Source organism: Ostrinia furnacalis, unplaced genomic scaffold (assembly GCF_004193835.3).
Source record: "Ostrinia furnacalis isolate ACB-3 unplaced genomic scaffold, ASM419383v2 OfSCF6811, whole genome shotgun sequence".
Classification (NCBI taxonomy): Eukaryota; Metazoa; Arthropoda; class Insecta; order Lepidoptera; family Crambidae; genus Ostrinia; species Ostrinia furnacalis.
Window position 1 is genome coordinate 144 of NW_021137050.1, and position 72,089 is coordinate 72,232.

A 72,089-nucleotide genomic window follows, 5' to 3' on the forward strand; every position below is an offset into this window, starting at 1 on the left:
AAGCTCATCATTTTACTAAATTTAAAACGAAACAAACCGTCCATAAATATTAGTTATGATCCCGCCACCAGGTTACGCTGTGGGCAAAAAGAACGCGGCAAAAACTTGGCCGACCAAGTCGCATACCCGTTTATGTAGGAATGCGCGCGCGGCTATAGATCTATACATCGTAACCTCGCTCCGTACAGTTTTCATAAATTGCCACAATGTTTTGAACGATGAATGACCCGAGCGATAATTTATTACAACACCGGCTACCGATGAAAAATCTACATTTTACATTTTAACTCAAAAATAACGTACATTATAACTGTGTATATTTTCTTGTAGTTTGTGTTTTATGGGTTCCCAAGTATTATAACTGGATTTAATCATTTAAAAATCCACTTGAACTTAACGAAAAGGAAGTAAGAAAGATAAATTGTCTGCTTCTCTGAAACGTGAAACTAAAAAGTAAAGATGAAATCGATACACCTGCGTGGACCGACGAACCCTAAGCCGGAGGAGGAAAGGGCCAAAAAAACTTAAGGATTGCCTTTTGCGGATCAGCAACTCTGATAAGTTCGGCAATGTCGAATTCTAAACTAATGTTATCTTCATTGTATCCTGACCTCAGAAAGCTGAACAAATTGCGGTGTACATCCGACATAATATTTATGAAGTAAATGAGTAAAACCAATTAAAGTTATAAATTCATACCATTGATGGAATTTGATATTATCAGTAATTAATAATCTTCTAGAGCCCACACCATTGAGGACGGTTATTTGTAACAAGATTTAAGATAAGGTCTCGTTTACAGAAAGATACGTAATTCTAGCATTAATATACAGTTGTTAGATGGACTTAAATGAAACTAGTTTGATACAGAAACTGATGTTCCCAGTAATTGGACGCAGCTTATCACAAATACCTTACGGAAATCATAAAGAAAAGATGAGATTAAACTCCTAGATGTAACTGCCATTACAAGTCTAGTTACAGTTTCAATAGATTCACATCCTCTATAGCTCGATCTACTGCTGTGTACTTTATAATGTTTGCATCGAAGGGATCAACAGGTAATTACAACCGACCAACAGCACAGCATAATATTATAATAAAAGCCACTGACTTAGAAAATGGTCGTTTGTTAGTATAACACAGCGCCGGGGAGCTACTGTGCGACAGGTAGGCTCGGCTGGATAATATATTGAGCTTAGATGTAGCCTTGATTATGATATATAAACCTGCCTCCGATTCAGGCCCTTGCGGCACGCTGCCTTCCAGTTGCGATTAGATGGAGGTGCGTGGGATGTTATTATGTCAATTTCACGCTCTGCGTCCGATGAAAATTTTGGTCTGCTAACAAATCGTGAAGGTCGAGCATGTTCGCCACGGTTAACTATTGTATAAGTGATTACGGTCGCATTTATCAAGAATAATACTACATCATAACCCGCGGACAAGTCGAAAGCTTTAAAGCGATATGCTGATTTCAATACGTAGTTATAAATGGTCGTTCTTAGTCCCACTTGGAAGAGATACATCTAGATAATATGCAAAGCGATTCTTCCATTTTTCATCGTAAATGTACAGCACCGGTGAATTGATTAAACCCATTAACATACCGCCGATATAAATCGTCTACGTCTACGCATTTGTCATACCGAATCCAACCACATATTATAATTATCTCTATGCAAGTGTAATTTCTGTTCTGGCAAATTTAAATATTTGATTGTAATCTCCAAGAAAAATATGAACCGATTTCTTTAGAAGTATTTTAAGCGTAGATGGCTTGATAAGGTTGGTCCGTTCAGTTGTAATGTTTCCTATCTATCATTTAATTAAATTAATTAATACACTAATTTTCTGTCAGCAGGAATGTATATTAACCATTTATACTTGTTTCTAATTCATTATACATATAAAGTAGCGATGACAATCTTTCTTCATATTCAAATTCCATCTGAACTCGGTTTGAATGCGTCTACAAAACACATGTGGTTAGCGTCATGGTTTTGGAATGTACACAATGTACGGTCATAAAGAAAAGATTGATATTTCAAAGGTTACACGTACGCACTTCAATAGTGTATCTCACGAGTCGCTTTTTTATTTGACTTTTATTGTATTCAGATATCCGTACTAAAATCTTTCGAAGTATTCCGTTATAAAAGGAGTTCAGTTAGTATTGGTCTTTTGTCTTACATTTCATGGGTTTATCGTCGTGTCGTATATTAAACCAGCACTGGCCGTAACATTAACGAGTAAAGACGTCGTTATCATCAGTCTTTTGGAATTTTAAGAGGCTGGAAAGCTTCCGCCCGGTAGCGACATTAAAATTCACCTTATAATCGTCAATGCATATTTTCTGGGCAGCAACTTTAATGGTGGGCACGAGAAATGTGATGGATTCAGTTGAGATAGCGTTGCATATAACGCAGCTGAATGGTCCATTATTTATTTTATGACTTGATTGACTGCGGTCTGTAATAACAAATATTGAAATCGCTGTGTCGCAGGCTTTCACGGAATCGTGCGGGGAAGCAGCCAGAGATATGAACTTAAGTGACCATTACTTGATGGATGGGAATATTTGGAAAAGGTTTATAGCCCAGTCAAATATCAGAGCGGTTCAAGATATCGTATCGCGTTCTAAGTGTTAGCTTTTAAACGGCTGGTGTATAACAATGATGAATATATTACGAGAACTCAAACGTGTTATTATGAACTCTGATTGCTTTAGAAAGGAGCAGAGCTACATGGCAAGTCAGATCAAAGCATCATCCCTGAGGTGAAAGGAGAAATTTCAAAGGTGTTAAATCACGGACAAGAACACGATTGCTTAATAATATTGCAAAGTTAAGACCCCATTAAAAGGAATGACGCCAATGGAGATAAAATGTCTTTTAAAGCTCATTAAAAGTGTAAGCTAACGCTTTAAAACCACTAAACGATTCGTTAAAATAATTCCAACATTCCTCGACCAGAGCGAGGTTATTAACTATGGACGTAAAGTGATATCCATCGCATAGAATCCTATTGTCACATTGTGTAAATCTATAAAAATGTGGACCCGGGGTCAGAAAGGTCACGTTAGTTTCCATTGAATTCCAAGTGGATGGTTCTCAATATCGTCTTATTCGATGTAGGATGAATGTGCCGAGATAAATATTAGATATTTCCATTGTTTCAAATGTCGATACAATAAAGCAATCTTACAGAAAAATCTTGTGTGGTCATATTAATGTGATTAGCTACATAGATTCGATTAACGGTGTGTATTGTAATAATTTTATCATAGATTGCATTTGCATTTATGTATGTATTTTCAAGTTTAATTTTTTTAAAGTCACGAAATCAATAACATTGTTGCTATAGCAACGAAATTGAACTAACGTTTCGTTACCCAGCAATTAGTTGAGTCACCTCATTCTCTGAATTCTTATTGTGAACCGGTGTGAGTATTTGTAAGAACGTCTGTTACTTACGAGCTTCTTACATTTCAATGAGTGTTTTTAAATCATTTAAATAATTATTAGGTACGTCGGGCTGGGTGCTCGGTGCTACTGTTCACAAATTATACGTTTTTCCCTTTATCACTAATTGCGGGTTGAGATGTGAACGAAATTGTTCCACTAATTACACATGCATGCCTTCGGCGTCTGTCATATGTTGTGGCTCTTACACGTTATTATATATTTTAGAGTTGTCCCTTTTTATCTTTCTCGCTACTGGAAATTGTAGGTACAATGTGACCCGTCTCACGAAACAAGATTTTAAGTCGTGAAAGTAAATCTTAGCCCCAAAAAGAAAAAAAAGCGAACAAGTGAAGTATATTGTTACCCCGAAGAAAACTGTCACAATATTTTTAAAAATTTGCATTTCCGTATTGTGTGTTGGTCACCTTTCTTTTTTAACATCAGCTTAATAAGAAAATCCAAAAGAATTACCGATTAATATATTCAAACCCGAGTGTATAAAAATGAAGAGAGCTTTAAGTTCTTAAGCACACTAAATAGTTTACACAAAGAATCATTTAACACTATCTAATCTGTTGTGCGTAGCACAGAAGCCAGCGTTATCCCGGTGACTTAACCATAAAAATAAAACATGTTGTCCCACCAAGTCCCTTGATATAGTGCCAGAACGGGAACAGTAAGTCGAGAGCGATGCTCGCAAAGTTGTAATCTATTAGTTTTTCTAAGCACTTACTCATAGATATATTGTTAACAATAAGAATAAGAAATACAGTTATTAGACTTTAGAATTTCTTATTATTGTTAACTCCAGTAGTATTTTCAAGATCCTTAAACATAACGTCGGTGGTTTTGTTATCATTATTAACTTTAATTTGTGTTATTGAAACTTCGTACAAAAGATCCAGATCTGTTGCCTTAGGATCTCGATACAAACGAGCGGGAGAACTTACTTTTTCTGTTTTTACTGCACTGTGCCCTTTGTTGGGCGTGTTGCCCTCTCGCTCCACCGTTTATTAATAATGTTCTCGGTTCTTGCAGTCAGAGAATGGAATGTGACTTTCCTTGCCTCAATCATCCACAAATGACAGGCCAGATGTTCCCTTTGTCACATTTTTACTCTCGTACTTTTTAACCTGATCTCAGTTGAATAACTCGGCATATAAGTAACATCGGATGTTAAGCTTTGGAACCGTTATACATATTAATTCGGCTTTTCATATTTTGGAAGAGGATAATATATGAGATCGTTTCGGTTTTCGCTGGTTTTTATGTCGCAAATATATTGCAAAGATAACGATTTGTGCGTGTCGCTTAAGAGCGTCACTTATTTATTAGGACCTGTTATGTGAAGATCATTATAAATCAGGAGTTTTTCTGTCTAAAGACGACATTTTGATACAGAATTAGCTTCGCTTCAAAGAATTAGCTTCATCGTTCCAATTAATGTATTCTAGATTTCTGTCCTGTGCCTTTGAATTTGTATTAGAAAAACGAATACGAATTTACCGGTCTGTTTGTTGAATTTATCATAGTCAGAGCTTTTTTGCATAGTTTAGTTTATGTTTTGAAGCAAGGACTGATAAGGCTCGCGTCCTCAACCTGGGGCGGTGACCTCGACGCGTGCGCCCATTGTTCCCAGCGACCAGACCGTGTCTCTACAGAAGGTTTAGAAGGTTTGCGCTTGCTCGCTTATTTGGATTTGACTAGGAGTATTATTGGCTTGGATTCAGTTGTTGTTTTTGTAGCTAAACCAGGGCTGGTATCGTCTTTGAAGTCAATGGCTGAAATATTGAGTTTATTATTGTTCTTTAGAGGTTCGGTAGAGTCATCTTTTGTGTTTTAATCTAAAAGCTTACTAGCGCCAGTTTGTTTTATGTCTACACTATCAGTAATCCCATTATAGTTGATAAAGCACTCAACATCATCGCCTTCTGCTTAGTTATTTCCTTACTCTATTAGTTCATCACTAAATTAAAGTTTCGTACCGACAGTTACCATCGAAACTCTTAATAAACCCTTTCGCAGAATTTTTCGACTCCAACATTGAAATCCTGTGCGTTAAAGCATTAAGCCTTTGCGTTGAGTGAAGGACGGGTAAGGTCGCGACCGCGTGCGCATTGTTCTACCCGAGCTAGTGCTACCCCGTTGTAAACTGCGAAGTGTGACTGTACATTTGTGACGAATTGGGAAATATGAGGACTTCATCTTGGCTGGCTTGTTCCAGAGCAGATAATTCCATTGATGTTATACTTTTAAAGGCGGTGTGGTAGAGTGTTGTTTCTGATGAACTGTATGATTGAACCATGAAATCCTTATCTTTACGATTTTCGACATTCTCAGCACCTTCTCCTAGACTCTGTAATAAGGGTACTTCTATGTAGAGTCGCGATCACGTTACTTTAAGATGCTATTTTACGTTACTTTTGACAACTCCGGGAACCGAATCCCGCAGAATCCCGACGCCATGCTCACCTCACCTCGCTGCGCTGTAACCCGAGAGTGTTTCCACGGCGGCGCGTGCGCGCTGCTCAGGCGACCTCCGGGGACCTTGGCGACTCGCGCGCAGCCAATTATATGTTCATGCTTTAGGCCTCGTTCACGCACAGGCGGAGAACAGCGCGGGATTTGAGGCTGGATGGGAAAATTATTAGACAAATGGTAGAGATGCTCGTGGAAAGAAAAGAGAGCGAGAGAGAAAGATAGATCAGGACTTAAGTTCAGACTCTATGTACCGCGGATATTAGAAATGTAAAACTACTTCGGATTAACTAATAGGCCACTTACCTCATAAAGGTAGCAGGAAGGCACAGGATGCAGGTCGCTGCCAACTGGTCTATCTAGAAATCATTGGGGGAGGCCTATGTTCAGCAGTGGACGTCCTATGGTTGAAATGATGATTATGACGAAATAGCTTCACCATAGTCATTCTTGTGCAGTCTTATTTTGCAAAATAACTCTCTAACTGTAACTCCTATTACTACTGTCTTAGATTTCACATTATTTAGCTTCACGTGGTGCTTTTAACGTTGAAATACTATACTATACGTTGGCTTTGCCCGCCCACGCTCTGCTCGACGCCCCGCCTAAGCCCCGCGTATGGATGCGCACTTACAGTCCACATACCTGGAGCGGGCATAACGTCCGAGCCTTTTATTTCTTCCTTGGCGTCGTTAAACTTGAGGTTTTTTTCGTGAAATTCGAGGACCTCTTCAATCTTGAGTAATCTGATGATTTTTAACAAGAGACTTACATAGTTGATGACATGGATGTAACGCACGCTCAATTCTAAAATCTGATTTTGGGACATAATGGTGATTATCCACCTGGTCAGGTTTTAAAGACATTTTCAACGTCTTTGCTCTTCAGTTTCTAATTTACTTTTTGGGGTCATTAAATTAGAAGAATTTTGAGTCTTGTTGAGACATTTTGACAATACCAGTATCGTTATTTTGCATATTTTTCTCGCATAATCGCTAAATGACTACAAACGCGCACATTTTTCACAGTTATCGTCACAGCCGCGCGTGCGTCGACACGTCAGTATGCCTTATACGGTGCAGATCATTCTTGGGCCGATTCTTAAGTAATTAACCTCTTAAGATGACATTCTTGCGCATTATTATCCTGGTATTTCTAACTATAAAGCATCGCCGCGTGATTTTAATTGTAAATTCTTGTAGCACATGTTTTTTAACATCTATAATGGATTCTTAGTAATTTAGCATAGAACCTGTTATTCGTAAGATTATGAAACTGTAAAGAGCCTACGGTTAGGTATACATAGTAAATACAAACGTGTATAAAGGGAATAGGGAGGTGTTGTACATAGAAGAGTAAAATATTTAAAAGAAGATACACAGGAAAGTTTAAGGCGTCTATTAAGATTCAAACCAATAAAAAAGCAGAGAAATCCCAAAAAGTATATTTACAAAAAAAGATAAGACTTATAAATTTAAATAATAAAACTATAATTTTAAACTCCATCATTAAGGGCTGAGAATCCGTAAGATAGAGAGTTGAAAACAATCCAGTTACTACCACCATATTAAACACAAGAAAAACGTGGCAGTAGCCAGCTTGTGCATCAAATGTCTCAGCCAAGGCCTTCACTTTAATAATAACAGCCTCAGAAAATAATTTGTGAAATGTTAATAATATAGATCTAGGTTAGGCTTCAAAGGGAGCAGTCGATCTTTCTCAACAGCTACTTCTTCTTATTTCAGCTTCTTAAACCTATTTTGAAACAAATTGTGGATGTCAATGCTCAATCCTGCCTGTCTCATCTTTTACACGCGTTCGTGAAAAGTGGCTCATCTTGGTTTAGATCAGTTTTAGGTGTTAAGCGATCGCGGGAAGGTTTAGTTAGTGTTTTTTCCAACACAAATTAAAATACAATCTATCAAACATTTTTCTCATTTGTGTGGGCTTTAATAAATCATGAAAAGCTTCATAATGAGCTCAAAGACTTTCATTTTATTATCTTTATAATTGTTCAAAGTTTAGCTTTATTGATTTGTGTTTCTTTAATAGGGTTTTTAAAAGCTTCTCAAATCATCAGTAATTTTCTTTTTAGATTTTATTTGTTTTTCAAACTACGTATTAATTTGTGTAAGTATCTTTAGAATGAAGAAATTACGGTATAAGTTTTAATCTTGTTATAGTATCTTTGTCGCTTCCCGCTTCGCCTGTGAACAAACTTTAGTTTGAACATACGCCAGAGGGTTACAGTCAGTATTAGGCTGTCTTAGTTCAGTTGCAACTGGTTGATTTATGAGCACACGCCCGAAGTGTAATTTGCCTTAAGCAAATTGTACTCCCTTGATTTTCTATTTCAACAGTTGAAGGATTGACGAAGACGCTTCTAGATGGGTGCGTGATTGCTCTGTCGGTTATGAGTTAGACCACTATTACCCCATTTGGAGTTAACATGTCTGAATGTTACAACGCTGCAACGATAATAAAAGGAGATTTCTGCCCTGTGTAAAGGCTTTGCAAATCACTTGAAAATCGGAGGGAAAAGTCGCCGGTATAAAGTGCTATGAAAACTAAATGCGGCTGACAATAGTGACTGAGTTTCTTGCGCTGCTTCTTCTCAGCACTGGCCCATTTATTGTCCCGAAGCAGTGGTAGGGTTAATATTGGGACGTGTAAAAGTGCTCTTTAAAAGCCTATTTGCAAAAATAAATGAATTTTATGAATTTTAAATAAAACATGCAAGCGCAGTCTAAATATCTCTGTGGTCAGCTGGAATAAAAACCATAATACTAAAACCACACCAGATTTTGAGCGTAACTACTACATCCCATTCCCAACCCAAGACCATTGGTCCCAATTTCTCAAGTTATTTCGTAAACGCTTTATCATTACATTATAATATTACTAAGCTTACTTGATCAATCCCTATTTACAGCTCTAAGGTTCCGTAATAGTTGTTTAGTACACCAAAGCCTGTATAATCCTAACTTAACACACAGTATCTCCCGATTCCATTCTCAATGCAGAAATTATGGAGTTTATGTGGTTCCCCAGGTAGACTTCCAAGTTATGGAATGTCTTATTATAGTCCTGCATACTTGTCTATTCTTGAAGCGTAGTCTAGTGTTGGGCAGGCAGTTCGAGGAATCGTATCGATAAATATAGCAAGTTTAATATCTAGGTTGGTTGTGGCACGTCATACTCATAACTCCAATTTTTTTCATCTATTCTACTATAATAACTTCTTAATTGGATTTCTTATGTAATTTGATCTCTTTTTTCTCTTTATTCTATGCCCATGCGGAGGAACACAGTCAATCTATTACGGTAAAATCTATGACGTAATTTATGTACCTGTAATTTTACAACAAATACAATTTTACTTGGAAATTGATTTTGTTACCACTTTTTCGAGTAGAATCTCTTTCAAATACTCGATAAAATTAAACTCAAAAGGAAAGATCACAACACTAAGTCTTCCCTCTTATACTGCCCAACAATGCCCTTTATTCTATGAAACAAACGTAAGTATGGCACGCGAATTCCAGGAACCTACGATTCCCATCCTCGACAAAGAATCACCCGCTTTTTTCCCTCATTTCTCACGAGGGTGGTTTTTTTCTGGACATTCCAGAGATGTTTATATTCGAAGGACGCAGGTAGAGCCGTAGAACCGTGTACCGTTTGGATTGCGTACTTCCCAACTCTTAACAACATGAGCTTTTGCTATGAAATTGGTGTTAGATAAATGCGTCAAAAAAGAATTAGACATTTTATTATCAAGATACAGTATTAATAAATCTTTACGACAGAATAAGTTACAATAAACTGGTCGTACCAAATAAAAATTCCATCAAAATTCTTTTCCATACTTAATCAAATCGTAAATAGTGCTGTATGATTTATCGATGTCTCGATGATAAAAAGGCTTTCCGAGTTAAAACGTCACAAGGCTTTGATGGATGTCATTTGACAAGTTAGAACTGCAATTATCTAGTATGGCCGCCGATTAGCGGTCCAAAGTGATAGGATGATTACTATAAAAATATTTATGGAATTTATTATGGTTTGAAGTGAATTTCGTAATAGGCCCTTTAATGGTAGCGGTGCCTATTGTGAATATCTTTGCTGTGGTGGAGATGATTGTTTATAGGCCTTTAAGATTTCAAAAGTGTTTTGAGTATGTAGTATGGTATTTTAATGCGCAAAAATGTAAACCTACGTCAAAGTAGACATTTTTTTCTAAAAAAAAAACTTTATTTCTCTGAAAATGCCGTGTCTACGCGTACGCACATCTATAGCGCATTCCACGCCCGTAACACCGGGAGCGGTCGGGCCCAATAATAAGAATATGAGTGTAAAAAACGAAAACGTCAAACGCAGCGTCCGAACGCGGCCGCGGCACGGCCCCGGCCTTCTGTCATATAGTTTTTTTACCCTTTTTTTGAACGGTGTTCCGTATGAAAATTGGGGAAACGTTGCACCCGTGTAACGTAAATGAAGGCCATCAAATTATTTTTTTGAATTTTTTTTTTTTATGTAATAGGAGGCAAACGAGCAAACGGATCACCTGATGGTAAGTGATTACCGTCGCCCATAGACACCAGAATAATGCACTTACACTGTTTTTTCTATCCTAACGCGTCTATGCTTTCTAAAACCGTGCTCCTAGTTGTAAATACATATAAATATCTTTTTAAAGTTGCTTAGTGCAAACAAACCGGTAGACAATGCAATAAATAAAAAATACATCAGCCGTCAGAATTTATAGCTTAAAGTGAAAACAACTATAAAACATCGAATAATCTCCGCTGTTTAAAAAACTGATAAAACGAAAAATAACATGAATGGTCAATAGACAAAACAGGATTAAAAAAAACTACAGAACAATAATAGAGCAGGCAGTTTTTTTATCTTTTTGTATTCTTCGAGGATAATCGCGTGTAACACTAGACTATATTCGGCCTCACCTCTAACAAATACATTTGAAAGAAAGAAAGAATTTGGTGCATTGTAAGTCGAACTTATGATTGATGATAAAACGCGTTCTTGATTTTTTGTGTGTAAACTTGACATGAGCACCAATATGTTGATATAAAACGTGATGTAAACACAGTGACTGGTACAGCTAAGCGGAAAATAAAGACTGATAAATATTTATTTATAACAAATGACAAACTGTTTATGTTGTGATTGAAGTAAAAAATTCAATAAACTAATTTTTTTGAATAAATTATATGGACATAATAAAAAGTACAATATTAAAAAAATATTATAAAAAGTAATTAAACAACCAATAATTCTTGTATTAATGTATTCTATTAGTTTCAATTTCATAAGTTTCCTCAAAATCAGCACTTTTTCAGTTACAACATTATTATCACTAGCCCACTCAAAGCGAGTCGGGTTTTCGTCACAGCCCACCAAGGTTAGACGGCCGAGTGCGACCATCGTCGGTTTACTAACTTCGTAGTGCGGGTTCGAATCCGTGCATGGTTCCACAGACGGTGTGCTTTATAGTCACGGTCTTCTAAGAACATGCTATAGAAATATTTGTGTTCCCATTTCTGATTGTGGTCTCTTGTGGATTACTATCTAAGTGGAATGTGAATTACATTTATTATTTTATTTACACAGAATCCATTATTACCTACGAAGCTAGGTGATTTTAGACTGATGCGATTTTCTGCAAAAACACTACAGGATTTTGAAATACTCGTAGGTACTAAATAAACTTACAAAAAAGCTACTGCATTTTTATAAAATACTGTAGGTACCTACCCACTTGAATATTTATTAAATACATTACTTATTTCCTGTATTAAAATTCTAGTAACTTCTTTTTTTTTCGTTTTTATGTTTTTAGAAAAATATTTGAAAGGAAAATAATATGTTATGGTCTTTTATAGAAAAAGTTACGCTTTTTAAAATAACCGACTTAAAAATAGTCGCATTGATTTTTCCATGGTCCTGTCGCGTCGTATTACGTTGTAATACCGGCAATGGTAATCAGCCCTGTAATATGGTAATACGTTCTCGTGGGCCGACGCGCGCGCAGCCAGCCGCGCCCCCAGCGTCTTAGGGTTACTACACACTTAAGCGGGCCGACATTAATCTGCACAACCTGGCGTTAAAATGTAATAAAATTAAATTTAGTATTCGTGATAATTATTAACTCATTCCCGAAAAATTGCTAGAGCACTTTAGCACGTTTGTATACTAGACTAGAGCATCGATATTTAGATGAATATTCGGGAAAAAAGCCATATTGCTAGCCACTGAAGCCGAAAAAATGAAACAATTTCATTGGTTTAACACATTGCCTTAATGGCCGAACCAATAATGCCAGCTCGCTTGGTGTGTAGCAACCCTTACAGACGACAATTATAAATAAAAAGATATGGTGCAAATTAACTGTTGCAATAGAACAAAAAACAATTTTGTAATCATTTTTACATTGTGTGTGCTCTTTTAATGCTTTTTTAGCTGCAAGCTTGCTTATGAATTTTTTCGTGTTTTGCTCTATTTATAAGCTCGAGAGCATGTTTATTATAACTTTAAAAAAAAAATAAAACCGACTTCCACCCTTGGGGGTGAAATATTTTCTTCAAATTCGCATGAAACCACCCTTTTGATAATACCTATTCAACAAAAAAATAATCAGTCAAATTGATTATAATCGGCGGAGATATTGCGTATAAAAAAGTTCATCCCCAATTTTCCACCCTTGGGGGTTGTTTTTTCTATTATTAAATTTAAATGGGACCACCCTTGAGGTATTACCTATACGCCGAAAAAAGATTTGTTCAAATCGGTTCATAATTGGCGGAGTTATCGCGTAACAAACATAGAAAAAAAAAACATACGGGTCGAATTGAGAACCTCCTCCTTTTTTGAAGTCGGTTGAAAAGCAGTTTATGTGCATGCTTAGTATCAATAAAAGCTTACTGTCAAAATATTGGGTTTAGGAAAAAAGGAAAAAAGTTGATTATGTAAAATTGTCTTCTACTTTACCAATATCTAATCCGGTCTCTTGCCATTTATTTTTATCAATATTAAAAAATACTCTCCCAAAATTCATCATTACTCTATTTGACCTCCAACTTTTATTTTTGGTGATTTTTATCAAAGTAAAAATAAAAAAACATCATCTCAGCCATAGGACGGCCACTGCTGAACATAGGCCTCCCCCAATGCTTTCCATGTTGCCGGTTGGTAGCGGCATGCGTCCAGCGCCTTCCTGCTACCTTTATTCCTATGACTGAGATGATAATGATGATGAAAAAAAAACAAAAAATAATTTCCTCTGTCCACTCTATCGATTCCTAACTCGCCGGCCGGCAGGCGTTAGGCGTCTGGAATTTTAATCGCATCCCAACCCCAGCTCGGGCGAAACCAATAAAAAGACGGCTTGGATTTCGGAGGCGGCTGTCTAATGCCTTTGTTTTAGTGTACGACTCTACCTTTTCGGAGTACCTGTCTAGTAGTTTAAATGGTCGGTGGAATGCGGAGCTAGATGATTTTGTTTGGGAGGTGGAAGGTATAATGCAATTTAGGATAAGTTGTAGTAGTAGAATGTGTTGAAAATAATCAAGACAATGAAGTCTTAAGTGTAGAAGATCGTAAACAGATTTACAATGTTACTAATAAACTTTTACACAGTTTTAGTGCATTTTAGCAATGATACAATTGTGTTGTGAACAAGTATTTCAGTAAAGTTTTAATATAGTTCAATGATCACAACTTCACAACAAAGTCGATATGAAATAATAATATCGTAAACAGTAATCTTAAAATTTTAGATTCCTTTGAAGCAACCATACAATCTGAAAACGAGCACAATAAAGCAAAACGCTGTACTAATACGCAAGATTCGATCATAAAACGTGAAACTTATAAATTTTTAAAGCGTGAAAGAAAAATCCAAAGCCCCAACCGTTTGTAGATAGGCAACGAGAAGTAAAAGACACGATGTTAGTACCACTCGAGCGACAGAGACAGAAACACACGAAATGCTAAGCGAGACAGGGACGGAAGAACATGGAACCGGTCTAAGGGAAGCAGATGCTGCCGAGAAACCCCCCGGGTAAAAGATTCCAACAATAAGAAAATAATCATTAAAACATTTCCAGTTAAACATTTATCCGGGTTTCGCATGGGAAATAAAATTGCCTACTGCTTACAAAGTTAAAGTAATTAATGAAATAATTAATTCCATGCTGGAAAATAAGTTAATAATGTCCGTAATAACCGTACATGAAACGGGTTGTTTCAAGACAAAGCTCGATTTGCCTAAGTTTCTAGTTTTAATTCATCGCTATCAAACGTATTACTTAAGTCGTATACCTACGTTCATTTTAACCGCAAATGTAAAAGTAGAAGTGCTAGTAGATACGTTATTTTCGTCATTACCTGAATTTCAGGGGATTTGTTTGCAAAAAACACATGGCTTTGAACGGAGGAATGTGGCAGCTAGCCAAGCGCTGCTTACACCATTAACTGGTAAACATACTTTTGTGAATAAACTTCTACCTATTTGGAGATTTTCTATGAAAGTTTGCTTTACATTTGTTTATCAGAAGCATTTAGATAATTCTATATATACTATATATTTTTGGAGCTATCCAAGGAATGGTTTTAAACCCATTGCTCTTTATTCATGTGTGTTAAGAGCTTTTCTATAAAACAAACATGCATAATTTAGAATGCAGACTCTTTTTTCTTGTTTATTCCTACATGGCGTATTTAATTAGGTGGCTGTCCTTTTTTTCAAGGTTACCTTAGAAATTTAAATTATACTTCCAAAGAGTACCTTTTGAATATCTTTTTCATTCAAATTCAATAGGATTAGCAACCGAATATGGTCTGAAAGTAGTAGTATTATGCATTCTCTCTTTCTTCGTCTCTCTTTTTTAAAATTAGTTCATTACTTTTCCCCCATATCAAGCTGCGTCTTCTTAGCATAACAGCACATGGTTGTCAACGTGCGTTCGACGTTTATCTATGAATATAATCAACACGAGTCCACACATGTGTGGCTTAGGAATTATGCGGTTAGTTAGCTAGAAAAAATGCAAGCTATTCCTCCAGAGGCCGCTCGCGTGAGAATAGGCTATACGCAGACTGGTATACTCGACTAATTACTTCTTACACGTTACGTGCCAAGCGTTTTCATGTTCTTTGATAATTGAAATCGGTGCTGGTCGATTTGTGGGTTTAGATTAGTTGCAATGTAAGTTGGGCTTAAGGAGCTGCGCCGGGACGGGATTGCAAATGCGTGTAAAGGAATTCCGGAACAAAAATGCACGTCTACCTGCGCAGCCGCCAGATGCGCCGTCCCCCGCGGCGCCCGCGCTCCTCCATTAAACCGCGTAAATTGATTACGTGGAAAATCTGAGAAAATCGCACGCTAACTACAGCGGCTCGTGACCATATGAAATTGCCGAGGACATTCCGCCGCCTCGCCGCCTTCTGATGTTACCGCGATTACAACTGTTTACCTAATCAAGCATCTGCAAATAAACTTTTTATTTTTATATCATCGGCCAAAGAATGCGGAGATTCGGTGAATGATTCGCGTGCAGAGGACACGGGACGAGGTCATCGGGGTCCGTTACGGCGTCGCCCCGGCCGACACCTCGGCGGGCGCGTTCGATTCGACGAACTTATTACGACAGATGGCCGGGCCGGGAGGCGGGAGCGGGCGCGGACCCCGGCCCTTCGGAGAGATCGACCTCCGAAATGCGCCCGAGATTGCATTCTTTCGGCGGTGCGGGCGCATTCCACCGCGCGCCATCCGAGCTCCGCGCGCCCGCGCCAGTCGACGCGCGCCCTTTTGGGGGTTAAGATGTGTCCGCTGCGGCGGGCGGTAACGATGTGGTCCCAGCCGCCTCCCCCCGGGCCGAGCGACCCGCCGGCGTTCCGCGCGCGCGCAGCCTCCGCCGGCGCTCACACCTGGTGCCGCGGCTGCCTCGAGCCTCGCCAACTCGCCCGCATGGTCCGCGAGCCACCCGAGTACGGCGTCCGAGTCGACAACACCTCCGCCCGCCCTCCCGGTCTCCAAGTCCGCGATGAGCCTCAGTACCAAAACCTGGACGAGCTCCGCAAACGACCCGAGTACGCCAACCTGGACGAAATCAGCCGCGAGTTCGGGTACCGCCTCTGCCCCGAAGGACAGAACCTGGAAGACGAGGCCATATACGAGAACATTTTATCAGTGCGTCAAATACGTTCCGCGGAAGTGCGTCTAGTGCCGGTGTCTGAAGTGGCGTACTACGAAGGCCAAGGTTACGTGGCCACGCAGGTCCTCAGCCGCAACGGCACCTTCCCCCAGTGCCCGCCTCACACCTGGAGCCGGCTGCAGCACGCCTGCAAGCTCACGGGATCCCTCCGAATGTTCACTGTAAATATCTTTCAATACTCCAACTTAAGGATCGGATCGAAACCTGTTGTACATCGCTTTTTCGGCGGAATGTATATTAAAATATTTCTTACAGAACAGGATATGAGCGTATGAAATGATGTACGAGTACATACTCGCTTTTTATGCGCATTCCGAGCAAAAAGCTGTTGCCCAATGTAATACTGTATTTATGTCCCTCACAAAAAATACGGATCGGAATTTTGCTCTAATGACTCGTTAATTTTTGAAGTTGCCCGATGAATTTCGTATACACATGTGAAATACGGTGCTGTGTTACGGTGAGCCTCTAAACGCGGGTACGCTTTGGATTAGATTTAGTTTAACTTATTTGTTCTTAACCCTAATTTTCGGTTGGTGAAATTTAGAAGTCAATGTTACATTTAGCAGATTCGCATTGGCTTCTGCAATATTTGTTTTCTATAGGATATGCTATATTATAACTGTTTCTTATAACACTTCAATTAGGACTATTACATATTTCTTGTAATGTCTTGAGGCGAAATTATTTAATTGAATGAAGCAATTACTAATTTTGTTATTTTCGTGCGTCAAGCTTTTGTCTATTAAATTACTCCGTCAGTATCTTCAATGTTTTTTCCACTACGAGTATAACGCAGACCTATCTCATTTCAAATTACATGTTATTACATTTCAAAGCTATATTTAGGTTGCCATTTATATAAAGATTTATTACAATATCTATACATTCTAGATGAGCTCGTCGTGCAATATCTTACGCAATTAAATTATTTAATTGATCTTTCGGAGCTTGTGTAATCTGGATACGAACAACATACTGATTGTGGTGGCAAAAATGATTACAAAGTTGTTAAATACCTACATATTTTCAGGAATAAAAATTCACCTGAAAATATTACATGAATTATTATATAATATATCATAAATATAATTAATCATAAATTACTATTTTAACTCAAAAATAAATCTAATTTTCTTCCTTATTAACATATAACTAAACGGGGTTCGAATAAAAAACTATGCTCATACTGTTGGATTCTATACGTTACCCATTCCGTACTCTACATTTTATGAAATTATAAAAATGTCTTACCAATAATCCAGATTAGGTATGAAGTTATTTTGCGATGTCTCCTTAACTATTGAATGCAATGCAACATGCTACTAACCTTATGTAGCTATTCCAGTAAAGTTGTATTAATACAGCTAAAACTTATTACATCATTATAAATCACAGGTAGAGTCATAATGATCGAAGTACCTACCTAAAATATTAAATTTATGCTGCGTCTAAACTTTTACTAAAAAAAAGTTTAATAATTACTATTGTCCTTCAAACTGTTAAATTAATATTTGTCTCATCTTGTTCGCAGGCGAAGAAGGAGATGTACGATGTGAAGAAACAGAGGCTGTGTTTGGCTCAAGACGAGTACAAGCATCTCAACAACGCTCTGTCAACTCTAGCTACCTCCAGAACCAGTTGTAAGTACCTCTACATTACTAGTACTGTCCATAGGACATCCTAATAATAAGTACCTACATAGTAATGGTCCGTCCCATATTTTTAATTGCCTTGTAGTTCCTGATGTTGGCAACTGATATGAAGAGCAACCTTTTTTTATTTGTCTATGTTTTCATACTTTTTTATACCTTTAGTTTTTAGTTAAGTTTATTATTGCGTTTTTTGTCAGAGCATTTTTGGGCCAAATAATGTTCCTTAATTTTGAGAAAGACTGATTTCCGCGCTGACCCGCTCTAGCAGCTGTCCTTTACACTAAATGTTACCTCAAATTTTTGAGCGCTCTTACAATTGACAATTGATCCAAAAATGACTATAGATAAGCCATGGAAAATTTTGGAATGCGGCTGGAGTTATAATAATTTCATTATCCAACGCAAATACAGAATCCAGACTAACCTGATATGTCTTTATAAAAGAACGTAAGGAACCAGTCCTTACACGACTCGCCTGGATTGCTTGCGAACTGTAATCAGTACAAAAGCATATATTCGCTTGAAAATAGCCCGATGAGGAGTGAATAAATTGTAAATAACCTGCGAATCATTCGTAAGTCTAGGGTAGGTGACCATTTTATTGGGAGAGTTAGTGCAAAAGAAAATGCACCGTAATAGAAGCGAATACGGTCCTGTAATATAGAGCATAAAGTGGCGAAGTTTAAAAGTACGTGTACACCAAGTCTACCATAAATACGAGTACTATGCTAATACTGGCTTGCAAAAAAGAATAGATCATTTAATTTATAATGAGATATTTTTTAGAAATACATAAATACATTATTTATTTAGATCAATTTTGTGGCACCTTATAAGAGAGTGTAACAGCACTTTAAATAGATTTTAGCGTTTTTATTTTCATTCTCGTGGTTCAATGTAAATAATCATTTGCATATTTTTTAAATACACATTCTTCGAATGCTCGCATCTGTGGAACTTGCTCATTCTCCATTATTATGATAATATCTTGCTCTGGCGTAAAATTGCAGACATTATTAAATTATGTATTTTTATCATTACTAAGTAACTATGCTTAAACTTTGTATGAACACATGGTTGAAATTAGTTTTACAAATAACATCTTTTAATGGCCAGAGTATAAGTATGTAATTAAATTTATTTGGTAGATTTTACACGCTGTTGTTTTGTAAAAATTTGTATACTGTTCAAATCGACTCGTTTAGGCTTGCTAGCTACCGACATAGTCCAATGAGGGCTATGGTTTTTATACATAACAGTTGGCACCACTGGAAATTGAAATGACCCTACTCTACAGTCGCGCCATCCTGCTGGGTGCAAATGCCATCTTGGATGCGATAGTCCTACCGCTTCAGCAGTGCTCACCGCCTATGTGTTTGCCACTAGCAAGTGACAGTTATACCATACTGTACAGTGACGCCAAAGTACCTATACCTACTGTTTATTTGCCGCAGTGTGTTCATCCACCACGTCAATGACGACAACGTCAACGACGTCACGACACGACCCCGAGCTTCTCCGGTCCGAAGTGACTCAGGCGCGGGGTCGCGTCGCCCAACTGCGCAAGGAGTTGCGCCAAGCGAGAGCTGAGGTGGCCAGCGCTCGGAGAGGCGTCGACACGCTTGCTGAGTGAGTATATACCTTAAGCTGTTCAGGATATAGGTCAATATTGTACGCCTAAAGTGAAGCAAGCAGGTGTAGCCCAGCTACATTTGCGTTTGGTGGTGTCTACCTTCAGGGTGTAACTTTAAAAGTCAAAATCGTTAGTTTCATCCAAATAAGTGTGCTACTATATCCAAATCGATGCAGGCAAGTCAGATCCAGATTCCGCCTAGTACGGGAAGAGCTGATAGCTTAATTGTGAAGTTAGATAAGTTATAGATTCGCTTGCAGAATGTTCTTTAGTATTGCATGCTTTTAAAGACTCGCCATAACAGTACTTTCAGTTTGAAAATAATTGAACACATTCCTAGAAAGCTATCTTGTTGCCATACATAGAAATGAGAGATGTGCATAACTTTGAAACAACATTTCTAAGATATGTAGTATCGAAATGATAATTGTAATAGATCGATTTGATATTCCACACCACTATGGGTATTGCTTACGATAATAACAACACCAATCAACATCACTCTTTGTAGATCCTTCCCTTTTCTGAACATTAGAAATTGGTCTATGCTCCATTTATAGCGGTATCTAATTGAGAATTTATTTCCTATTTCAGAGTGGAACAAAAACTAAATTCCCAACAAGGCTGCTATAATATCACCGAGGCTCAGGCTATCATGACTGAGCTGAAGAATATACAGAAGTCATTGACGTCTGGGGAGAAAGAACGGGCTGATCTTATGCAGTCGTTAGCGAAACTAAAGGATGATTTGACGAGACTCCAATTAGGAGACGCGTCTCCAGATCTGTCAACGCTAAGTCTGCCCCAAGAAAAGTTGAGCACCGCCTCTCAAACGGACCTTTGCGCTGATCTAGTTCCGATCGGTACGAGATTAGCAGAAATGGCGAGAGTCCGGTTGCAGTACGATGAAGCTAGGAAACGAATACAGCAGATCCAGCAACAATTAGCAGACCTTGAAGACAAAGTGCAACCTGGTCAAGCGGAGTCTGATAAAGACCGTCTGCTGCTGTTCCAAGAGAAGGAGCAGTTGTTAAGAGAACTGAGGAGTATAACCCCGAGGACGAGGTCGAAGCAAGAGATGAGCGATATCCAATCGGAGTGCAAAAGGCTAGAGCAAGATTTGAAGAATGCGTTTGAGATGTCCAATAAGTGTATAGCGGATAGACTAAGGCTTCATGAAGAGAAGCAGTTACTGCTGCAGCAATTGAAAGACGCTTTGACGTCTATGACGACGTTGGAAGGGCAGTTGAAGACGTTGTCAGCTAGTACTCTGTCAGTGTCGAGTAGTTCCAGCTTAGGATCCTTGTCGACTGCGAGCAGTAAAGGATCTTTGAGTTCTGGCATTAGTTTCACGGATATTTACGGCGGGCCGCAGATTGCGAGCTCGTTTCAAGCAGACAAACCTATTGATATGGTGGATCTACATCGAAGAGTGGAAAGGTGAGGTGTTTTCTTTAAATCTCAACTATTTTTATGAGTGCCTGTATGTAGACGATTTGCTTAGTTACATGTATTTTAAATGTTTGTAAATCAACTTTAAATCTAAATTGCAGGCTACTGCGAGGTACCAGCTACAACGCTGATAGCGTAACGCCTGGAGCAAGCAGTTCACCTTCCCAACCTTCGTTATCGCCGAGAAGTAGTCTGTCTTCTGCCAGTCCACCACCACCCCCACCTTCTTATAATCAGGTAAGATTCGTTTTTTGGAAACCATTATTATTTTCTATTTTAGGCTCTACAGTTATTTATATTAGGTCCACTTTATAACCACTCGTATTTTATTCGAATTGATTCTGGGTTTCGCAAGGAGCGTTACTAAGCCCATGATTTCAAAGTGTAAAATCAAAAACACAAATAAATTTTCTTCTTTTATCTTTATACCGACTAAAGCCTTGGGATGGGAATCAAACCCAGAATTTCCAAATCAAAAGTAACTCAAAAGTCAAGAGATTATGACCTATCTAAACACTAGACCATGGGGCACTCAAGTGCATAATCATTTCAAAATCCATCGACTGTTTTTTAACCAGTTGTAATATGAGATTGACAGAATATGTGTCAGATTAACGCTAAAGCGTTTGACATTAACGCATTGCTGTTCCGATCTGTCAGAGATAAAAGATTTCACTTTTACTAAATCTAGAGTCAGAGGTCAGATGGGCGAGGCGATAAAATTAGGAGTATATTGTGCGTTTTGTACGCGGGCCTCTTCGATTGTTTGTTCGAGTAAATATCTCGAAATATTTGGGTTACACCTTTGAGCCTAGTAGACAAAGAGGATTGTTAAATGATCAATCATTGTGTGTTTTCTTGACGTTTTTGTAGTGTACATCAGAGGAGAGTGGCAAATAGTGGATTTTATGCTACAGTGGAAAACGTTATAGCTTTTTGTTTATGGCACATTATAGCGACTTTGTTTTTCTATCGTCTCTCCATGTCTCCTTACGATCCCCACACTTCCCTATGGCATTTATTTGGTTATTAAATAGATTTGCGGATGTATAAACAATAAATACTCTACGCAATGGTTGCTGTGCAAATCCTTGGGGGAGTCCTTTGTCCAGCAGTGGACGTCATTTGGCTGAAACGACGAAATCTGCAAAGATAAATGAGACCTTGATGATTTTTGTTTTGTTTCACTAGGAAATAGATAATTTAAATTTCTTTTTTTTTCACAGGTGGAAAGGCAAAGACGACAGCAAAGAGAGCTTGAAGAGAAGTTAGCAGAGATGAGGATAGGTGTCGCCACGGGCATCAACGAGGTCACTGGACTTGCTACAAGTGAGTTTGTTGTAAACATAATCTTATGTAGTTGTATTAGATGATATTTTACACTAAAAATTAAAGTAGCAAAAAGGATTAAAGTAGCAACATTCTTTTGGCACCCACTAAAACTGGTATTAGATATTTATGTTTATGTTTTCAATCGTGTTATGCAATAATTCTTAATGGTGGGTAATAGCTGATATGCATAGGTATACACGAGTATTTTAAAATCGATGGGAGATTGTCTTGTAATTTTTTATTTACGCCCATCGAACTGCTTATCTTCTTGTTTAAAATAGTAACTACTACTCTTAGCTATTGCTAGATATACTATAGGAATAAGACCCTCTCTAATTACCAGAGACAATGGAAGATTTGGCATCAATCCACTATTAGCATACATTATGATTAAAACACTGTAGAGTGAAAAAGAAAAATGACATTGAAGCAAAACTTAAACAGTGGTATAAAATGGTTCAAACGACTCTGAGAAAAGAATTGTATGGCCGCGTCTTTGCTCTTTTGTAGGGGGCTTTCGTGTCCCTCGATATAGATCGTTTCATCCACGAAGACGCGCCCTACCGATTTTTAGTCGAGGGAAGCGCTGGGTGCGGGGAGTTTGATCCGAGCAATCCGAGCTTCATTAGGGGTCATCCATAAAGTACGTCACACGTAAAGAGGGGGAGAGGGGGTCGACAAAGTGTGACATGGTGTGACAAGGGGTGGGAGGGGTCCTAAGTTTCGTCCATCACAATTCAAAATCTAATATATCTAGAGGTACTAATCGCGTAATTTGAAATATAAATTAAACTAAAAAATACCCCCCACCACTTAAGCACAACTCCGTCGAAGTCGAAAACCTTGGAGTCTTAATGGGCAACCAATGAAGCCATTAAATCAATAAACTCTTTTGTAGGAATTATTTCAGATTTAAAATCTAATTCTACTGGTCTATAATGCAGCCAAACGCACCGTACCTCGCGCGTGATTTTATTGTTTCTATTTGTTGCTATTTTTTTGTTAATTTAATAATTTTTCGATGTGAAATTGCAAAACATGTGACGTCACACTAGGGAGGGGGGGGGTCTCAGAAATGTGACCACCTGTGACAAGGACGGGGGAGGGGTAAAAAAATCATGAAATTCGTGTGATGTACTTTATGGATGGCCCCTTATTGTAGTGTGGTGTGCACTCATGGATGATTAAGCGTGTACCGATAACACTCAAACATCAGCGGTAGTAGAAGGGCGCGTCTTCGTGGATGAAACGATCTATAAACATGCTATTTGACTAATAATGCCTTTTTCCTTAGTTCCAGTCCAACTGCAAGGCCCGGGGCGGCCCAGCGAGCCGTTGTCCCCCATTTCAGAGACACCCCCACCACCGCTCTCGCCAAGAACTCCCTCATCTAGTGGTAAGTATCTTTTATATCAAGCTTGATGGACTAATTAAGTCCACAGACACATGCCTTAGGTCGCAAGGAAATCAGAATACCAGGGATCTAACGAAATCCCTGAGGGTACCAGCCGGGCTAGTATGCGCACCGTGATAAAATCTTACCGATGATTGGAGATGACAAATGTTTAGGCTTAATCTCGTAAAATCGAGGAAATGGGGTGCGATAAAAGTTTATCGTGAAGCGTATCCTAGGCCTACAGGATATTATTTATTGTGTTGAAATGTTTAATTTCAGCTAAAAGCTTCTTTTTATTAAATCCTCTTCAGAGGACCAAATGAATTAGTCCACTTCACAGAGGACTCCATAAAGCTTACATTACTAAAAACCAAAGCACACAACACATCGTGTGCTTTAGCTCATATTATTGTGTATTATTTGCAATAGTCAAATCTTTTTTTACTTCTTATTGTGATATTTGTCACCAGGTACAAATACTAGATCAGTTTCGGCGGCAGTGAGCGACGAGTCGGTGGCGGGAGACTCCGGCGTGTTTGAAGCGGCGCAGGCGCAGAACGATCCCTCCAACGCCGGTAAATATAACCCTTATTCAGTTGTGATAGGTGCGATTTTACAACCACAAAGTGATACAGCCTTTGTCGATGTTTTTGTTTTTGTCTGTCAATTATTTTGTGGGAGGTGCGTAGTCTGAGTAATGTAACTACAGAGAACTAAACTAAATTTGAAAATTACAGAGATTTCCTAGATTAACCTGATATTAGTTGCATTAAAATAAAAGACGAAAGGCCAAAATAAGTAATGGTTTGAAGACCAAGAAAATATTATTGTATTTTTTTATAAAATTGAAATTTTATTTACATCTAACTTTTTAATCTGTCTCCTTGAGGGACCTTCATCCACCTTCGAAACTTAGGGATCGATCTCAGAATTTATTAGCTCCGCTGTATTTTCTTTCTGATTTTGGTACCCACTATAATATTTATGTATTTAGTAATTATAATATAAATTTTAATAATTTTCTTGTATTGTTACAGTGAACAGTGCGCAAATTGAGATCAAATTGCGGTACTGTCCAGACGAGGGCGCGCTTGAGATCGGGATTCTGCGCGCGCGCAACTTACACGCGCTCTTCATCGATGTTGGGACGGAAGTGTGAGTTCATTTTTATACTTATTATTACTTAAACGGGTGCAGCAGGTGTAAAAACCTATTATGAAGCCAATTTTACTGCTTATTCTTCAATATCCACCATTCCACATCTTGATGATAATTTCTTTTGGCGCTCACACAGCGACCGGTGTAATCCCTACCTATTCAGGCGGCTCGTACAGTCACACCTAAGAAAAGTTGCTTTTGTAAAAAAAAATATTACAAAAAGCACATTGCTGCCCCGTGAAGCGCTCCATCGTGACTAAAATTGCATAGTTTAACGCCATCCACGTGCCCTTTCCTACAATAGTTTTCGAGAAATCGAGGGTTGCTATTTGCAAAAATGTTTGGCCCATACTATTAACGATTGGATGTGCTTAGTTTCCGGCTTAGTAGGTAAAGTAGTCAGTAAAAGTAAAAATGTTATATTCTTCTTACTTTTTTTTATAAATTAAAACTCCAAGTCTCTTGAAACATTACGCTCAACCTGTATGTACTTATAACTCCTTTTCTTTTTAGAGCGGTCCGAGGAGCCCTAGTGATAGGCGGGGGCTGCGGCATCGCGTTCGGTAGCACGTCTCTGGCGTGGCGTGGCGCGACTCTGGCGTGGCGTCACATACAGCGGGCGACTGTTGCGGGCGCGAGAGCTTTACGGGCTGCCACGTTGCAGGTCAACCTTACTAGCGGGACTGAGTGCTTGGTAAGTTGTAGACTTTATGACAAAATGTTTATGGTCTGATGTGGCGTGGCGCGAATCTGGCGTGGCGTCACATACAGCGTGCGACTGTTGCGGGCGCGAGAGCGTTGCAAGCTGCCACGTTGCAGGTCAACCTTACTAGTGGGACTGAGTGCTTGGTAAGTTGTAGACCTTATGACAATGTTTACGGTCTGATGTGGGGTGGCGTGACTCTGGCGTGGCGCGACTCTGGCGTGGCGACACATACAGCGGGCGACTGTTGCGGGTGTGAGAGCTTTGCGGGCTGCCACGTTGCAGGTCAACCTTACTAGTGGGACTGAGTGCTTGGTAAGTCGACCTTATTGTGTAGTATTTATGGTTTGATGTGGCGTGACGTGACTCTAGCGTGGGGTCACATACAGCGGGCGACTGTTGTGGGCGCGAGAGCGTTGCGGGCTGCCACGTTGCAAGTTAACCTTACTAGCGAGACTGAGTGCTTGGTAAGTCGACCTTATGACAATTTATGTTTACGGTCTGATGTGGCGTGGCGTGACTCTGGCGTGGCGTCACATACAGCGGGCGACTGTTGCGGGCGCGAGAGCGTTGCGGGCTGCCACGTTGCAAGTTAACCTTACTAGCGAGACTGAGTGCTTGGTAAGTCGACCTTATGACAATTTATGTTTACGGTGTGATGTGGCGTGGCGTGACTCTGGCGTGGCGTCGCATACCGCGGGCGACTGTTGCGGGCGCGAGAGCGTTGCGGGCTGCCACGTTGCAGGTCAACCTCACTAGCGGGACTGAGTGCTTGGTAAGTTTTAGACCTTATGANACCTTACTAGCGAGACTGAGTGCTTGGTAAGTCGACCTTATGACAATTTATGTTTACGGTCTGATGTGGCGTGGCGTGACTCTGGCGTGGCGTCACATACAGCGGGCGACTGTTGCGGGCGCGAGAGCGTTGCGGGCTGCCACGTTGCAGGTCAACCTCACTAGCGGGACTGAGTGCTTGGTAAGTTTTAGACCTTATGACAATTGTGTAGTATTTATGGTCTGATGTGGCGTGGCGTCACATACAGCGGGCGACTGTTGCGGGCGCGAGAGCGTTGCGGGCTGCCACGTTACAGGTCAACCTTACTAGCGGGACTGAGTGCTTGGTAAGTTGGTAGACCGTATGACAATATGCTTACGGTCGGATGTGGCGTGGCGTGACTCTGGCGTGGCATCACATACAGCGGGTGACTTTTGCGGGCGCGAGAGCGTTGCGGGCTGCCACGTTGCAGGTCAACCTCACTAGCGGGACTGAGTGCTTGGTGAGTCGACCTTATTATGAAGTATTTATAGTTTGATGTGGCGTGGCGTGACTCTAGCGTGGCGTCACATACAGCGGGCAACTGTGGCATTAGTTGTCATTGCCTATATTGCTCCGTGTCACAAATCTATCTTGTATCAGTGGCGTAACTATAGGACCCGGCAAGGCTGGTAAAATGCCAAGAATCTAATCCGTATGGTCCCGGGGCCCCTTTGGAATGTAGGTAACTATAATAGATACGCCAAGAGCCACATGCACAGAATTTAAAGTTATGCCACTGATACCTTTACATTTTGTATTATGCATTAATTTAAAACAACAACATACATTTCGTGATGATAACTAGCCAAATTCGAGTATTCGGCTTCCAGCCTCGAGTGCCATGTGATAACAACCGGGCGAGAGCGATTCTTTCTGACCCTCCCTTCAACCATTCCAAAACCAACCCTATCACCACAATACTAAGTTCAATCTCCTCCAACAGGGCTGCGCGCAAGTCAGCCTGGCTGACTACGACTCAGAGACAGTTCTGCAGAAGTGGTATAACGTGCTGAGCTTCAGGTGTATGAGGAGGGACGAGAGTTCTGATGAGTCTACCGTCATATCCTCGCAGACTTCCACTCTCACGAGGAATAGAGGTTAGTAACAGTAGTTTTTTTTAACTAATTTCTCTAAAGTCTCTAATCTTGTTTCTCGGACAAAGTTTCATCCCCTTAGAGGGTGAATTTAAAAAAAGCCTTGTTTCTCCATATATCGTTTGGACCCCCTTCATCCCATCTATTAGGGGGTGAATTTCAGCGTAATCCTGTAGTGTTTTGAGCTGTGTGTTGATAGATCAGTCAGTACATTGCAGTAACAATTAATCTATCAAAAACAAAAAACTTATTTTCTTACCTGTTTTTATACCTGTGTCCGTGTTATTTTTACCAGCATTAAAATAAACAAAATGGAGATGATAATTGAAAAAATTCATAGTATCTCAATCATCTGGCTTTTGTTACATGAAGTAGGTATAAAGTGATAGGTAAGTTACTAATAAATAAATTTATTTGTCCAGGTCCAGAGAGTATGATGAGCGCGGAATGCAACGTGGACTGTGGGGACAACTCGGCGTCAGACGACGAGGAGTCCAGGGAACCGCTCAATCAGGTAAGGGGCCATCCATAAAGTACGTCACACGAATTTCATGATTTTTTGACCCCTCCCCCGTCCTTGTCACAGGTGGTCACATTTCTGAAACCCCCCCTCCCTAGTGTGACGTCACATGTTTTGCAATTTCACATCGAAAAATTATTAAATTAACAAAAAAATAGCAACAATAAAATCACGCGCGAGGTACGGTTCATTTGGCGGCATTATAGGCCAGTAGAATTAGATTTTAAATGTGAAATAATTCCTACAAAAGATTTTATTGATTTAATGGCTTCATTGGTTGCCCATTAAAACTCTCCTAGGTTTTCGACTTCGACGGAGTTGTGCTTAAGTGGTGGGGGTATTTTTCAGTTTAATTTATATTTCAAATTACGTGATTAGTACCTCTAGATATATTAGATTTCGAAATGTGATGTCACAAAACTTAGGACCCCTCCCACCCCTTGTCACACCGTGTCACACTTTGTCGACCCCCTCCCCCCCTCTTTACGTGTGACGTACTTTATGGATGACCCCTAAGTTACAACATTATAAGCTAGAACTTATAGGCTAGCGCTTAACTCAGTGAGTGCCTGTGCCTGAGGGTGTTTTTGTGACGGTCAAAGGGCAGCGAGACTTCAGATTTGTATGTCCTCCTCCCTGTCACGTCATAATAATAATTTATGTCATATCACCCCTTCCGTGCCGCTCCCATACTTCATGCACTGACTGAGTTAAGATAAGCGCTTATGTTTAAGTGACACATTTCTACATGTTATGTAGGTACTAGCTTTTTCCCTCGCCTGCTTGGTCCGGGATAGAACTATTTTTGGGTATCGTCGTTTCAGCCAAGGCCAAACGTGGGCAGGCCTCCTACTAGGTAGACCCACGATCTGGTAAAGGTCGCGGGAAGAGCGGGACCGTGCATTGTGGAAAACCTTGGAGGAGGCCTTTGTCCAGCAGTGGACGTCATTTGGTTTTGGGTATCAGTATCATCTAAATCGGTTCGGTGGTTTCTACAAAAATACGTGGATAACGCAGGATCGTTCGTTGTGGAAAACCTTGGGGGAGGCCTTTGTCCAGCAGTTGACGTCATTATTGACTGAAACGAACGTGGATAATAATACTTTGTGGCGAGCTGTTGGTGAGTAGCGACACCACGGGGCCAGTTGTTAATCCGAGTGCTCCCGAGAGTCGGTCAAGACCCTCGTCTTCGGCTTGCCGAAGTGGAATCCGAGAGGGTCTGCAGGACTTTCACCTCTGGCTTGCCTTAACCGGCCGGCCAGAGTGGAGTCGCTAGAGCTATATGCTCCAGGGGTGGAAGTGTTAAAGGGCATAACGCCGCGAATAACTTCGGAGAAAGCGCAGCACACCTCTCTACACCCCTGAGCTGGCAGACGCCAATGTTGCCCCTCAGTCCGGTCTATACGACCCATGACGCCAGGGGGGGCCCATTTAGTCGCTGGCTAGTCACCGCCTGCCATTTTTTCAGTCCGAGACTATGAACCAGGCAGGTGACCCGTAGTCTCCATCCATAGCCCAGTAACCAGTCCCTCCATCCTTCATCCATAACCCTAGTCCGTTCTCCAATAACTGCAATAGCTCCTGTGCACAGGCTGGGGATGGTCTCTGGCTACATCCCATGATATAGTCAGAGACTAGATCCAGCATGTGCACCACTTTCACTTTTGTCGATTATTTTACGCTTAAAACGGCCTCTACGTGTTGGATCTGTATCCCCACGCAAGCCTTATAAAGGACCGGGCCACTTTTGACCCGTGAGCTCCAAAGCGTACAAATAATAATAATAATAAATACACTTTATTGCACACCAAACAAATAACATAACAGAAGAAAAGGAACACACAAGGTACAATTAGGCGGTCTTATCGCTATGAAGCGATCTCTTCCAGACAACCTATGGTGAGGACAGTTACTTGAAACAAATATGAAGGGGAAGGCGGTGTCGACACTAAAGAAATAAATTATAATAAAAGGCATACAATTTAAACCAAAATAATACATATAAATAATACACAAAATATATTAATATATATATATACATATATAAATTATAATATATACTTACATACACATACAATTCTAGATACGAACCAAAGATAGAACTAGATAGCCAGCAGAAAATAGATGGGAATTATAAGAAGCTTAAAGGAATACAGATGTAGGGAAATTAAGGTAGCAGCGTGAGGAAGTGAGACTTGAGTCTTTTCTTAAAAATAGGAAGTGACTTAGATTGCCGAATAGACATCGGCAAGGCGTTCCATAGACGGATAGCTTGAACAGTGAACGATCGCGTATAGGAATGTGAGGTGTGAGAAGGAAAATTAAGATGGAGTTTTTTTGACGACCGCATTTCGTGACCCAGGGCCGACTGCATAAATTGAAAACGCTCCTTCAAGTATGGTGGTGACTTTGGGTTGAAAAGGATAGAGAAAAGAAGGAAATGGATATGAATGAAGGACGTGGATATCCTTTTCTTAGTGGCAACTCTTACCTGATAGTATTACAGAAGTCTATAGCGTTATGATAACACAGGATTCTCGCCTTTACAGATAGTAGAAGAAGACTCATTCGAGGACTACATTCCTGAGGACATAGCACTAGAGGAGGAGTTCCTGCATCCATCCACCGCTGAGAAGGAAACCAACACGGAATGCAACTTCTGTCCCGAAGGCGCTCGGCAGCTGCATAGGCGGTAAGTTACCCTAATTTTAGGATCAGTGTTGCCATATTTATGTTATACCTGAGGATAGTGGTGTTGCCAGATAGATCTGGAATTTTTCCCTGAAAAAGTGGCTAAGGTATAAAGTCAAAGAAGTCATGGGAGAGAGAAAAAATCCCCAGATTATCTAGCTATTCTCATCACTATAGGATATTATTTTATATACAGGGTGTAATTTTATTCTTGATCAAACAAAAAGGCTCCTGCTGATCAAATGCAATAACTGTTGGTCCTGTAGAAAAAGAAGTTGTACCTATTTAAGTAATAATAATATAATCTACCCTTCAAGTATAAAAATTACACCTTGTAAAATTAGGAATGTTCTTATAAAAATATTGGGAAGGTTCTTCTATCGGCGTAGCTGTATATTGCATTGGTGGAGGCTAAATGTTCTTGTATTAATATTGGTGTATTCACTTACTTATTTTTATTTTATTACTCTAAAATGTTTCCAGATTCCATAACTTTTTTCTGAATTTCAAACTTTATTTTGCTTTTTTCCTGCCAGTTGTATTTTTGAAAATCAGATTTAAAATAATTTTGTTCCATCTCTTTCTTTTTAATACCAGCAAATTAAAAGAAACAATTTAATGGAGGTGATTACTCTGTACTGCGGAGTATCTCAACCATCTGGCTTTTATTTCGTCAATTTTCAACTTTTGGTCACTACGTTAAGGTTCAAAATACCTTACCTACTTCTAACACTAAATCTGGAATCATTTAACCCGGTGACGGCCATTAAGGGGTGCTTTCTCTGCCAGATACCTCAAATGCTTGAGGCGCGTCGCAGCAGACGGGCGGCCCGAAGACGTCACCTTAGAGAAATAGACTCCGTCCGTACCGCACATGTATATATTTGTATATAGGTACGTTGGCGTTGTGTCAGAGTGAGCACTGAATGAGCATGTAACTTGAGTTTATTAGGTCTATTCCACTTTGATCACTTGAGGGCGTTTACGTCAAATGCATTCGATATCAACTGCGTTAACAAAGTATATGAAGATTTTAGTTCTTAGGGGCGCTGTACAATCCGTCATACATTTATTGTCACTTTTTTACGCAGTCGATATGGAATGCGTTTGACGTAAACTCACACTACGCCCTCTGGATTTGATCATCCAGGTGATCAAAGTGGACTCCAGGCGACACTTTGGTGTCCTTTGATCACCCATGGATAAGATGATGGGTGATCAAAGTGGGCTTCTTAACCATAGGTGATCAAAGGACACAAAAGTGTCGTTTAGACCGTTTATTAGAAGTTAACACGTCCGGCGCACTAGATACAGATTGTAAGACAATATTTTTAAGTGAATATTACCATTTACATTTTTCTACTGCTAGAATGTAGCAAAATTTACAGAAAGACGAGAAACGAGAAACACATACATATAATCTCAGCTGAATGTACATATCACGGTTCTACTATATTCGAGATTTAATATATGGCGTCGGACGATATCGCACGTGAAATTAAATTTAGATCTTTTTTTGCATGGCATGACTCGTGGCACAATGTGAATGTTACCTTTTTCATACTAACCCATTTTTGCTATTTACTTACAACATATTAGAATCCTATTTTCTTACTTTTTATATACATATTTCGTTTGTATCTTAGTTTTGTAGTGTGTGGATCAAGTTTTTGCGGATTTGAAAGGGTTAAATTGTAATTTATTTGTTTATTTGTACAGGAAAAGCCAACAAGTAAACGCCAATCCCGAAGAGCCTCTAGCTACAATAAAGAGATCTCAAACGTTTTCGCCGCAACCGCAAAGCATCGGCAAAGGACAGTACATTTGCAGGTCAGTATCTACTTATAATACGAGTAGTATTGACAAAGTCATCAAGGTAAATACCACCTTAAGAATTTGTAATAAGCGTTATCTTAAAACACAGATTGATGTGCTGTTGACTCTACGAGAATACTATGGTCAATGTTTTTATGCAGTCTAAGAATAGTACCCACTACCTAAACTCGTCGTAGCAATTTTTTTTGTTGAAAAAAGGCAAAACATAAAACACTTTACAAGGCAATCAATGGCGATTGTTGGCAATAATGACTGATAGTTGCTGTTAGATATAATAAAACAAACAACAGAATTAATTTGTATTGCCATTTTGCTAATTTCGCTGGTAAAAGTTCTAAATTTTCGCATGACCCATTTAATTTTAATAATATTGATTTTAGATCCTCAGAAATGTGCATTTTTAAAGATCACAACGCGAATTTGTTCTGTCCTAAGTAACTATTTCAGGGTATCTAGTCTTCAAAGTAAACTCTACTTAATTAAGGGCTAGGCTTTCAATGATTGTTACGAGTAGATCGATGAGGGCTATCGTTTTTATACTTAACAGTTGGCACCCCTGGCGATTGACAGGACCTTACTCTACAGTGGCGCCATCTTGATGAGTGCAAATGCGATAGTCTTCCTACCACTTTAGCGCTCACCAGTTGGCGCCACTGTCTTCGCTACTAGCAAGTGACAGGACCTTACTCTACAGTGGCGCTAACTGGTGAGCGCTAAAACGATAGCCCTCATTAAATGAAACGTGTCCATTCCGCAGACTAAACCGCTCGGAATCGGACTCGTCGATGGCGCTATACGCACGCCGCACGCTGCAGCCCCCGCCCACTGGCATTCCCTTCGACCGGACGGTGCGCGAGCGACGCTCGCTCAGGTCAGTACTAGAACATTAACGTAACACCTAACCTATTAGGCATTACTTTAATTCTTTTATACTAGGTATACGGGATAAAAGTGATCTCGCTCAATTATTTTTAAAGGTTCGGCCAAAACAGCCGGCGTGCACGATGGCGATGGCGATCAGATTTAAACGCATTGATCGCCATCGCGCACGCTGACTTTTCGCGTTGATTTGGCCGAACCTTAAACTATACAAGATATCGAAAAGCTGGTTACTGATCCTGATAGTGCTTTACGAATTCTAGCAAACTTCAAACGGTACCTACCAATAAATAGATTACAGAATAATCTGGATCTATCCGAAAATTTAATGTTTCCAGCTTCCATACATTTAGTATAGATAGTTTCATCCACGAAGACGCGCCCCACCAAAATGACGCTAGGATTGCTCGGATCAAACTCCCCGCTCCACGCGCTTTCCTCGACCAAAAAGTGATGGGGCGCGTTTTCGTGGATGAAACGATCTATAGTAGTCAACCACTTTTAACTGATATTATTTTTTAGTTATTTAATGAAAACACCATCGTAACGTGAACTTTGTAAACACTACTATAACGTCCAATTTCGCTTGTAGATGGGGCCGCGTCTCAGGCGGCGCGGCGCGTCGCAGCCAGCGCGTGCGCACAGCAAGGACGTCTCTGGACTTGACTTTGGACCTGCGCGCGCAGAACGACCGTCTTAGCGACCTGCGCAACGAGATCAGCCATCTTGCGCTTTTGAAGAAGAGGTAAGAGATTATTGGTGTCTGTTTGATATATTGTGGTGTGATAGCCAGCGCGTGCGCACAGCAAGGACGTCTCTGGACTTGACTTTGGACCTGCGCGCGCAGAACGACCGTCTTAGCGACCTGCGCAACGAGATCAGCCATCTTGCTCTTTTGAAGAAAAGGTAAGGAATTTAATTGGCTTTGTCTAATATATAGCCAGCGCATGCGCACAGCAAAAACTTTTTTGGACCTGGCTTATCGACCTGCGCAACGAGATCAGCCACCTTGCGCTTTTGAAGAAGAGGTAAGGAATTTTATTGGCTTTTGTTTGATATATTGTGGTGTGATAGCCAGCGCGTGCGCACAGCAAAGACTTTTTTGGACCTGGCTTATCGACCTGCGCAACGAGATCAGCCATCTTGCGCTTTTGAAGAAGAGGTAAGGCATTTATTGGCTTTTGTTTGATATATTGTGGCGTGATAGCAAGCGTGTGCGCACAGCAAGGACGTCTCTGGACTTGACTTTGGACCTGCGCGCGCAGAACGACCGCCTTAGCGACCTGCGCAACGAGATCAGCCATCTTGCGCTTTTGAAGAAGAGGTAAGATTGTGTTCTACTTGATGTATTTTAAATTGTCTTTATAGTTTGCGACTACATAGTTCAGAAATGTTTCTATTTAAAACTAACCAAACAAGGTACTGTTATTATTGTGAAAAAAAATCACGTAAAAATTGTCCCTTAGTTGCATTTTACATCATCCTATTCCCAACACCCTCATGGCCTCAATGTGAACATCGGACCTCTCTATTCCTACTGGCTTGTGTGAGGAAAGTAGACCCAATCGAACCGTGAATCGTAAATTAGATAAGGTCGTGCTCTTGCAGTGGCGACTGGATAATAATAATAATAATAAATAAATAAATTCCTTTATTGAAGTTACAAGTTTTATCATTACAGGGTTTGGTACAACTTCTTTTAAGTTTATAAAAACCTGTATTAGAAGTGTACCCTCTTCTCTGTGGTAATAATTACATAAAAAACTTGTGCATAACCAAAGAAATCACTTAATAATACTTGAATGACCTGATGATGATGAAACTAATGCCCATTTTCACCATCAATCCCTAACAAAATTCCTGTTATGTGTTACCATAGGGGTCACTTACAAATTAGGGATTGATGGTGAAAACGGGAATAAGTGTAGCACTTTTAAACATTGTTTTCTTTACACTCAGGTTGGAAGAAGCTTGCGCCCGCAGCGATCCCTCAGTCGCCGCGTGGGCAGCTGAAGACGAGACTCTCCGACGCCTCCTGTCCGGGCCGCCGGAGCCCGGGGACCGCGCCGCGCGCCTGCTGCACCGCACCTGCCGCGAGATCTACCGGCTGCGGCGCTCGCGCCAGGGCGGCAGGAAGCCCGACCTCGTCACCTTCAAGTGAGTACCTTTGGGATTCTTTAAGGACTAGTTCTTTCCTTAGGTCTCTCATCAGACGCCTGCTGGCTGAAACTTTGGAACCAGGCACCTGGTTACTTTCAAGTGAGTGCCATGAGGACTTTTTCTCTCTTTCAGATGCCCCTTATGTCTTGGAGAACCTCGTTTCTATAGATCACCTCTTAGTCTTTCGTTCTTCAAGTGTCTAAGGACTACATCTCCCATCAGTCTTATTTGGCGTCTGCTGTCCGGTCCCATAGAACACGGCACCTGATCACCTTTAAGTGTCTTGGAGGCCTTCGTCTTCTCCCCTCTAGGTCGCTTCAGTCAGTCTTCTCAGACGCTCCGGCGCCTCCTGTCCGGGCCGCCGGAGCCCGGGGACCGCGCCGCGCGCCTGCTACACCGCACCTGCCGCGAGATCTACCGGCTGCGGCGCTCGCGCCAGGGCGGCAGGAAGCCCGACCTCGTCACCTTCAAGTGAGTGTCTTGAGGACTAGTTCTTTCCATAGGTTATCCCTAAGAAGCTGGCTGGCTAGTCCCTTGGAGCCCGCCACCTGGTCGCCTTCAAGCGAGTCTTTTAGGTCTACTTCTCCCTTCAGTCTACCTTCTCCGGCATCTGGTGGTTAGTTCTTCGGAGCTCAGCAACTGGTCACCTTTAGTGTCTTGGAGGCCTTCGTCTTCTCCCCTCTAGGTCGCCTCAGTCAGTCTTCTCAGACGCTCCGGCGCCTCCTGTCCGGGCCGCCGGAGCCCGGGGACCGCGCCGCGCGCCTGCTACACCGCACCTGCCGCGAGATCTACCGGCTGCGGCGCTCGCGCCAGGGCGGCAGGAAGCCTGACCTCGTCACCTTCAAGTGAGTGTCTTCTTCCCTTCAGACAGACACTTCTTTCCTTAGGTCACCCCTGAGTTTGCTTTCTCTGACGTCTGCTGATAGAACCCGGCTCCTGGTCACCTAAACCTAGTGAGTATCTTGGGACTTCTTTGAAGACTACATCTTACCTTATGTCGCCCCTCAAAGCTTGCTGGCCGGTCTCTCGGAGCCTGGTACCTGGTTCCCTTCAAGTGTCTTTGAAGTGTTCGTCTTTTCCCGTTTCGGTTGCTTTTCAGTGTTCTTCTAAGGCGCCAGCCACCCGATTCACTTTCAAGCGAGTGCCTTTGAGGTTCAGTCTCTCTATCTATCTTAAAAGACTCCGTCTTCTTCCCTTAGGTCACCTGTCAATCTATCTTCTCCGGCGTCTACTGGCTAATCCTTTAAGCTCAGTAACTGGTCACCTTCAAGTGTCTTGGAGGGCTTCGTCTTCTCCCCTCTAGGTCGCTTCAGTCAGTCTTCTCAGACGCTCCGGCGCCTCCTGTCCGGGCCGCCGGAGCCCGGGGACCGCGCCGCGCGCCTGCTGCACCGTACCTGCCGCGAGATCTACCGGCTGCGGCGCTCGCGCCAGGGCGGCAGGAAACCTGACCTCGTCACCTTCAAGTGAGTACCTTTGGGATTCTTTAAGGACTAGTTCTTTCCTTAGGTCTCTCATCAGACGCCTGCTGGCTGAAACTTTGGAACCAGGCACCTGGTTACTTTTAAGTGAGTGCCATGAGGACTTTTTCTCTCTTTCAGATGCCCCTTATGTCTTGGAGAACCTCGTTTCTATAGATCACCTCTTAGTCTTTCGTTCTTCAAGTGTCTAAGGACTACTTCTCCCATCAGTCTTATTTGGCGTCTGCTGTCCGGTCCCATAGAACACGGCACCTGATCACCTTTAAGTGTCTTGGAGGCCTTCGTCTTCTCCCCTCTAGGTCGCCTCAGTCAGTCTCCTCAGACGCTCCGGCGCCTCCTGTCCGGGCCGCCGGAGCCCGGGGACCGCGCCGCGCGCCTGCTGCACCGCACCTGCCGCGAGATCTACCGGCTGCGGCGCTCGCGCCAGGGCGGCAGGAAGCCCGACCTCGTCACCTTCAAGTGAGTATCTTAAGGACTAGTTCTTTCCTTAGGTTATCCCTAAGAAGCTGGCTGGCTAGTCCCTTGGAGCCCGGCACCTGGTCGCCTTCAAGCGAGTCTTTTAGGTCTACTTCTCCCCTCTTTCTATCTTCTCCGTCGTCTGCTGGTTAGTCCCTTGGAGCTCAGTAACTGGTCACCTTTAGTGTCTTGGAGGCCTTCGTCTTCTCCCCTTTAGGTCGCTTCAGTCAGTCTTCTCAGACGCTCCGGCGCCTCCTGTCCGGGCCGCCGGAGCCCGGGGACCGCGCCGCGCGCCTGCTGCACCGCACCTGCCGCGAGATCTACCGGCTGCGGCGCTCGCGCCAGGGCGGGAGGAAACCTGACCTCGTCACCTTCAAGTGAGTGTCCCTCAGTCTCTTCTCAGACGCTGCTGGCCAAAACCCTGGACCTGGTCACACAGGAAGCCTCCGTCTTCTCCCCATCAGGTCGCCTCTCAGTTTATCTTTTCAGACGCTTGTGGGTCCACTCTTCTAAGCCCAACCTCGTCACCATCAAGTGAGTGTCTTTGAGGCCGAGTTCTTTCCTTAGGTCACCCCTAAGAAGCTGGCGGGCTAGTCTCTTGGAGTCCAGCATCTGGTAATACATGGTTCTTGAGGCTTTTGTCTTCTCGCCATTAGGTCGCTTCAGTCTTTTCTAAAATAATTTCTGCCTAGTTACATGGAAGCCTCCTTGGTCACCTTTAAGTGCGTACTTCACGACTTTCGTCTTCTCTTCTTTGAGTGTCCCAGAATCTATTTAATGTTTGCCAAAAAACTTCGGGCTTTCAGTTAATCTTTAAGTTTTTTTAAAGACTACGTAGACAGACATGACTAACAAATGTATTTTACTTTCAGAGAAAAGATGGCGTTCTTCACTCGCACCAAATCCACCATCCCCATTCTGCCCGGCGAAGGGGAGAACGTGTCCGAAGACGAATGGGACGATGAGCTGGAAGAAAGAAGAACGCCCGATGGCCGCTCTTCCAAAACCTTCTATGAGCTGCGCAGGGATCGAGACGTCAAGAGCTCCGAACCAACCCCTCAGAACAACGAGGAAGCACCAGTTGCCGAGTGTAACAACGTTGCCGAGTGTAACAATGTTGCCGAGTGTAACACCGTTGCCGAGTGTAACACAGTTGCGGAGTGTAACACAGTCGTCGAGTGCAAGAACCCTTGCCTCAATGAGCCGTGCTACGAAAACCTACCCGCGAAAATGGAAGCCGCGAATGAAACGCAAGAAACCAAGACTGAAGAGGTGAGGTATGAATTTGTTGTTGACAGAGTTCTAGGTGTACAAGTTTGAAAGATGATTGGGTTACTTTTGAATTGTTTTTAATCAAATTGGCTGGCCAATTTTTTTACTCCGATTACATCGGTATTTAATAATAGTTTAGTGTAATATTTTAACTCATTTTAGAGAGTCGCTAAGTAATATATTTCCGAAACTATTTATTTTAGTAATATTGGAAACGATTCAAAATAACTCATAAGTATGGCCTTGGTTAAAATGGCACCATAAAATTTGCAAATAAATATTTACTGTGATTATAATGCCTATTGAGATTTCTGGAATGAAGACTGAAGTTGAAAAATATATGTTATATCCGCTATGTATTTGTTATTGGTGATGTATTTAATATATTGTATCAGGACTCTGAGCGAAGTACGTAATGTGCAAAAAGGAGTGCCATAAGAGTTCAGGGATTGAAAAACCTCAGAAATTGGCTCAGATTGAAATATTTTTGAAGTCAGTCCACTAGGCAACGGTGACAAGCATCAATGTGTGACAAATCATTGGCAACGTCGTGCAACGTTGCACGTAATGTCACCATGATGTTGCTTGCCAATTGTTGCATTGTCTGTCACACAGCTTTAGTGTCCTCAAAACTAACTTACTGACTATTTTATATTGTCAGACAAAACTTATCAATTCAATCTACTTAATAACATAAATACCAATTTCTGAGCTATCATTTTATATCATACATCAGTTTTTGTAACCATGTTATATTGTATTGTACAAACGCAAAGTGCCTTAAAGTCGTAGGTGCCTTCAGAATAGCAGCCTGCATAGTGCCATAGGTCGGCAAATATCAAGGAAAATATTTAGGTACAAAATAGATGTATGGAGAGTCACAAAATATTATGCCAAACACTATTTTTATTCGACAGTGGAGACTATTTCATTGTATATAAATACGTAAATATATCTACATAAGCGACTGCCCACCGAAATAGTTGATCTGCTGTGAAGTCCGGTTTTTAGTTAGATCATTATTGAAAACTAAACCTAAAGTACAGGATTCTCTGAAGTCACACTAGAAAAATATACCCAGTATAAAACGAAAATTTATTCCATTACTAGCTGACCCCGCGAACTCTGTTCCGCCTTAAAGGCAATAAATAAGCCATCGCAATTTTTCCTTATTTGCTCACCGTTTAGACCTACCCTGGACTACGACAAACATTTTAAAACCAAAATCAGCTCAATCGGCCCAGCCGTTTTCGAGTTTTAATCAGACTAACGAACAGCAATTCATTTTTATTTATATAGATAGATAGATAGATAATGCAGGTATTTGTCATCATATCTTTACCCTATTTATAATGATCATAAACTATTTTTAACAATCGTAATGTATAACTAAAAACTGGACTGTAGATAAATAAAAATGAGAGATATGTTAAGAAAATCTCCACCGAGTATAGACTTGTCAGGCCAAAAAGAACGCTTTGTAAATACAGGCTTAAGAATTGAGTCCATTTGGCGTGTGTGTGGAGTCTTTTTTTCATTCCTTACGCGGGCCCAGATTTAAAATAATTTATAAACTGTATATCCAGAGTGTCATGTCATGATTTGCCACAGGTTTTTTCAAAGTAGAGTAGGTACGTGTATTCGAGGGACTATAAATATTGGAATTAAATTCATAAAAATCATCTTTTTTGGTTTCATCGTAAATGGGTTTTTATTGTCTTGCAAATCTAACGGAGATATGCGTTACTATAACTTTGAGAAAACCTGATCTGCATCAATGTTTTTTAATTAATATAAATCATGAATCAACCGTGTGAAGAGTATTTTTAATTGAATAACAGCGAAAAAAATACAGGGTGTAACTATTTTCGGTACCTGTCCTATGTCGATGACTTGTCTGTCTGGGTCCAAGATGTTTTGTGGATATTTTGAACGTAAACGCGGGCGCTTAAAACGTTTTGACGTGCAATATTGAATGTACTTGTCCTAGTTTTATTCCATAAAGTGTAGAGATCTGAACATGTACTTGGTTGATATCTCATCGTCATTTGTATGTTATATTTGAAATATCATTAGCTTTATCATAGGGCGAGACGAAAATCTACTACTATTATATTATTTTTATTGTCATCAGTAAAATACTATTTGATTTCAACTGGATTTCGTTCTCACCCTGTATGTTAGGTAGATTAAATTAACATAATTATTTTACTGTAAATTTTGTATGATATTTAATATTATTTTAGCGCATAATTCTCTTGTAAATAATCTGAAAATAATACTTCAACAATTTGCATATCTGTATTCTGATTTTGTTCATTTAATTATTAATTGTTAGCAATATTAGTTGATGTTAAGTATTTTTTATAACAGAACGATAGTCTCATAGTGAATTAGCTGTATAATGTTACATTTTTGTAAAAAATGTATATTTTATATAAACATTTATGTTTTATAAATATCTACTTTTGTAATTGTTATGAGGTTAATTTGGATTTGCCAAATTAATAATAAGCCTTGTTTTAATTCTTCCATTAAAAGAAAGGGAATATTATATTTCGTAAAGATGCCAATATTGACGATAGCAGGTTGATATAAATAAAAAATGAAAATAAAAATTATAAATTATATTCTTTTGTTTGATTTTTATATGCCTTTAATCATAGCTATTATCGAACTCATATAGAATGTGAAGAATACTTGACCAAACAATTTACAGATACCTACATATTTATGACTCTTTAGAACTAAAATTAGTGGAATTTCTTATAAATTATCACCAGCACAACTACCACACTATACGTTTTAATTTAAAAATTGCATCTACTTAGGTACTACAAATTCATAAAATGCCTCACAATTTATATACATTAGGAGAAACACCTTAGGTTTTAATAACTGGAAGAATCTCTACTCGCTTACTTTATTACACCTATATCTAGTTCAGTTCACCAATTCATGGTTTTTCTAATACTGTACTACATAATAATGTCCTCCAACACCCCGTATACATTATTAAAATAAAGTTCTGTCCACACCATAAAGTTGGTCACCCAAAGTAGCTAGACGTAAAAGATTTGCAGTCAAAAAAAATTCCAAAGAATTCTGTGTAAGTCACCTAGAAGTCATTTGGCTATTTCGTTATATTTCTCCGTCCAAAAGTGTGTGTAGGGTCGTAATGTTGAGCCACAGATCAAATTAATAAGCCAGCACACTTCATTTAAAACTCGAAGAGAGCATTTAATTCCTCTCTGGTTTTAACAATCACATACAGTCTTGTGGCAACATAATTATCGCCTCAGATTCTAATGCGATGTCGGTAAAACTACGAGGTAGAAAATATTGTTTTATGTGAGAATTACCCTGGTGCTTTAAGTTTTCCAGACGAGGTCATTTCTTTCGTAAGTACTACCATAAAAGAGGAGAATTATTATTGGATTTGTTTCAATTATTATTGGATGTCGGCCGTTTGGTGTAGTGGTTCGAAACGGACTACTATTCCGGCGGTTGCGGGTTCGATTCCCGCACAGTACAAACATTTGTGTGCATGAACATATTTGTTTGTATTGGACTGGGTGTTTTCTATGTATAATATGTATGTATTTACAAAAAAAAAGTATTTAAGTATGTTTATATCCGTCGTCTAGTACCCATAGTACAAGCTTTGCTTAGTTTGGGACTAGAGGCGCAGTGTAAAATGTCCAAGGATATTTATTATTATTTATTATTTGATGATTTTTTATTGTTCTTTAAAAAGGGTTACCTTACCTACTAAGATTTCATAAGATTTGTAAGATAGATACTATAGATATCTATTTTTTTTACTTTTGTGACAGAACTGACTAGTATTACTGCTTCGGGAGTCTCTTTCGGCGTGAAGTGATCTTACATCGATACCGAAAATTACAGGTGAGTTTATAATAATACCTGTCTGTTTTATTCATGCTGTGTGGCCAGTGATGGGTGTGCGTCGAGGCCCAATCCGCGGCACGCGAACCGCCAATCCTGCTATCAGTGCGCACGATCGCTTAGATTACCGCACTAGCTAAAGGCTGCTTGGACGATTATTGTGGGGGTTTATTACTTACGTTATAATATAGGTGTTCAATATGCAGATGAATCACGTCGTGTTTGAGAGCCTTATGCCCGTTTTCACCATCAATCCCTAATTTTTAAGTGACCATTATGGTAACACAACAGGAATTTTGTTTACATAGGTCACTTAAAAATTAGGAATTGATGGTGAAAACGAGAATTAAAACCGCGGAGAAGCATTTACATATTACATTTACTTACGCCCGTACCCGTATTCACAAATGATGCTTAAGTGAAGTAGCAAATCGAACGCACAGCGTTGAATAGAGCTCTGTGATTGGTTCGTGTGTAACTCTGTGCGTCCACGCGCATTGTAAGATCTCATAGTAAGTAATGTTTGTAAATACGGGCGTTAGTTATATTTCAAGAATTTGTGCTCATGTCACAGTCTTACTATAGTACAGTTTTGCATCAGAACCCGTTGGTTTAATATAAAAAAATATAATACCCACACGAAGTCACACTTGTGGATAAATCATGATGCTTTTAAAAATACTCCTCACGTTCTTGGATAAATGACAGTATTGGCAGTCTTTTGTTCTTGTTGACAATGTAACACCCATTGTGGGGGTTGGTTCGATTCAATCAAGTCGCAATTTATCTATCTTATTTGTAACCGACGGCCAAATGTTATTATTATCATTGTAGAATGCAGGAGCACCAGCTGAAAACCAGAGACAAAAAAAATAAAACCGACTTCAAATGCGTGAACACAAAAAAAATCTAAAAATTAAAAATATTGCGTATAAAAAAGTTCATCCCCAATTTTCCACCCTTGGGGGTGAAATATTTTCTTCAAATTCGCATGAAACCACCCTTATGATAATACCTATTCAACAAAAAAATAATCGTTCAAATTGATTTATAATCGGCGGAGATATTGCGTATAAAAAAGTTCATCCCCAATTTTCCACCCTTGGGGGTTGTTTTTTCTATTATTAAATTTAAATGGGACCACCCTTGAGGTATTATCTATACGCCGAAAAAAGATTTGTTCAAATCGGTTCATAATTGGCGGAGTTATCGCGTAACAAACATAGAAAAAAAGCATACGGGTCGAATTGAGAACCTCCTCCTTTTTTGAAGTCGGTTGAAAATGGAGGATTTGGCTTTCACCCCACACTGCACTGGCCAGACGGAATAAGGGGGCAGTATGCTACCTACCTACGCACTCATATTATACCTTTCTTTATGTTTCAACCGCACCGCGTGATCAAAGGCCAATGACAGGTCGCGCAAGTCCATCGCCATCAACAAATGAAGAAGAAGACAGGTCGCGCGACCCATGACAGTCCGCGCGACTTGGCCTATGATCGCGCCGGCGATGGCGAACTGCACGCGTTGGTATGGTTGAAGCTTTAGTAAAAATTCAACCAAATCAAAACAAATCTCATGCTCGCACCCTAAATTAGTATTCATGCTATAAGGTACTCGCACGCACGCGTCCGGCCGCACAGGATATGCTTAATAAAACCCAGATTGTAAACGTACGGTCAAGGAGCCAGGAATTTGTACTTTTTACTCCGTGGGGTGAAGCAAATTGGGAATTTTCGGGACTTCAGGAAGGAATTTGATGTGGAACCGAGATTTGGGATTCGAATTTTTGATTTGTAACGGATTTATGACTCGTTTGGTGCACGCGAGCGGGGAAGGGCGTTTGACTGTGACCGTTTTATTGACCATGTAATAAAATGGTTCTTTATATGAAATATAAACTGAACAAGTTATTACATTCTTTAGAACTAGTAGGTTAATCAGCACTAAGTTTTTATGTAGTTCATCTGAGTGATCAGTAAACACAAATCATGAGGAGATCCTTAGTGTCGATGCAGTTTACTCAGTTATATTCATTCATATTCTGCTTGAAATATTCATCATTTCTCAGTGTAAGTAACAACAACGATCGAAACAAATCTACGTCATAAAAGATCTATCACGTCAAAAGATTTAGATAAACCCGCTCTATCTGTCTTCCTTACTCATACCTCAATCCAGGCTGAGTGATAGAGACGACGAAAACTGAACATTTAACTCGATAATGCTAGCGTGTGCCATACAAAATTCATAAATGACAAGCATTAGTGGTAAACTAGTTGTGCCCGTGACTTCGTACGCGTGAAAATAGAATAATATTTTCAGTTTTTGCAACATTTTTCTTTACTGCTCCGCCCCTATTGGCTGTAATTGGCTATCCAACAAAAAAAATATTTTTCAAATGGGACCTGTACTTTGTGATTAACGCGTTGAACCAAACAAACAAAATCTTCAGTTTTATAATATTAGTGTAAATTATTTAAGCCACCGTGCTATGATGGATGGGAATAATATGGAGGTCCCGAGAAGTAGGACTTGGTCAGCTAAGATATGGAAATGAGGTAATTTAAATTTGGGAGGGTATGAGTGTAATTTTGTGTAGTTGACAAGAGCTTTTTAGGTCAAAGGGTGTTTTATTGTGCAGTTTGTTTACTCCAAGTGACGTTCTACTTCTTCTTTTTTCCTATGACTTATCTAGTCCATCATCATTAATGATTATGTACTGATGATCAGCACTTGTCAAGTGTTTGTCTCGAAGCGATACGCGTTGGTAGGGCGAAAAAAAATTTAAACATGTAAAGGCTCCATAAGAGTAGTTGACGAATTATTGTAAAAACTAATTTATCAGTCTAAACAAATCAAAATATTATTATTTTCGATTTTTATATAAATATTAAGGGCATGTCTCTACATAAATTAAAATGATAATTTTCTTCAAACACCTGCTTTTTACTGCTGAGTAGTTAATACACATACATCTCCAAATTAACACATATAAAATCCAAATATAGCCTCAACAAGCAATAATTCTATTACATTTATTGGCCCAATAGTCCCACATTATTAATAATGTGCAGATTTTACAATCTAGATCGCCTTCGCAACTATGTCGATGCTATGACTTTACAGCTCGGGTCATAAAGTTTGAGAAGCAAGTCAAGCTTTATGATCTAGATATTAACTAGGTCTGCTTATAATGCAACTGTTCAAACTGTTAGTTACGAGTGTTGCCAACACAAATTAAGGCTGAGTAGTACCACCTAACTTTGACGGTAACTATAACGACAACCGATGTTTTTTGTATGGAGTTTGACAGATTTTTGACGTTTGTTAGATGGTGCAACCCAGCCTAAGCAGAGTAGTTAATACGCAAATTTCTAGCTAGGATACCAAATAGTTTTTAAAGTTTTATTTGTAATTAATGAGAAAACAAGAATGTATAATTAAATTAATTAATAAAAATCTAAATATTACCTACTCTATTTATCTTGTAAACGAAACGTCCTGATGGTGATCAGTTTAAAGGAAAAACGACTGGATTCTCGCGCACTGTGAAACTTCATAGTAATGTTTGTGAATACGGGGGCGTACGAAACAATGCCAAAAAATTGGTATTTATGTTAAAAATTCAAATTAATTTGCAGGGATCGTCAACATACCTATAAATCAAACATGCCAAAGAGTGGTTTTTGCTCAATTTGGCGACAATAACAAGTAAATACCAAAAATACATCTACCGTACTTTTAACAATCCAAGTTATTGTTACACAACCCCTGTGTAACAATAACAACGTGCCCCTAAATTATTTTATCATTGCTTTCAAAATTGGAGCGAAAGAGCTCGCCAATATGGCTTCCGGTGCCCGGCCGGTGCGTGACCCGGGCCGGAAGCGACCGGCTAAGGGGGTAGGACCACTGGCGTTGTAGAAAAATCAATGCTTCAGTAGTTTTGAAAGTGCGGGTTTTGTATGTTTAGGTTTTCATGAAACACGGATTTTGTTGCGAACATAATATCAAATTAAGTCTTGTTCAGAGTGAATGAAATTTGTATCTAAAGGAATAATCATACTCATATTTAGTTCAGATATAACTTAATTAAGTGTGTATAAAGTTTTCGAATATTCAGTCAGTGCCTAAATAAGTAAAAGTACTAGATTATCTATTATTTACAGTATTGAAATAAATCAACAAAGAATGGTCATTAGGCAAAGAGGTTACATGTTACCTATAGGCCACAAGATAGTTTACTAAAGCTGTAGTTGGAGAAATTCAACTGAAAATTATGTCATTGAAAGCTGTAAGTAGAGACTTTTTTTAAACTTATGAAAAAATAAACCAATAATAGAATTCAGTGCTCTATTTTTTTCACGAGTTCTTAAACAATAACAAAACTCGTTAACCAAGTCCATTATGGCAACACCGAATTATGGAAATTTGTAACAATGGCTGGACCCCGACTTTTACAGCCACATACAGATTCACAGTTTGATTAAAGTCGGCTTTAAAATTATTCAAAGAGCGTTGGTGTTTGGAGAATGGTTTACATAATGTAGAGCTACTTATTATTATTTGTAACTCTATGGCCTAAAAGCCATACTATTGTGATTGACTGTATTGGTAGTAAGATAGATAGCACACATTTTATTGTACCCCACACAAGACAGGAAAAGAAAAAGAAAGAAATATACAAAAGATAAGGCATAATTTGGAACAATGTAGTAGTGAAAAAAAAAATTGGGAACTTTTGCGAATACCTAAATAGGTACCTAGTCAAATACATAGTGTCCTGTTATGTCGTTGTAACTTCTTACACATTATTATTTACCAATAACTTTATAATGTAAACAATTTGGATCGCAGTTTGTACAGATAGAGCGAGCTCAGTCAAGTAGAAGTAAATTAGAGTCGTGACCTATCTCTACGTGCTAATCGGTATGTAATACAAATGTTTAGTAAGCCATTCATTTAGCTCGAATAGTATAATAAAATAATAAAGCATTATAACCTCCTTAACCTAGTTAATAATAACATTAACCTTTTTAACCTTAGAGCTGAAGTTATTTTAGATCAATAGTGGTTATATTTTTGTCGACAAAATTTCGTGCAGACGATTTTTGGCTAAAATTTTATGAGGAGCAATGTTTATTTATTAATTGTTTTTTATGTCAAAAAGACAACCAAGGTGGTGGTGGTAACTAAAAGGACAGTCCAAGCAGGAACTTTGAAAATTTTGTCATTTCGACTACAAATTCTGAGCCTCTAAAAAAGGAACTCAATTTGTGAAAATATGTTTAAAACTATAAAATACCTACTAAACTCAAATATTAAAGAGTTTTTAGTAGTTTCCCCTATTCATACATTTCCCATTGTTATGCTGCTTGCTATGATGATAGTCAAAAAGTACCCTTCATTTACACTGTCTAAAACCCGGATTTTGTATAAATTCTAATATTTCTAAAAAGGTGTGCAAATGGTAAATCGGGGACAAAAACTTTAATCAACAAATTGGGTGGTAACAATGGAATGGGGGTGTGAATTTTGCAAATCATTGCTACTTGTTAAAAACACAATTTGTATGGTTTCGTTCTGTGGTGCCAGGCTGTACCGAAGCAGATGTGTGGTTAACATTTTGACAATGGAGTGGAGGTTTTGAATGTAGGGTAGTTAAAAGTTAGCTGGTGCTTTCGGCTTCTATTGCGTGCAATAATTAAAGGTCTATTATTTCTAAAAGTTGTATCTATCTCTAACTTAATAAAAAATAATAAACCTAATTCAAAACTAAAGTTTTTCTTCTTTTTTCCGCCAAAACAGCAACTGATGTACGAAGGGCTCTCCGAGGCTTCGACAGCGACCAGTCTTGTCCTGACTGATTACTAAAGACGGTCCTTTAACATAAATGATACTGAAATCACATTCTTAAATTATCAGCACATCGAATGCTATCTACTAAACAAATCTTATTATTGCTGTACTTATTTAAAAGAGACAAAACGGTGTTAAAAGAGTAAAGGAATAATCCTGTACCTAATTAAAAGAGACTAAATGATGTTAAAAGAGTAAGGGCCATAGTAATTTTAATATCCTAAAAATCTAGCCAACCTTTCGTAAATGGTGACTATCATAACATAAAACCTCCATCAAAAGAACCACAACCGTACCAATAGATAATCAGGTTCTGCCCTGGTGACGTGACAGGTTATTTGCCTACATTTAACCTGTAATGTGGCATAACAAGGCTACCATCTTTGACTAATAGGGCGGGGGGTGTTCAGGGCTGCCTACACAATGTTTTCTTTTTATACTGTCATTTTTAGGTGAGCTCTGAAAGAATAATTTTGGAAAATAAGCGAGTTTATCTTAATCATATATTTTTATTCAAACCACATTTATTTATCTGTAAGTACTCAATCTCTCAATCACTCAAGGATCAAGTGATACTCTGTAATTAATTTAAGATCTTTCTGTAACCTTGTTTCTATACACAATAAAGAACTTACTTACTTACTTACTTACTTACTTACTTAAATATGTCACAGTGTTTTATGCTGTAATAATAACGTCTGGTTAGGCATTACCTACAGATCTGCTTATGAAGTAGTAAAGAACCACCTCTACTCTTATAATGACGCAAAAGGCGACTCAGGGCCAAATTTCCCAACCCCTCTCGCTAGCGTAGGAAGGGTAGGCTAAATCCTATTTTAACTTTGGCAAATAGGGCGTAGTATCGATGATGATCTATAAAAATGATAGTAAAATATCAAGGTATCTATTACAGTCGCAAGGCTCTCCCCTGGTTGTTTTTAATGGACGGTCAAGCTGTAGATCCTGGCTACACAGGAGTTGCAGCGGTGGGAACAAGAGAGGGAATAGTCCCGTGTCAATTAATCCCCGTGACAGCCCTACAGGTTGTCAGCTGAGCTAGAAACAGACAGATGCGTGCGCGCACCTGCCACGCGTGCTCTAGCGTAGATCCTACTGTGCGGTGGACAATTAATTTGTATACTGTTACACTATGTTTCTTAGTTGATGCGTCGACAGTTATACGCACTACTCTTGAAATAAATAATCTTCAATGGTCAAGGACATAGAGCGTGCCCAAAAAATGTTTAGACTACCCAGGACAAACTGTCCTGGAGCCTCAGAACATGGTTCTCAAATAATGGGAAAAGGGCCAGGGAAAAGAAGAAGAACATTTTGATAATCAAACAAGACAATTTTCTAAGTAGTCCTTAATGAAAGTATAAGTAATCGGGCGATGGAAAGACAAACTTCAATACTCATTATTTTGTAAATACGAGAGCTCTCTATTCTTGAAATTTCTAAGCAGGTATTGGGTACCATAAGTAACCTGTGGATGGGTTTCGTTGGTAGACAAACTGTAGACCCTGGCTATACAGGAGTTGCAGTGGTAGGAAAGAGAGTTGGTACTAGTCTCGTTTCGTAAGATCAAAAGACGTAGCCAATTTAAAAACTCTAAAAAACATTGGTAACGAATGATTTTATTTCTATAAAATTTTCGATTATAGACGGACTAGCGGCCGCCTGCGACTTCGTACGCGTGGATCCCGTTTCTCCCTTAGGGGTGGAGTTTCGTAAAATCCTTTCTTAGCGGATGAGCGGATGCCTACGTCATAACATCTACCTGCTCGCTCGCAGCTCGATCCGTGGTTTGGGCTGTGCGTTGATAGATCACTATGTCAGTCACTTTTGAGTTTTATAGGTATATTTAGATTTCGTCTTTAGCAGTATTGCTCTTCACAAAGTACATACTCGTATGTACCTCTCATTACATGGTCCGCCGACGCGACGCGGTGCGTGACGGCGCGGCGCGGCGCACCGGACGTTGGGAAACTATGGACTCGCGATGCTATCTGCTGCGATAATATTCGGGCTGTATGGCTTTTATAGACTTAATATTATAATAGACAGGCTATTCAGAATATAAATTGTGTGCAGGAGTGTGCTTGTTACTTCGATAGTGTGTGTAGTGGAAGTTTATAAATGAAAAGAGTGGACTGTATGAAATTAATTATCTATTCGGTATAAATTTACAATATTATTGAGACCGTTTAGTCCAAAGTCGTTGAAGAGAGTGCGTCAGGATCGTCTTCTTCGATGTTCGCTCGCGAACCGAACATTGCTCGTTCATTCGCCGAACGCTCGCTGCTCCCTCCGGTCACGCCGCCCGCGGGCAATGTCCGTGAGTAGACAGTGCTGTTACTTCTTTTTTAAAAACACGTAAAAATGCCCACGTAAATACATATTATCAACGTTCGATTGGTCTCATTTATCATATACAGGGTGTTAGGTAAATGGGTATATGAGCCGATACTAGCCCATGTTAACATGGGCATATAAATGGTATGGTGAAGTCAGAAATTTGATAACTTCATTTTAGTTTTTTTAATTTTCATACAAAATAAATTTGATAAAATCCGATTTATATGAAAAATAAAATATTTAAAATGAAGATATCAATTTTCTGACTTTACCATACCATTTATATGACCATGTTAACATGGGCTAGTGTCGGCTCATATACCCATTTACCCAACACCCTGTTTATCAATAAACAAATGTATGTTGCACAAACTTGCAGGCCTCTATCTATCACCCTAGGCAAAGTTACATTATACAGAAAAGTCAAAGCAAAGCGAACACGAAATTAAATCTATCACTAATGTTATTTTATCTAAATCTTGCTATTAAATTAATGAGTTGTTGATGTAATTAGGAAAGAGCTACTTACTTATTTATATCTGCTTAAAAAAACAATTTATACTGTCTAGTAGCACATAGAAGTCTATGACTGCATGTGACGAAATGGTTACGTTAGAACAAAAGATGCTGGATCGGAATCAGCAGATTTGTTCTTATGTTGTATTACTCTACATTTTATTAAAAAAGGATGGTTGTTCATCAAGGTAAACACTCCAGAATCTTATACAGGATGTTAATTTATTTATTTATTGTTAAAGATTTACCAACAACATATCATTTTACATGCATCGTCACATTATTAGAAAGCTAGAATCTAAAGGATATACCTTTACAGGTAAATACAGCATTCAAAGAAAATAAGCTTGTCAACAGAAAAAAAAGATGTGAAAGTGTTGTTTTGTAAAATAACGCCCAACTCAGGGGTGTTAGTGCACATGAAAGTAATTACAAGAAAAATATAAATAAGTAATTAACTTACTTTATTAGTAAAAAACCTTGTTCAAATGTATCCAAAAACGTTCGGGATGCGCTTATTACCGTATGCTAACTTAATTTTAAAGTTCTTTTTTAAACCTTGTAGGTAATTAATCTGTAAAATGACAAGCGGAATATCGCCACCATTAAGCCGTTATACTTATTATATTATACTTTTACCATCTGAGCTGCTTTTCCTATATTAGTTATAAAGAGATCAGGGTAATGTGTTAGAAGTCTGTTAGAGTGTTAGAAAATTGGTAATGATGGAAAATTGACGGTAAATGACTTTTATCGGAAGAAAGCGGGTGATTTTCTTTCACTTTTATTGTAAACTAGGCTCTTTATTTACGCTTAAACCCGTTTTCCACCGCCAAAGATGAAGTAGGGATGTCTAGCTCTTTTTCATTTTCACTAGGGCGAAAGTAGGTACTAACTATTTGGCCAAAGTGACTAAGGGTCAGCCAGTTTTAGTAATAATGGGAAATGTGTCAAAATGACAAGGTTATTCTTCAGTTAAAAGATATCTGACGATTGAAAAATCAGTTTTTCAAATAATGTGTCAAACTTATTCTTCAATTAAAAGTTATCCGACGATTAAAAATTCAGCCTTAATTGGTTTTATTCTTAATCTGATGGATTTTGAACAGTGTATCTGTTGAAGCATAAGATAGCAATGTTGACTATGCCTATAAAACCAATTAGTCACTTTCTTCATAGTTTGTAAGAACTACATATTTATTAGTCCAAACAAATAAAGAAATTTTGACTTTGACTTTGACTTTGTTACTTTCGCCCCGGGTGACCTATGCATTTTTGTATTGCAAAGTAAACGGAGAAACGAAACGAAATTAGGAGACTCGCTCCGTTCGTGGTATAAAACGGGCTTTAAACGGGTGATATTGGCTACTATGCTACATAAAGACTATGGCTTTTGTTGCACAGTGGTGTGAATTATTTTCATTCACAAACTGGCTGTAGGTAGGCTTAAATGGCATCCATATGATAGAATATTAAACGTGAAAAGTCGGTGGGAAAAATGACATTGGCTAAGTGCGTTGCACCTTGCACTTCTTAGTTAAGTAGAAAGTATAGTTATTATTTCTTCACTTCACAGAAATAATACTAATAATAATAAACAGTTTAGAGGTATATTTTGCCTTTGAAAAGTTAGTACACAGCAATAGTTTTTATAACAAATAGTAGCCGACTTTTTCTAAGTAGCTCTACTTGGAAACCAAAAACAGTCTAAAATGATTTACGCCCGTATTCGCAAACATTTCTATGAGGTCTCACAGTGCGCGTGGACGCACAGGGTGACTTTCGAATAAATCGCAGAGCTCTATTCAGCGCTGTGCGTTCGATTTGTTACTTCACTTAAGCATTCATCGAATATGGGCGTTAGCAGTTTATTGATCAAAACATAATAAGTAGACAGAAAGACAAACAGACAGGTACTTTCACATTTATATTGTTGGATGTATAGAGATAGAGAGTTTTCAAGTGTACAAATAATTAGGGTTGATTCCTATAGCCAAAATACACCGACAGCTGTTATAGAAAGTTGATACCACCTGACGTACAAGCCCCAAGCAACCCCTATAGGGCGTTATAAAGTTATAATTAAGTTCCTCTTTGCCAAGCTATAAGAATAATAATCAATTAAAATACACGTCCTTTTAGTGAATGTTTATATTAAACTTTTGAGCATTCTTTGTACTCGTAGATAACTACCTATATAGTTAGGTACATATTACCGACAGAATAGTCCTGAATACTAGCTAGACTCAATTGAAGCATAGGTTGAGGTCTTTGACTTACTTGACTTATGGTCCTATGTCCCCTAGATGGGGCAGAGGGCGTCCACAACAGTCCTCCATCTCGTTCGGTCTTGAGCTTCTCGCTTGATTTCGCTCCAGGTCTTGCCGATCTTTGAGGTCTTTGGTTGGTTTAATTTTATGTACAGTCAGTGTCAAATAGTTCGTGACACCCAAAGTGACAACACAACCTTGTTTTCATTTGTAACAAAGACGTGTTGCGAACTTTTTGGCTACTTTCGGTGTCACGAAGTATTTGACGGTAACTGTATCGCAATTTATAGAGGGTTTCAATTTTAAAGGCAAAACCCAAGTTAATAAATAAATTACACAAGTAAACACGATTTTTGAGTCTGAGTTCTGTAGTGCTGATTTTGATTAATTTCGTCTAATTAAACTAGGAAATAATACTTTTATCTAATAATGTTTGCTTTTGTAGCAACTAGAACGAAATTTAAAATTTTAAGAAAATCTAATAATTTTAATTCAATCAAATGCGAAAGCAAGAGATAGAACTTTAATTTTACAAAGAACAATAAAGATAAACGTCAAAATACTTAAAATGAAACAGAAAGAAGCTTTAAAAATTAAGATTTTTTGTTTTTCTTCTGTGTACGTAGGAACTTTCACGTATTAGACTCCAAATGTAGTCACTCATCATGTTTTCATTATATTGTCCTTGAAACGTTGTTCAAAATTCATGACATCTTGATGAAACCGTTCTTCTTGCTCTTCTGAATATGCCCCTAAGTTATCTTTAAACTCTTCTAAGTGAGCATCTAGCATATTTACTTTAAGGGACATTCTGCAACCCATGAGTTTGAAAATACTTACTAAGCATATTAGAAATTAGATCTTTATAATAGTTTGCAGCTTTTTTATTGCCAAGAAATCCATGGATTACTGCTTTAGGACTGAGCCACGATTGTTTTTCGTGGGCGTTCAGTAACTCGGGAATTCCTCACTGGCCATTATTTTTTTAATTTCTGGACCGACGAAAATACTAGCTTTAACTTTTTCATTGTAAAATGCACAAAAGCAAACTTTATTTGCTATGCATAGAGCCTCTGGGTACTTTTAGATGTAGACAATCAGAAAATATCAATTAAATAACAAACTCAAAAAAAAAGTTTTTTTTTGTTGACTTGTGTTATTTATAGAGCAGGTGAATAACTACCGCTCGTAGAGAACATAAACTGACATGATACTAAAGAATATTTTAATAATAACTTAAAATTAAACTAAACATAAGAATGAAATCACAGGGCTATCAAACACGAAATATGTGTCAATACATAAAACAGGTTAATGTCTTTCGTAACACATAAAACACAGTCCATCGCATTGAGTGACACCCATCGGTGTAAACAGTAATTAATTCAAGCAAATTTAAATTCCAAACCACTGCAGTAACAATTAATAAATGGTACAAAACATATCAATAATATGTAAATTTCAACGCTGAAACTGGTTTGGTTAATTATTATAAATACGAACGGGCTTTTGACTACCAAGTTGTGGTATAATAATATTTTAAGCGTTTAGGTTTAGTTTAACCAGAAGTCTTTAGATTATTCTTCTAGTTATTTTAAAATCAAGCTATAACTGGAAACCAAACTTACTTCAGCTCTAAATTTTATTAACCTAAAATGTTATTGAGAATATGATTGATGGATAAATTAGCAGAACATAAATGTAAAAGACTAACCCCCTTACTAATAAAAGTTACACGCTCGTTGAAAAGTGTTTTAAAGTGACTTTTAGTATGGAAATGTCATTTTAAAACAGTGTTCAACAACTGTGTAACTTTTTATTAGTAAGGGGTTAATAGATTAGGGGAGACCGAGGAGAGTTAAACTGGATCGGCCACACTCTCCAAAGGGATCCCGATCACATCCCCAAGCAGGCTCTGGATTTGAACCCCCAAGGAAAACGCAAGCGTGGTCGCCCCAAGCAAACTTGGCGGCGCACTGTAGCAGACGAGGCGAAGAAAATCGGCAAGACTTGGAGCGAGATCAAACGCGAAGCTGAAGACCGAACGCGGTGGAGGACTGTTGAGGACGCCCTCTGCCCGATCTAGAGGACATAGGACCTTAAGTCAAGAGGAGAGTTGTGACATTGTCGATTTTCGGAAACCTATTAACTCTATCAGCAAGCTCACAACAGCTAGTAAGTAACTCGAGACTTGAACTAAAAAACGCTCACTGTTACGATCACGCTAGTAGTTAATAAGTTCCAAAAAATCGACAATATCACAACTCTCATCGTTTACAAGTGTTACAATCTCACCACGGTCTCCCCTAGTGCCAAAGACTTTTACCTTGTATTTGACTCCTGACAAACTAACAAACCAACTGCATATTTATTTATAAGTGTACACATTTTTGCATTATTAATTAACTTTGCAGTTTAACGAACCTGATTTATCGGCGCTAAATCAAATGCAACTTTTGGCTGAGTTGCACCATCTTATTTTGACTTTAACAAACGTCAAAAATCTGTCAAATCGCATACAAAAAACACCGGTCATTGTTATAGTTACTGTTAAAGTAAGATGGTGCAACCCAACCTTACTGTTCGACACATTTTTAATGCTGTCTTTATGTCTCTGTTTGATGAGACGTTTACTAATAAGATGTTTTATGTGTTTGTTTGATAGTATGTACATTAAAATTTCATATCATTATAGGCCATTTATCTTTAAGAAGTTGCACTGGGGGCCCTAAAATTAAATTTCAAGCATCAGGCCTAGCTAGCCAGGTCCCTAATGATCGTTTAGTTCTTAGCATCTATACTAAATAGTAATGATTTTAATGCCTAAAGCAGCTCGCCCGGCATGCGAAAGGTCGTGGGTTCGATTCCCAACTTAGGCATTGGATTTTTTCCTACGTTGTGAAATTAACTAAAGTGCATGCAAATGAAACCGTATGCAAATAGTTGTATTGCCGGATCGGTAAGTCGACGTGTATGTATATTAATGGATATTTTACGATTTTTGTCGTTCATTAATGTAACGTGTGTTTTACAACATTACCGACTAATTTTATTTCAACATTTTGGACTTATAAAATCGAAGATTTGTGTCAGATATAAAGATGTAAACGAACTTGCAACTGTTTGTGAGTTATTTGCTCACAGTTAGTCAAGTGGCAAGTAAATTTTAACTTCGAACTCCTCATGTTCTTCTGATTAATTTCGTTGCGGGTCCAATGACAGTTTAACTTTCCCCCGGGTCAATCTTGACCTTCACTGGTTGGGTTTTTATTGGCGACCAAGCTGCTTAGATCCTGGCCACACAGGAGTTGCAGCGGTGGGATCGAGAGATGGGAATATTCCCGTAAGTGGAGTGTAAAAAATTTCCAAGACGCGCTCTACTTTACTTTCAACATTTTACAGCATTTTCCACTAATAAACTTTGAGTTGAGGAAATTTCATTAATACAGTTAAATCGAAACGAAAATAAAAAATAAGCGATATCGTTACTTATTAACATCCTTTTTTGTTTATTTGAAATCAAATAAATTCAGTTTTATAACTTGTTTGTATGTAATCCAATTAATACACATAATATGTACCTACCCAATCATTTAATTTTATTGCACTAATAAGTACATATGAGTAAAATTATTGCAGTATATACATAGTAATAAGTTATACTTATTCTTTAACTTTCTACTATTTATTATTATTTATTAGAAAATATCAAAGCTTGATATAGTTTTAATGTAATTTAAGATGATGCAATCCAGCATCATCTTAAATTACATTAACTATATCAAACGTAAAAAGTTTGTCAAAATCCATACAAAAATACCAAATTATAGTTACAGTTACGGCATAAGTTAATTTGATCCCAGTTCACAGAAACGAGAGAACAAATGCGATTGACCTTAGGAACTCGAATGCGTTTCTAAAAGCTCGTAATTCTAAAGTGACTTCCAAAAGGTTGTCATCGCCATAACAGCATAATGCTACTATAGATTGTTTGCTATTGTTTTTTACTATAAGGCAGGTGCGAAGGCGTGTGCACGTTTATAAATTTGAACTTTAACTTTAAGTTATAAAGCAGGTTTTACATTGGTAGTAAGTTACGAGTAAGTTGGTTTTCCGACTGGTCGCTCGACGCACGCGCTCTATGCCCCAGTCTCTACCGAATCGGCGCAGGAGTCGACCGCGCGTTCGTTGCAACAAAAAATCTAATTTCCGCGAAAAAATTGTAGCAGTTTTCCGAAATTTGTCGTAAACGACATTGTGATACTGTGAACCACTGTGCTGTGTTGTGTTTGGAAACTGTGCAAAGTGCAATTGGGATTTTGGTGGTTAATCTGTGATTTGGAAATTATTTTCGGTGAGTTGTTTTAGTTTTTTGGGTTAGTTTCGATTGACCGTGCGTTATTGTTATGTTTCTGCAGTCACGACTAACATTTTACGTAGTTTTGTAAAGATTTTGATTGCAAATGATAAAAATACCGGTAGAATAAACTTTGTGCACTAGGTATAAAACTGCGGCAGGGTATTTTGAGAGGAAATTGTATTCTGAAGGACATTCGTCAAACATTGTAACATTGCCTCACATTTGAAATGTCATTATTGTTACATAAATTATGGCCCCTGTACATTACCTATAGTTACAGCAAAAACGTAGGTAATTGATGATTATTAAAGTTATTTGTCGGGCGGAAAATCTAAACCATTCCCTGTGTAAAGATTTTGTAATTACAATTTTAAGTGTTTGTTCATGATTTCTTAGTTATTTACCAAGAAATGTGTTATGTAATTTAATTAATACACTTTTGCTCAGTGTGAAGTCTTCGTTATAATTTGTTTACATTACATTTATTCTTTGCTATAGGTACAATATAAAAAAGACAATTAAGAAAAATCGATTAAAGTGCCTTTTTCACTGTTAAATAGTGACAAAAACTAGTACTTAATGTACCGGAGAAAAAACATTTAAAAATAAAATTAACCGCTTGTTAAACCGTCGTTAATTGCTGTAACCAGTTACATGTTAACTGTTGATTAGCGTTAAACCTCAGGTTATTCATGTACGGTTGACGGCACTTCAAGCTACACACTGTATATCTTATATACAGTTGAAATAGAAGCTGTTTTTGAACAAAAATGTTGAACTTGTGTTGCTAACTGTACTTGTACGGTGAGGGTAATAATTAAGTGTAATAAAAAAATAAAGACTTTTTGGAAATAATAAAGAACTCTTCGCTATGGCTTTCAATTCAATTTCTTTGGTAGTCGACAAGTTGAGATTTTCACGCGATATTTTTTTGTACACTGTTAAACGATTTACTCGTAGAGTCATTTAGCAACAGATACTGGGTATGATAGGTATCACCATTTATGGTAACCACACTATACTTAGACAATGTAATTATGTTTTGAGTATTCGATAACGTGATTTTGTCCCTGTGTCCTTAAGTTGGATAAAAGTTTTAAATGTAGGTACTTTAACGTAATTTCGTTCCTTAAGTTAGGTACAATATTTTTAATGTACTTATGTGATTTTTACGATTTGAAATAACGAAAGATGCATAGAAGTTATAGAAGAATTTAAAAAATATTTTTTGTACACAACGAAACTAGCAAACCGCCGCAAAAAACAACTCTTATTCTTATGTCAGACACCTATATCTACAATTAATCACAGGGTGGATTCGACCAAACAAGAGTAAATATAAATCTCAGAATAAATCGTCAGTTTTGACATACTTCCCGTACTGAAACTGTCAATGTGCCAGTTTACCAGGAGTTATTCTCGGATAAAAGTTTGGTCGAATCGGGCCATAGTCATGTAAAAAAGTGGTAATATGACAGAAAAATAGAATACTTATTATATCGAGGTTTCAGCTTCAAATCAAGTAGGTATCTAGGCTCTCACTATTAGACACCCATAAAAATCCCATGGCATTTGTACTTACGCACTGGCCGAGACTGAGCGGACCTCCTCAGCCCCATTACCATATAGAGGAAACTGTTACGGTGAGGATATAAAAAAAATGTGTGTTACAAGACACTACTGAATTAATTTACTGGAAGGAAGTCCCATGACTTGCGACATAGGAGGTCTGCTAATTTATTGATTTAATTAATTTGATGGGATGTAATTAACAGCATTTTCGCAAGAGTTGACGTAGAGTTAGTAAAATGTGATTGATTTGACATTTCCCCTCGGTGAGACTTGAATCTGGGACTATGGCATTAAAACATAGCCTAAAGTTATCATTATGATCATAAAAAATTAAAACTTAAATTAAATAGGGTAAACTTCCAGTCATTTGACACTCAAGGGAAGTCATTGAGTTATTGGATCCTAATTGAATAAAAAATAGCATTTCTATTATTTTTACAACAACTAAGAGATTATGACTGATGATGATGATTACGATTAAGGTGATAAGTTGAAATTTGTATTTGAAGCAACATTCATTAAGGACGTTCAAGGGATGTTTTGTCCAATTATAGCGTCCAATGACGAGAACTTCACCACTTTACCCTACCTACTTTTAAGATTTCATTATTTGCGCTATTGTTAACATTTTCTTTTTTACAATGTCACCTTTTTAAGTCGAGCCAAAACCTGCCAGCTAGAGTTTAAATTAACAAAATTGCTTTTCTCGATCCCTATTATAAGATTACAATACAAAATACATACAGAATGTCAGCATTAGAGCAAATTAGAAACAAACATGGTAGATTAAATATGTAAGGATTTATTATCTTGGACTGAAATCAACATGAATCATATTCGTAACGTGTGATTGAAATGGAAAAATATGGAAATAACTCACAGGCAATCGAAAAGTCACGTGATTTAGAGGAGGTCGTTGCCCGGGTTGAATAGGTTAGCCTGTGGAGTAGAATAAACTTTTGTGTTCGCGTTTTGAAGCTTAAGTTTTTTTCTTTAATGGAAAAGCACTGAAAGAAAAAGGGCTGAAAAGCTTTTTCTGAAATGTTAAGAAAATGTTCGTTCGTTCGTTCGTTTCAGCCGAAAGACGTCCACTGCTGGACAAAGGCCTCCCCCAAGGATTTCCACAAAGACCGGTCCTGCGCCGCTTGCATCCAGGTACTTCCCGCGACCTTCACCAGATCGTCGGTCCACCTAGTGGGAGGCCTGCCCACGCTACGTCTTCCAGCTCGTGGTCGCCACTCAAGAACTTTTCTGCCCCAGCGGCCATCATCTCTTCGAGCTATGTGCCCCGCCCACTGCCACTTGATTTTAGCGATTCTGCGGGCTATGTCAGTCACTCTGGTTCTCCTACGGATCTCCTCATTTCTGATTCGATCACGCAGGGAAACTCCGAGCATAGCACGCTCCATCGCTCTTTGGGTGACCTTGAGCCTTCTTATGAGGCCCATAGATAAGACATATATAAGAAAATGTATTGTGTAATTAATTTTGACCTATTTTTGTCATAGTATACATCTAGGTACACTAATATTAAAGGTTTTGTATTGAATAGGCTCCGAAACTATTAGATCGATTTGAAAAATCTTTTACCATTAGAATCCTAAATTATTTCTATTGAACATAGGTGGTACGTAGTTCGCCGGGTCAGCTAGTTAATGATAAAATTAAATTTCCCAGTAGAACCTAATATTAATGATATAATGTTTTATCTTATCGACATTTTGTCAATAAATTTATTTCGATTTTAAAGTAACTCGCATAAAAAGGTCAGTGAAATTACCACTTTTTAAAATGACTTTTCTTAATTTCCTTTCTTTAAATGGACTTTACACTTGTTACGGTTTACTTTTTGTTGTTGGTCTCGGTCGCTTGCGCACGATTCGATTTGAAAAACGGTTAAGTTTTTATACAGGTTCAATGAAAATTGACCTACTTAACTACAAGTTTAGTATTATATTGACGTGAAAAGTAAATGCTTTCATCAATAGCTGTATCAGTTACAGGTTATTTAGTAAAATTATTTTATAATGTGAACAGGTTTTCGATCTCAGGATGTCTTATTAGTAAGGCGCGAAAAGGGAGGCATTGTAGAAACTTCATAAGTTAAGTTAAATAAAATACAGTAGACTGTCGTTCGTTTCAGTCAAATGACGTCCACTGCTGGACAAAGGCCTCCCCCAAGGATTTCCATAGCGTCCGCATCCAGGCTCTTCCTGCAACCTTCATCAGATCGTCGGTCACCAGATCACCACTCGAGAACTTTTCTGGCCAGTAACAGTACCTACACTGTACCGAAAACTAATTTTAACATCCTATTTAAAAAAGGGCAATTTAAAAAATGACAGATTAAAATAAGATGTCGTTCTCAAAAAAGTGCTAAAACTTGACTGGGAATTGCTCTTTAGAAACATTTGGATTTCAATTTATTTCTTTTTTGAGAAATTGCAAATTTTTAAACCTTGCAAAAAGATTAAGCAAAATTATTTAATGCACAGATGACAGCACATCCAGATAAGCACGATGACCTCTTACATGTACACATTATTATCCTACTTCCTACTAATATTATAAATGCGAAAGTTTGTGTGGATGTCTAGATGTTTGGATGTTACCATGTTTGTTACTCTTTCACACAAAAACTACTGAACGGATTTTGATGAAACTACAGTATTATTGTTTGTCGCTATAATTTATGACGATGTATGTATGACAAACTAAATTTTTACGCGGGTCAAGCCGCGGGCGAAAGCTAGTTTCTTATAATATCGACCTCATCCATTCAACTTCAGGTATACAGTTATTTGAAATAAGATTTGAACAGCAGAACTTATTCAAGGCTTATTAATAAATCACTTTAAAATACCTACTCACGCCTCGTAACCAAATATTGTTTAATTATAAACAAAAACAAAACAAATAAATATTCGTTACCTGAGTTTTCTTGTTTTCTTTGGGCCTTACAATGTCATATTCAAATGAGCACAAAATATGTTTATTTTTGCAAAAATCCGTCGATAAGTGGTGTTTTTATTAACACCAAAGTATTACAGAGTGGGACGGCTGACACTCTTTTGTTTGTTTTTATTTTATGATCCTACATAACCCCTAAAAAGGGGGAAATATTGTGACACTTAAATTAATTTAGGTGAAATAGTATCAGAATATTCCGTGACTTCACTCTTTTACTTGATTTTCCTTATCACAAGATTTAGGTATCTAAATGCTAAAACAATGCGTTTTAATTCTTGATAGAGTAACTGCATTGGGCTAGATATGGAACAACTAGGACTACCCAAGTACCTATTCTATCCTACTAATCCTACTAATCCTACTAATCCTACTATCCTACTAATATTATAAATGCGAAAGTTTGGATTTCTGGATGTCTGGATGTTTGTTACTCTTTAACGCAAACACTACTAAACGGATTTTAATGAAACTTTACAGTATTATTGTTTATAACCCTGAATAACATATAGGCTATAAATTATGACGATTTGTGACAAACTAAATTTCACGCGAGTGAAGCCGCGGGCAAAAGCTAGTACCCATTAAAACCTTCGCGTGTGCCTTCTGGCCTCCAGTTGTGAGATATTGTAAAAATGAATATGAAAAAGAATTTTCTTCATAGTAAAAAAACTCATGAAACTAATTTTCTTTTAGCAGGCAGGCTTTTAGAGAGCACTTTTATACGTCCCAGTATTAACCCTACCACTTGGTAGTGGTAGGTACAGTACGTGGTTATAGTGGACGTCATTTGACTGAAACGAACGAACATGGTTACAAGTAAATATAATAACTCAAAGGTGACTGACATAGTGATCTATCGACGCATAGCCCAAACCACTGGACGGATCGGGCTGAAATTTGGCATGCAGGTAGATGTTATGACGTAGGCATCCGCTAAGAAAGGATCTTACGAAACTGCACCCCTAAGGGGGTAAAATGGGATCCACGCGTACGAAGTCGCGGGCGACCGCTAGTTACACATAAGTTTTTGGATTATAAAAATCAGAATTTTCTGCCATTAATGATTGAAATGATACTCGACTTTCTTTACTATTATCTTTCTTAATAGGTTCGCATGCGCGGGGGCAATCCGTTACAGAACAATACGCAATTGTAATATCGTAACCACTTTGCTGGAAACTATTACATTGTAATCGTGTAATGTGATCAATAAGTTGCGTAATTGTTTGATTTTCCACTGATTGTTACTTAAGAATTGTAATTATCGAGATAAAATTCATTAAAATTTTAATTTCTTTTCTTTTCTGTGAATAGGCTTTTAAAACATTTTTTATGAGGCAGATAACAATTTTCATTACTTCACGTGTAATGTAATGCATCAGTGATTTACGCCCGTATTCACAAACGATACTTGCTTAAGTGAAGCAGCAAATCGAGCGCACAGCATTGAATACAGAACTGTGATTGGTTCATGTGTCATCCTGTGCGTCCACGAGCACTGTGAGACCTCATAGTAGTGTTTGTGAATACGGGCGTTAAGCTTTTTGTCCCATCTGGGTATTGAACCCCGGATCTCCGAATCGAGAGAGCCCAAAACTAAGCACTAAACTATGGAGGCGTCTCTAGCTCGTTGATGTCTTTTTGACGTATGAGCAAATTATGTCCCATCCTTGTCTTTTACGCTAAGATGGAAGACGACAGCATTGATCATAATTGCAGGCACTTTAAAATCTAACTTGACAAGTAGTGATCAAATTAACATTGGAGTTAGAAAAAAATATATAATATTTGACCTTCACGTTGCGTTGTTTCCTTAAATGCATTACAAAAAATTTATTCAATACGGGTTTTCATTTTGGGAAAGCATAGTTTATACTAATATTATAAATGCGAAAGTAACTCTGTCTGTCTTGCTTTCACGCCTAAACCACTTAACCCATTTTGATGAAATTTCGCATAGAGATAGTTTGAATCCCGGGAAAGGACATAGGATAGTTTTTATCCCGGTTTTTGAAACAGGGACGCGCGCGATATTGTTTTTCTGTGACAGACAACATTCCACACGGGCGAAGCCGCGGGCGGAGAGCTAGTGTTCAATAAGACATTATTGTGTTTCTACAGTTGAATAAATAATTATGAGACATCCAGTTCCTCTGTGGTTGAGGATTCCGGATGAAGCTCGCTTCCACCTGATCATGCTTTCCATCAGTTGAGACTGGTTGAAACCCCTCTGGACACGTGGTCCGACTGCTTTGTCCGACTGATCGGACCACGTGAACTTTTTTTACGAAGCTTCGCGAAATTTAACCGTAACTATAGCGTTAACAGGTGTGTTTTGTATGGTGTTTGAAAGATTTCTGACGTTTGTTAAAGTTAAAGTAAGATGGTGCAACCCAGTCTAAGGGTGAGTTGCACCACCTAACTTTGAGCGTAACTATGATGATAACCGGTGTTTCTTGTATGGAGTTTGACAGATTTTTGACGTTTGTCAAAGTTAAAGTAAGATGGTGCAACTCAGCCTAAGATTTTTTACCTTATCCGTAACTTGTTAAATTTAAATAAAAACTATATTTTTCGTAAAACAAGCGTTACAGTTTAGATAAATTAAACTAGACGACAATTTGTCCAGTCCATGTTCTAACAAGTCAACTCGATTCGTTCCATCATCGTCTTCATAAAAGTACTAACACAATGTCTCAAGCCAGTCATACTAAATCATAGAGATCAACATAGTTGAGACATGACCAGTAGCTCCATAGGAACATAGTAACATATGGGCATTTCTCCACTAAATGGAAAATCGCTGTCCCAAGCTAAATATGTGTAGTAAACCTTAAAATTTCTCAGGTTTTTGTATCAATACCGACATAGAATTAGGTATTCTTAGCATGACATAGCATATTTAGTAATTTAATCATGGAATATTCGAATAAATAACCTCAAACGTCTCAAATCACAGTCCCCTGGTACGTCCCTTTTCCAGAATTACACATATTGTTACAAATGTTTATTATATTGCTGTTGATATTTGAATAAAAAATATCCAAATACATTAACAATAACAGTTAGCATCTTAATTCATCACAAACAATGTTTACAATATAATTTTAATCAAAATATCCTTCTGAGAATGCTGTCTTCAAATTATTAAAACATTCCCCTGTTAAAATTTTAAAACCGGTTTAAAGTCATATTTAGTTTTGGCGCAAAGCACTTACATCGCGAAACGGAACGCAATAGGTGTTAAGGTTGTTCAGTTGTGTAGCTAGTGGACAGCCGCTATTTTGTTTAATGCTACTACTGCGTCATCTGGTGAACCACGCGTCTCGGCCGTCAGTTTACTTCAGCCTAGTTAGAAGCACACTAGAGTACGGTTCAGTTGTATGGTCTCCTCACTATGCTATTCACCGCAACAGACTTGAAAATGTCCAAAAGAAAGCTCTCAAAATCTTAAGCTACCGACAAGGAGTCAGCAGACAATGCCGTTCATATGAGGATCGCTTACGTAAATATAACGTGGTGCCACTTCATATCCGCAGAAATGAACAAGAGCTCATTTGTCTCCACAAAATACTGCACTCCCACATATACTCTCCCAAATTGTTAGGTAAACTTAGCTTTAGCACGAATCACAATCCCCGCAGGCCTAAAACCTTCTCAATTTCTCTTCAACGTAAAAACGTCTCATACTACCAGCCTCTTCTTAGAATGTGCCGATTGTACAATGAACTTGCATTCTTGGATGATAGTCACCTGGATATCTTCGACCAAAGGAAGCATACATTTAAGAAACATGTCAAGGATGCCCTCAGCCAAGCTACCCATGACTCGTCATAAATAATGTTGAGGAACTCTTTGTTTTGTTTTGTTTACTCTGCACTAACACTACTGCATTAACACTTTCCGATTTATTTACCTATATATATATANATATCAAACTTGACATGTTGGCTTTGAGATAGTCCTTCGTTCCTTTGTAATATAACCCCCTTACTAATAAAAAGTTACACAGTTGTTGAACACTGTTTTAAAATGACATTTCCATACTAAATTTCACTTTAAAACATTGTTCAACTAGCGTGTAAGTTTTATTAGTAAGGGGGTAAGAGTGATGTTGTAGAGACATTGTCACACTTTAAGTGACAAGTGCCCTTGCAGTATACTCGTATTTTGTGTTAAATTTTTTATTGTTGGTGTATTTATTAACACTTCTTTAAAGTGACGTGATTTTTGCACTTTGAAAATTAACTACTTTAGGAGGGACTCAAAGGAAAACTCAGCGTAAGGATGCCTTGCAGTATGAATGACACTAGCTCACAGCTAAAAGTTGGATCATAGAAAGTATAGAAACCAATGTTTCTTACGCTCAATTTATTAGAAGTCATTTAGCAAGCGATAGGCTTAAAAAAGTTCATCCAAAGTTGATAAAGTCGATCGAAAAAATCCAATGATCCTGTAGTGTACTATGCTTATTAATTTGGTTTTAAGCTTTAAAGAAAGCTGTAAATTTATTTGCACACCACACAAAAAGACAAATAGTGGATTTATCACCTGAAAATCGAATCCAAAACTTTTCAATTGCTTAGGGTGGGTTGCACCATCTTACTTTGACTGTAACAAACGTCAAAAATCTGTCATACTCCATACATAAATCACCGGTTATCGTTATAGTTACGGTCAAAGTTTGGTGGTGCAACTCATCCTTAGGGTACATATCTCAACGCGTAATGTTTACAAAAAGTGATTCTACTGAAACATTCTTATCTATGTTCCAAGTTTGAATGGCAGCACATTAACATTCTACGCGTGCGCTTGCGCCGAGTGTACCCAGAGACGAAAACTCTGAGGAAAACCGACTCTATTTCCTTAGACTTAAGGGTTACCGACCAGTTATGTTGAGACACCCCTCCCCTCGCCAGGTAGCTACTACTAAATATAGATAAGTCACACTGTCGCCCTGGCGACATTCGGAGCGGAATGTAACCAAATTGTTACTATGTAACTTGTAACATGAAGGTTAAGTAAAATAAAAATTACACATAAAATTAAATTAAGAGTATTTGGTTACAATATTTGAAAATTTAGATATGAAAATGTAGGTCTAGAATACTCTAGTTTAGTTTTAGGGTTCCTAAATAGGGATAAGTAAAAAGTAGACACTTCTAACTTTCTTTGTAAATCGAATGAATAAAAAATATGTAACTCTTTATGCCCGTGTTCACCATCAATCTCTAATTCTCTAACCTCTATGGTAACACATAACAGGAATTTTGTTTTCATAGGGGTCACTTAAAAATTAAGGATTGATGGTTAAAAACGGCATTAATTTCTTGTTTTCACCGTTTCTGCCTCGCAAAGAGGTTGACTTGTAAATAACGCCTTTAAGTCTCTCAGAAATTATAAAATGTGCAATGATGAGTAATAATCTAAAATATATTACAACGCGCATCAAAATTCACAAAAAGATATTGTTGATTGTAAAGAAAATCACTCAAATATCAAGTAGGTAGTATAGCTCAAGCTTCAAGCAAACATAGTGAGCAAACCTGTTAACATGAGATTCAAACCGCGATCTCTTTACTCAAGTGGTAGTGTCTAAACCAGTAAGTATTGAACCAACAAATAACCACTTGCTCTTTTAGGTACCTAACTAAGTCGTGGTTAAACTAAAGGTCTCTCTGTTTACGAGGATTTAAAGTGTAAATAAAAATAGATAAAGAATATTCTGGTAGAGTTGGTGAGATGGTATTTATTTTGTTCGTTCGTTTGTTCGTTTCAGCCAAATGAGGTCCACTACTGGACAAAGGCGTCCTCCAAGGTTTTCCACAATGCACGGTCCTGCGCTGCCCGCATCCAGGCTCTTCCCGCGAGCTTTACCAGATCGTCGGTCCACCTAGTAGGAGGCCTGCCCACGCTACGTCTTCCAGCCCGTGGTAGCCACTCGAGAAGATTATTCGATTATAAGAGATCGATTTATTTTGTACAGTCGCGGAATGAAAAGGTTCGTCACCTTAGTGTCGCTTTTCGCTTGCACTAGGTACTGAAAGAATCAAATCTGCCAACATAACATAACCGTGCAAGAAACAGTGCTGCTAACATTGAAATAAATAACTATGACGTTTGCTAACGAATAAGGTTTTTGCTTGTTTATTTTTCTATCCCATCAGTGCAATGTCACAAAATGTAGTTTTTTTTTATTTAATAGAAATAATAATGGCCTGTTGAACCAACAAGAAGGTTTTAGTTTATCAATCATAATAATCTTCTTGACAAGTTGAATCGTCAAACAACTTTGATCTGAATAATTTTGAACTTTACTGACGAACAGTTAAATATCATTTTCTCTAACTCGAGATTATACTGTAACATAGTTTCAAAAGGTAATATGTATGTGCTCGCGATTCGTTGAAGGAATCAATTTGAAAACTGACGAACCTTTTCATTCTGTGACTGTACTAATGACAAATCAGCAGTATGTTTCTGGAAAAGTTTGTTTCGAAGCACTGGCTCGAAGCTCTTTAATCAAAAGCAAAATTTGACAATTTGTTAATACTACTAATGTGTTGAAAGATATTTTTGATTTGGTAAAAGCAGAATAGGAAAACTCTCATCCTCCCATTGACCTCGTAAAAGGCGACTGACGCCCGTATTCACAAACATTACTATGAGGTCTCACAGTGCGCGTAGACGCACAGGGTACACGAACCAATCACAGAGCTCTATTCAACGCTGTGTATTCGGTTTGCTGCTTCACTTAAGCAAGCATCGTTTGTGAATACGGGCGTAAGGTACAAAAGTGTGAACTCCTCCTCAATGTCAAAATTCATCAATGAATGTCAAAAAACAAGGTTATGCCAAAATTGTCAAGTCACTACGATAATACCAGTTTTTTCTCCGACTCATGTCAAGAAAGTTTGTTGACAAGTACGCCCCTAATTTTGTGTCATTCGGACGCTAACAAGGCAATGTCTTCATTCGTTTATACAATTGATTCCCAAACTTATTTGAGACGCGCCCCCTTTCGACCATACAAAAAATCCGCGCCCCCCTCCTCCAGTCAAGATTATTTATTGGTCGTATCGAGCAGTCTGGAATGCATTCTCTCAGCGGTCGCAGGTTTTTTATACTTAAGTACACAGATGGTCCACCGCGCTCCCCTTTAAAGGTCTTTGCGCCTCCCTTGGGGGGCGCCCCCCATTTTGGGAACCAATGGTTTATATGCTGCGCTTGCGCATGTAATAGAAAAAGGCATAAAAGTGTTTTTGTTCTATAATATTTAATTTACTACTCACAACTATGGACCTGAAAATCCCATAGTGTTGCAAAAAGGTCTTCAATCAAATTAAATGCTATATTTATTAACTTTGTATGTTGATAAATTTAAAAGCTACCATAGGAAAGATTAATGCACATCCTACTAATATTGTAAATGCGAAAGTTTGTTACTCTTTCACGCAAAAACTACTGAACGGATTTTGGTGAAACTTCACAGTATTATTGTTTATAACGCAAAATAAAATAATATAGGCTATAATTTATGACGATCTGTGACAAACTAAATTTCACGCGGGTGAAGCCGCGGGCAGAAGCTAGTCATCAATACAAAAATCTGTTGCACAAATTCGACATTTTGTAAAGTGATGTTCTATTGACAGTACATAAATCTTGACTTTCAGTCATACAAACAACGTTTCTTACATTTTTGTTACTGATCTTTAAATTTTAATTTCAATAACACTATCCAAATACAACATCCTTAGAGTTGTCCAACCATTAATCATCTCTTTCATTAGGTCATCTTCACACATATACCTGGAGCCCTAATCCGAAGGGCAAAGGCCTACCAAAGCTGAGAAAGGCACACACTGGGTCCGTGTGGGCGGGTGACTCACGCCAGTGATGTTAACATGATTTATTGAAACGGTAATTTCACATTCAAATTCAACACTTTGAAAATTCAAAACATGATTATTCACTTACTAATATACATATTTTAGAAAAAATTCGGGGACCTTATTCGTGTAATTGTGAACTTTAATGTATGATTTTGATCTGAAAGAAATTTAAAGAATGTGAGTTTTATAAAATCTCAACCGTATGTTGTAAAAAGTTAAAAACGATAAAAAACCTTGTTTAATCTAGGTTTCAAAATACCCTGTGCAGAAATAAAGAAATGAAAACTAAAAAGAGCCAAGTTGCCAATATAGATTTGATTTATATGTTTTTATTTCTAAAATCTTCCTCATAAGCATCAGCCTAAAAAACCGTTTTATCATAAAAATTTTAAGCCGTACTTATTTATTTATTGTAAATGGAAAATATTAATTTATAATTATGATACTCTGTATTTTTTTATGTTTGACAAAGAATTTCCCCGAAAACAACCGTTAAAAAATCTTTGTCCCATCACTACGACATCTTTACGGTTTGGCAGTGAAAGTTGGCAACTTTCGTTTAGAATAAGTAAATCGTTTGTCTAATTACATATTGTCTAGCCCCACAGAGATTAGCGCCTATAAATATTAATGGCATGTTAAATGTTTTATATTGCCCATTGTTTCGTGTTAGTGTTTGTAGGTAGATAAGTGTATGTCTTTATTTTAACGGAGGCGTTGGTTGTGATTTTTTGGGCTCCTAGTTTCTCTACTTTCGAGGTTAAATACAAACAAAAAGATTTAGAACATTCCTGAATATTTCTTGTTTCTTAATCCAGATAATTGAAAGCTTTATTATTTTGCGATTTTTTCCACTTCTCCTGATCTTTCTGAGTGTTCTCCCTTTCCTAAGCCATAAGCCATGTACCATACGTGTCAAGTCCCTTTCTTTAGATCTCTTACTACATTTTGACCGCCTAATCGACCAGCATAAATAAACTCATAATCCTTATAACTAGAATTAATTTTAAATTATAAAGTAGCATTCTTGATAGACTCAATTTCGTGATCGCTGCGCTACCTCTTTTTATCTTATTTCGCTACGTGAAGCGCTTACACTGTCTACAGGCATATAAAGCACCCCTACCGCATCGCTAGACATCTCGTTTCAAAACCTTCCTTGCTAGTATTTAACCACCAAGGTGGCAACATAATCCGACCGTTGAAATTGGAATGGAATCGTTCCTCGCGGTAACGAGCGCGCCTTATAATTACCGAAAAATGAGACCCGCCCCGGGCCGGTGGATCATACGGGACGCACGCTCGGAGGCAATCGTGGCTTGGCATAGATTAAGTATCACGTAGAAGGGAAGTTTGGTTTATTTGACGATGTGTTATCAGTTTATGGATAATTTAAGCGATGTAGTGCTATGTTATATGTGGTACTACTAACGGCAGTTGTCCTTTCGATGTGCAATGAGATCTTAAGTTTCTCTTTTAATTCGCTGGACTTGAAAACCTAGGCGAATTTAATTACATTGCTGGATCAGTAGCGCGATCATCTTTTTCTGGGATCGGCGAACCGTGAATGTGTGAATGTGAATTGGCGATACATTCTTTACTATCATTTCTTACAATAAAAAAGTTTGCATGAACTTACATGTCAAACATATTACTCAATCA

The 72,089-nt window shown here is 38.5% G+C and overlaps 1 protein-coding gene across 1 annotated transcript; it reads left to right on the top strand.

The window, feature by feature from the left end:
- The first annotated feature begins 15,496 nt into the window (after nt 1–15,496).
- Nucleotides 15,497–39,592, top strand: LOC114362840 (protein kibra-like). The gene is given in 19 exon segments (XM_028318379.1): nt 15,497–15,727; nt 15,730–16,344; nt 17,718–17,826; nt 19,293–19,467; nt 20,066–20,911; nt 21,025–21,160; nt 22,150–22,252; nt 23,550–23,651; nt 24,122–24,226; nt 24,689–24,806; nt 25,323–25,503; nt 27,273–27,426; nt 27,846–27,937; nt 30,493–30,635; nt 32,354–32,464; nt 33,228–33,341; nt 33,942–34,094; nt 35,309–35,506; nt 38,316–39,592. Coding segments are annotated over 19 exon segments (4,119 nt in total). The 5' UTR covers nt 15,497–15,511; the 3' UTR covers nt 38,764–39,592.
- Nucleotides 39,593–72,089: the final 32,497 nt, after the last annotated feature.